Source organism: Lactuca sativa, chromosome 5 (genome assembly GCF_002870075.4).
Source record: "Lactuca sativa cultivar Salinas chromosome 5, Lsat_Salinas_v11, whole genome shotgun sequence".
In the NCBI taxonomy this organism is placed as follows: Eukaryota; Viridiplantae; Streptophyta; class Magnoliopsida; order Asterales; family Asteraceae; genus Lactuca; species Lactuca sativa.
In genome coordinates, this window is record NC_056627.2 from 291,960,723 (window position 1) to 292,032,811 (window position 72,089).

Consider the following 72,089-nt stretch of genomic DNA (forward strand, 5'->3'; position numbering starts at 1 on the left):
TGGCGTTGTCCCTGGCAACAAGTCTATTCTAAACTCCACTTGTCTATCAGGCGGTAATCCAGGAAGATATTCGGGAAATACTTCCGGATAATCACACACAACAGGAATATTCTGCATCACCTTCTTTTCCTTCTTAGCATCGATCACGAATGCTAAGTATGATGTACACCCTTTGGTCAAACATTTTCTGGCTTTCATTAGGGAAATGATTCCAGAATTTACTCTGCGTTTGTCCCCATACACCATAAACGAATCTTTCCTAGGCGGGTTCACTTTAACTATCTTCTTCTTGCATAAAATTTCGGCATCATTGGCGCTAAGCCAATCCATTCCAAGCACGATGTCGAAACCATTAAGTTCGATAGGCAATAATTCCTCGTGGAATTTATTCCCATTCAGATCAATTAAGATGTTTTTCATACGATGGCTAATAGGTACAAACTTTCCACTAGCAACTTCAACTAATAAGGCATTATCTAGTCTATCAACAGGCAAAGCTAGTTTTCTACCAAATTCATGCGATATAAAGGAGTAGTTGGCTCCAGAATCAAATAAAATTTGGGCAGGCAATTCGTTAACGAGAAAGGTACCTGAGGCGACATCAACTTCATCTTTAGCAGCTTCCAGTGTCATCTGGAATGCTCTCGTCTTTGGCTTTAGCGGAATGTTGGGTCTAGCTGCCTCCTTCTTCTTCGGGCAGTCCCTCGACATGTGTCCCTCCTCACCACAACCATAGCAAACCTTCTTAGAGAGGGTACATTCATTGGCATAGTGCCCTGGCTTTCCACACTTGTAGCACGTGGCCACTACCTCACATTTTCCATGATGCTTCTTCTTACATTTGTCGCACCATTTCGCTTCGCCTCCACTTCCCCTCGAACCAGACTTCAAGAACTTGTTTTTCTTGTTGGACCCTGAAGTTCCATCGAACTTCCTCTTTTCACCAACTTCTATCCTTTCCAGACCCTTTTCCTTCTACTGGGCCTCCACATTCTTAGCTGCACGAACAGCCGTTTTCAGAGTAGTTGCCATCTTGACTGTCGGACCAAAGTCGGCAGGCAGTCCATTAGCAAACCTCTCAATCTTGGATAGTTCCGTTGGCACTAGGTATGGAAATAACTTCATTTTCTCAGTGAATGCAGTAGCATAGTCATCTATGCTCATCCTCCCCTTCTTCAAGTTTTGGAACTCATTGTTCAGATCAATCAGATCTATCTCTGAACAATACTGCACCCTTAGTTGTTCCAAGAACTCCTCCCATGACATTTTCAGGGCTTCCCCTCGTGGCATAGTATCTGCCAACAACTTCCACCAACTCAAGACTCCAGTCTTCAGTTGTCTGACTGCAAAGACAGTCTTTTGTTTGTTGCTACAGTCGCAACTTTCAAACACCATCTCCATTTCGGAGATCCAATCCATTATCTCAACAGGCTTTGGGCTCCCAGAAAGACTTGGCGGCTTGGCGCCCAAGAAGTTCTTGTACATTCGCCCATCCTTGTTGTTTCTCCTTTCCGGATCGTTCCTTCGTTCTCCTTGAGTCCCAACTTGACTCATAATGCGACTATTGTTCCCTTCCTCCGATTGCTCGGGGATCAATTCGGGTTCCTCAATAGGTATAATAGGTTCGTCCCTATTATCATGCAACATCTGTTGCATCTCATCCCTTTGTTTGGCTAACATAGCCCGAATCATGGTTTGCATCCCAGCCATTGTTATTGGTTCTGGTGCTACTGCTACAACAGGTATTTGCTCAATCACTGGCGGTTGATTCCTATTTTCATCCGCGTTTCCAACGCCACTCCTTGTTCTCACCATTTTTGATCTACACACCGAATAAGGTGAAATTTAGATCTTCATTCACGATAGATATTCAAATCATCCTTATTACTCTGAAACGTTTACATGCTAGTTCTAATACCGTAGACATACGCTTAGAATCCTACACACATAAGGTTTCCAGATCCGGTCGGCAACAGACCGTGGATCCGAACAAATAATATCATATATGGCAACATATAACATTTAGCACATAAAAGCATTTTAGTCAACTTTCCTAAAATAACTAGTGCTCGTGTCTAAAATCCAACAGACACTTAACTCAAATTTCCACTTAGCATTCTAAGTTTAAGTCTAGAAATCCTACAAATTCCTAGTTCGCTTAAACTAATGCTCTGATACCAATTGTGACATCCCCAAAATCACGGCCAGAAAAGACCGATTTCATTTATGTTTTTTAAAATAATTTCAGAGTAAATCCTTTTGATTTAAAAGTGTTGCGGAATTTGTTCCCAAAACAAAACATGATAAAATAATATTTATCAAAGCATTTCATCAAGAGATGCATTTTCATTATATAACCAAAACTCGGGATGTCATGTTCCGATATAGACCATAAAGCATAAACGATAACATTACAAGTCATTCAACAAATATATACATATACAGACTTGTAAACAAAACAACTTGATGATTCAACCATCTTATGCCCTCGCGCCACTTCCTATAATACAAATAAAACTGAGTGGGCCAGGCTTGGGAGCCTAGTGAGCATATAGGGTTTTCAACCCACAATAAATAAATTATATTTAATTTCACCAACCAATCACTATCCCGATTACCCATTCCCGTTATCCTCACTTTACGTCCCTAAAATAACATCTATCTCAAGGGACCTAATCTAGGATTTTCATCGGGACGGACATTACTGCTAAGGGGTTTCCTCAACAATAGATATCCTAAAGGCAACCATGGGGGGGGATAGAGTACACCGGTGAACACATCATTCACAACACCTACAGGTTATGAACCTGCTAGCGTTCCACAAGACTGTCTAGAATGAGTCCGTGGTCGTTATCCATACTCCGCTGAATAACTAGATCAACAACAACAACAACATCGAGGCCTCTCATCTGTTTATTACACACCAACTATCTACCCATGTTCTACCCAACATATTAGTAGATAAAAATATATATTTTCATACATAGTTTAAAACCTATATATCATTTTCATTCAATACATATTCCACATAACAGACGAGGCACACCCACATAACACGTATTTCATAGAAAGTAAATCAGATCTATGAAATAGAAGAGAATGAATATACATTCACACTTATAACAACAAAATTATAGACATAAACAACAATATACTTAATACACTCAACCATACTTGTATTATTATTGTGTTTATGAAAGGTAGTATACACTCACTTGATCAGAAGATGATCAGACAGCACTACGGCTTGTAGAAGTAGTAATCCTCAGCAGATCTGGAAGATCTCTACAAAAATCGAACTTCTCGAGGGCAGAGCTTCGGCTCGGGAACCACACTTCTCGGGATCTTCGGGATCTCGAGACTTGCTTCGGGGCTCGAGAATATTACCGGGGCTTCGGGGTACTTCAGGCACGCAAATTGAGGTAAAACGGGAGAGAGAAGAAAGAAAAGAGCAAAAGAACTCGGCTGCCCTCGCATCCAATTTATAGGAGGCTGGAGCTTCGGAGTACGCGGGGCGTACTCGTCCGAAATCGTCATGGCGTTCGTCATCCGAAGAACTCGAGTGCGAAGGTCGTCATGCTTCGTTGTACGCGTAGGTGAGACTACGCTCTACAACTTTCGTTTAGACTCCGTCGGCTAATTTTAACTTTATTTTTATTATTTATTTTTAATAGGCCGGGACAGAAAAACTTCGTTATAAATTCATAACTTCTTCGTTTGACGTCCGTTCTCGCCTAAATTTTCATCGCTTCGATACCAACAACGAGACCTTCGATCCTCGTTTAGATTGCTTCGGCTAAAAACTGTTCGATCTCAAATCGAGTATTTCAGGCTGCATACCGCTAAGTCGAAACTTCAGAAAATCGTAACTTCCTCATACGAAGTCAGATTTGGGCGTTCTTTATATATTCGGAAACCTCGTTTCAACTACTACAACATTATCCAAAGATATCAAGTTTATTTTACACTTTAATTTTGACGCTTATTTTTATTCTTAATTAATCCAATCACATAATTAAGCAATTAAGCACAAAACACATAATACTCAAATAATACACTTCTATTATTTCAAAACGGGTTACAAAAGTTAAACTAGACTATTATATCAACATTAATGACAGGCCCAGAAACACATGCGTTACAGTCTAACTCTCGACTTTTGGAGCGCTATCAAAGACTTATTGTCTTTTCATTCTTGTTATGGCAGAAAATGCCACCTCGTAGAAATCCTAGACGTGGCGGCGCCACAGGAGCTGCACCACCTCCACCACCACCTCCACTACCCCCTCAGTTCGACCCGGTAATGTTCCAGGCTGCCGTAACAGCCGCAATAGCAGCCGCAATGTCCCAAATCAGCACTAATAATGCGGGTGGTGCGAGTAATGGTCCCACAAATTCTAACAACGGGGACAGTCAGGGACGCTCGAGAGAGTGTACCTACAAAGACTTTACTAATGCCAAACCCAAAACTTTCAATGGGAGCGGAGGTGTCATAGCATTGCTTCAATGGTTTGAGAAGACCGAATCCGTCTTTGAAATATGTGCATGCCCTGAAGCAAACAAGGTCAAGTTTGCAGCATGCACATTCTATGAAAGGGCACTCACCTGGTTGAATGGCCACGTCAAGACATTGACACTTCCAGTGGCTAACTCGATAACATGGGAAGACCTGAAAACCATGTTGATGAAGGAGTACTGCCCAAGGGGCGAGATACAAAAGTTGGAAGAGGAACTTTGGGGTCTCAAAATGACAGGCTCTGACATCTTGTCTTACACCTTAAGGTTTAGTGATCTAGCCATACTGTGTCCAGGGATAGTTCCGTCGGAAAGCAAGAAGGTGGAAAGATACATTTGGGGACTATCGTCCCAACTTCAAGGAAACGTATTGGCCTCAAACCCAACTACCTTTGACAGTGCCAAAGAACTGGCACAACAACTCATCGACCATAAAGCCAGTCATGGTAACAAAAGGAAGTTCTGGAACAAGAAGAAGGGTCAACCTACTCAAGACCCTGCAAAGAAACAACAAGTGGTTGCTGTGAACGCCGCCACAACTACTGCCAACCCAACTCCGATAAGGCAATACGCCGGGAACCTACCAAAGTGCAACAAATGCAACTTTCACCACAATGGCACTTGCCGTGAAATGCATTGCACCATCCTACAGGTCAAGCACCTCTCGACGTACCAAGCGATCTCTCGCTTCATGCACAGCCACCAATAGCTCAAACTCAAATCCCGGTACATCTTGGTGCCCCCCGGATGAATAGAGAAATGAGACTTATGAGCCTCCTCCATAACCGTCTGCCTAACCCCACCATACATCGGAACCCAAACCCGACCGCATCGGGTGAATAGTCCCCGACTATCCTGCATGAACCGGGTATTTTCACCCTTGATCCTCTCCAGCTTCCAATTCTCTGGTCGCATGCCCTCTACCTGGGCATCTCTGATCAAACTCACAAGCAGGGAATCCACCGCTATCCTAATACATACCGCAGGGGTGGAAGACCCAGCTGACTTGCAGCTTAAAGCATCCGCAACCACATTCGCTCTACCAGGGTGGTAAAGGATCTCGCAATCGTAGTCCTTGACTACATCTAGCCACCTGCGTTGTCTCATGTCCAGGTTCGGCTGATCCATGATATGTCTCACGCTCTTGTGATCCGTGTAAATGGTACAGCGGACCCCAAAGAGGTAATGTCTCCATATCTTGAGGGCAAACACCACCGCCCCCAGCTCCAAGTCATGCGTAGGGTATCTCGTCTCATGCGGCTTCAGCTGCCGCGATGCGTAGGCTATCACTCATCCTCTCTGCATGAGGACCGCCCCTAAACTTGTGATGGATGCATCACAGAACACCACAAAATCCTCAACTCCCTCCGGGACTATCAAGACCGGTGCCCCACACAAACGCTGACGTAGGGTCTCAAACGCCCTCTGCTGCTCGGGGCCCCACCGGTAATCCACCCCTTTCCTCGTCAGACGAGTGAGGGGTACTGCAATCCTGGAGAAATCCCGTATGAACCTCCGGTAGTACCCTACCAATCGCAGAAAACTCCTAATATCTGAGGGGGATTTCAGAATCTCCTACTGCATAACCGCCTCGATTTTGGCCAGATCGACCAAAATCCCCTCCTGGTTAATGAGATGTCCGAGGAACTGGACCTCTCGTAACCAAAACTCACACTTCGAGAACTTGGCGTACAACCGTTCTCATCTCAGAACTCCCAACAGCTCTCGCAGATGCTCCTCATGTTGCTCTCAGGTCTTGGAATACACCAAGATATCATCTATAAACACTATGACCGAGCGGTCAAGCATCGGTCTGCAGACCCGATTCATCAGGTCCATGAACACTGCTGGCGCGTTGGTGAGCCCAAACGGCATCACCACGAACTCGTAATGTCCATAACGAGTTCGGAACGCGGTCTTCTCCACGTCCTCCTCTTATACCCTGACCTGATGATACCCAGACCTCAAGTCTATCTTGGAAAACCAAGATGCGCCCTACAACTGATCGAAGAGATCGTCTATCCTCGGGAGTGGGTAACGGTTCTTCACCGTTAACTTATTCAACTCTCGGTAATCAATACACATCCAGTGCGAACCGTCCTTCTTCTGGACAAAAAGAATCGGCGCTCCCCATGGAGAACTGCTAGGTCAAATGAACTGCTTGCCCAGCATTTCCTGTAGCTGCGACGACAACTCCTGCATCTCTGGTGGTGCCAATCAGTACGGCGCCTTAGCGATAGGGGCCGCACCTGGCACCAGGTCGATCCTGAACTCGACCTGCCTCTCCGGAGGTATCCCTGGCAACTCTTCCGGAAACACATCTGCAAACTCCCTGACCACTGATACATCGGAAACCGAAATCTGATCCCTGACTCGTGTATCCACCACATACGATAGATATCCTGCACACCCGTGCTGAATATACTGTCGAGCCCTGGCAGCTGAATAAAACCTTGATCCTACTTTGGTGCCCTCGCCATATACAATCAATTCTCCCCCACTTAAGGTTCAAACTACCACTCACTGGCCCTCGCAATCGATCATAGTACCAAACCGACAGAGCCAATCCATGCCCACAATCACGCACACCTCCCCCATGGGGATCAGAATCAAATCTATCGGAAAGGACACCCCAAAAATCTCCAAGTCACACCCTCGATAAACTGAAGAAGCAGAAACCCCGTGTTCGTTGGCGATAGACACTCGCAACAAACACTCTAACTCGCCCACTGGCGCGCTGAACTCCCTACTAAATGACTGAGATACGAAGGACCGACTCGCCCCCGAGTCAAATAAGACCAAAGCAGGCAAAGAGTTCACCAAAAACGTACCTAATTACAGGTACAATAGATAAGCACACAACAGATATAGAAAATGAGATAAAGGATAGAAACATACCAGCAACCATATCTGGTGCTGCTCTGGCCTCCTCCGCCGTAAGCTGGAAAGCACGACCCTGACCCTTCGGAGGTTCTGCCGTGACTGGTCTCCCATCCATGATCCTCAAAGTAGCCGGTGTTGGAACCTGCACCGGTTTGGCAACGAGTAACGGGAAGTTGGCCTTCAAATGGCCAACCTGATCATAATGATAACATAACTTTATACTCGGTATTGGAGCGGACTGGCGACAATCATTCGCATAGTGCCCCTCCTTGCCACACCTGTGGCACCCACTACTGGCTCGACAAATCCCGGAATGAACCCTGCCGCCCTTCCCACTAGAGCGGCTCTGCTGACTCCCAGACCTAAAATCAGCGGTCTTAGACCGCTTTGGCTCCGACTGCGACTGTGCTGGGCCGGCCGCTGCTCCCTCAGCTACAGCTCAATCTCTAACTCCCACCGTCTGGCGGCCTCCTGTGACTCCAGAAGAGTATCACATCGCTGGGCAGATACAAACTATCGGATATCAGTCTTGAGCATACTCAGATAACGGGTCATATGAGACTGCTCGGAAGCAAACTCTGAACAGAACATTGCCCGCTCAGTGAACATATGGGTGATCTCCGTCACCGGCTCCCCATCCTGTCTCAAACTCAGAAACTCTTGTGCCAACCACTCCCGCTCAACCAGCGAAATGTAACGGGCACGGAACATGTCCCTGAACTGCTCCCAAGTAACAACAACTCTCTGATCATCAGCGTACGACCCAGTTGCAAGTCTCCACTAGTCCTTGGCCCCAGACCTAAGTAGGTTCAGAGCACACCTGACCTTCTGGTCAACAGGACACGAGCAGGTGAAGAAACATCCCTCCACATCTGAAATCCATCTCATAGCCGTGATGGGATCATGCGTCCCATCAAAAGTAGGGGGCTTCATGTTATCGAAGTCCCCATACTGAAAACCTCTACCAACTCCTCCCCATGCCGTTGATACAGCTGATGCAGCTGTTGAGGCGACTGTCTCTACAAGGGCTACGTAGCGCTCATCAAAATACTCCACCATGGCGGTCTTAATCGACCAGAACATCTCCGGTAATTGAGCCTGGAATGCAGCAGCAACCTCATCATGCAGGATCTCTCGAATCCTGGCATCCAACTCCTTTATACCCATCTGCACCACTGACTCAGGTGTTGTCGGCCCCTCCTGGTCTCTATCTCGTGATCCTGATCCCGAACCAGATCCAGCCAGGAAGCGCCTCGTCATCACCATTCTGAAACATACCACAAGATATCAAAAAATCCATATAAATAATTGGGAGCCAACTCCCTACTAACCCTATGGATTTTGACTTACTTGACACGCGTATGGATCCTGTGCTTTCAGTAGTACGGGCTCATACTACCTTCCACACCTACCCATATTTGTCTTAAGCATCATCACAATGCCCTAACTGAATACACAACATGGCGAGAGCTCAACCCTCACCCTAGAGGAATGAAACACATCTCATAACCAGCCTCCCGACCTCACTCAACCCACCTATCCATGAAACTTCCACCAACCCTATAGCACTAGCGTATGCTAGCCATACATAACGCTGGACCCCATAGACTTTCAAATATCCAATCCTACCCTAAGCTCCCAATCAAACAAGAACATAACATAAGGCGAAAATGAAACATTCTCAGGCTATAAGATGTTAATTATGTATAACTATGATGCATACACTAAGCAACTACAGTAATGATGTCAATTTCATATAAAGGAAACCCTAGGCTAGCAGGCATCATGAAATCAGACAATTCTATCGTGCAATTTCTGAAGATCCCTAGCCTAGTACTAACATGTTGTTCTAACATATCACATAATCAATAACTTGTATGGTATTTTGGGGTCTACTTACTGGCTCCGGCTGATCGTACAACCTGCATCCTCTATTTATTTAGAAAACCCCCATTTTTTAAGAAAAAAATCATTTTGAAAATCCTTTCCTTGATTTGATACTGGAGTTACACGAGTGTTCCTCCAATTCAATCAAACTAAGGCTCTGATACCAACTTGTAACACCCAAAAATTTCAAACCAATTTAAACTTTTAAAACACACCAAGTTCATCAAAACATTACAACTTTGTTGTCAAAATATTATTTATCAGAGTTTGTTTTCAAAATATTATTTATTAGAGTATTCCTAGAAACATAATATGAGGAGCTGTACGATCATGCCTTTGCTTTGCCGTGATCCCCTGATGTACCTAAAACAATAAACTGAAACTATAAGCTCGCAAGCTTAATGAGTTACCCCCAAAATACCAACATACATGCAGTCCACATAACCATGTCAGCAATAACATATCATAACAACTGAACAGAATAACACATAACGGATCCACAACCATACAGACTATATTACCCACGAGCCCATAGTACGAGTCTCCCTCAGCCCGTAACTAGAATGCTCCCGAGCCCACAGTACGAGTCTCCCTTAGCCCGTAACTGGAATGCTCCTAGGGTTTGTTGGCTACCGCACAAAGCAATACAACCTCAACCCATCCCATATGACAAACACATAAATCATAAGAATCGAGCATGCAGTAACCATATAACATCACAGGTAGTCCTATAGACCTACCTAACAGGAATAACCCCTAGCATGCAACACTAAGTCATACTCAACATCTAACACAGCTCAAGATAACATATCAAATGGGCCAGCCTGGGTGCCTTAGACCCCTTAGTATAGTGAGGATAACTCACCTTGCAACTGTCATTTGAAACTAGAAAGCTCAACTCCCGGATCACCAACACGAACTTCACCACCTAGAATACCCTCAGAAGTCAAATGGTCAACCCTTAGTCCAAGTCAAAGTCCACAGTCAAAGTCAACAGTCCATGTTGACTCAACTCGCCGAGTGTAGTTCACCGACTCGTCGAGTCCTTCCTGAACTCGAGAAGTCGTGAAATCCTTGATTGGCTCGTCGAGTTCCCTTTTAACTCACCGAGTTCATACATGTCCAAGAATTTGGAGAAACCCTAGCCGACTCGCCGAGTCTTGGAACGACTCGTCGATTTCAAGGCAATCTTCAATGGATTCGTCGAGTTGTTCATCCAACTCGTTGAGTTCATGGCCATCTTCAACGGGCTCGCCGATTCGTTCATCCAACTCGCCGAGTTCTTGCAGACCTTTATCCATGCAGACGCTTTTTAAGCCATGGCAAGGTTCCAGATTACAGATCCAAGCTTCTAGAGCATGTTTATCATGTAAAGTCGCAAACTTTACATGCATGCATTGCTTTAAGACCCTTAAATGGCAAAACTAAGCTTGCAATGAAGTTCCACACTTGAGGGAAGGCTCCTACTAGGCAAGGTTGATGACTTTATGGATCTAGAGGTCAAAGGGAGTCCAGATCTGAAGTTACAACTTCAAATCTTAGCTTAAACATGGGGAGCCTTTCATAAAACCCATCCAAAAGAGGTAAAAATAGAGACGAGCTTAAGGAATAGCTTAATACCTTCCAAAGAGTGACAACTGATGAATCTCTTAGCTCCCCACGAGTTCCTAGCCTTTATTTCCTTGCTTCCCCAAGTGTTTCCTTCTCTAAAGTTCCTCCTCCAAGCTTGCACACACCAAAAGGACACACACACACACGATTTCGGGTTTGAGAGGGACAAGGGGCAGTAATGGGGAGGTTGGGGAAGGAAAATGATCCTTTAAATAGGATAAAAAACCCCGAGATTTAGGGTTTCATCTGCCAGCTCCTACTCATCGAGTCCTTTCTTGGACTCGGCGAGTAGGTCATTAAAATATGTGGACCAACCCGCTGCTACTCGACGAGTAGGGGAATCAACTCGTCGAGTAATCCTTGAAATCAAGAAACTCATACATTAAATCAATACCTGATAATCGGGGTGTTACACTGTCGCTCTACTGAAGGTAATGAAACTCTAGGATACCATGGAGGCTTTTTCATGTGATATTGTTTTTAATAGAAGAAAGCTTTTTTGTATGTGGTATGTAGCATGGTATAACCAGAAAAGGTTTTTTGTTTGTGTGGCCCAATAGCAAATTAACACTAAAGTTCTATTTTTTTTTATAATAAAGTATGTTGAGGGTCAAACATATTTAATGTCATTTATGTTTCTCTGTAGGTTCTAAATGTTTGAAACTAATTTTATCCGTTAATTTTATTTTTCATTGTTTTTAAATGTGGAAATTTGAACACATGCAAACTAACTTTTGTCCATTAAACTGGTTTATATTTTGAGGTTCTAAATACTTGAAAATAGGAATTAATGGTTCTAAATTTGATTGTCCGTATTGACAAAGCTTCTCATCTGTCAAGGTTTTCTTTTCTATTTTATTAGGTATGATAATGGTCTTCAACAAGTAGAAATCAGTAGTTTTATTAAATGTATTTTTATGTTTCAGGTTGTAAGAGAGGGATTGTATGATCACTAATGTTCGCTCAAAATTCCACTAAGATTAGAGATATTGCAGGTCTCTTCTTTAATATGCCATATTTCTTTTCATGCGAGCCATGTGTCCTTTTTTAACTAAATGTTATATGGATAAATGGTCCATGCACTACTCTTTCTTTTATGCAAAATCTATGGGAAAATTAATACAACATTTTGGATTCCAAAAAATTTAACTAAATATTATATGGATAAATGATATTTTATCATAGAACCAATCTTAGGGAATTGTAATAATAACTTATGTGAGACTTAATTGACTTTGATTCCAAAATTAATTTCATTGAATCTTCCATTATTCATATGTAATTTTTAAAACGTTCACTAAGTTTTGAACTTTCTAATATTCATAAGTTTATTTTATATATATATATATATATATATATATATATATATATATCAGGGCCGGTCCAAACCGATTAGAGGCCCAAAGAAAACAAAAAAAATGGGGCCATTTTCAGGGTGTTTTTTTAGTTTTAAAACTTTAACCAAACAAAATAATGTGGTTTAATCGGTTTCCCATTGTTTGGTTCAGCATAAAGAGAAATTAAATAAAACTTAAAATCTAATTTGTTTTTCATAATGATATACTTATAATTATATATAACATTACCAATAAAAAAATTATGATCATTTTGATATTTTATTAATTGAGGCCCAAAACAGAAGCAATAAACCAAAAATACTCTAGAGGTATAAGAACAATCAATGAATCAAATGAATAAAAAGTATAATGCAAGTCCGCTGCCACAATCTACAACAATAAATTATATTTATTTTTCCATGCTTACCCTTTGCAACAAATCAATAGAAAATTAACATCAATCTACAACAATAAATTATATTTATTTTTCCATGCTTACCCTTTGCAACAAATCAATAGAAAATTAACATCAGGAAGTATGAACCAAGTAGCAACAATTTAAAAAATACTTATTTTTCATGTTTTCCCTTGGCAATACACAACTGTTGGGGGGATATAACACAAATAGCAAGGTACATTAAATTATTGTTCAACAGCAAACCAAGAAGCATCTTAAAGCCTTTGGAGATTGAATGCGTTAGACATAACTTGAGCAATGTACTTCTATGAAGACATGAGCATTCCCAATAGCAAAATACCAAGCCAAATTAGTATGAAAGCCTTAAACCAAAACTACGGTAGCATATGGGACAAAAACTTGCTAAACCTGCTGTTGTTAGTTGTTAAAAACCTCCGAGCAGTTCAGTTAAAAAAAGCCAATACATCATTATAAAAAAAATCTGAAATCAGACTTCGAAATTCGTATTGCACAGTGTAAGAAAAAAAATCAAAATTTAGAATGGTAGAATCAACTTTAGAAAGAATTAGAAATTTCAAGTAGCTTTAAACTTACACATATTCAGATTCAGAAATTAATTAAGTCTTCCACCTTCTCGATCTTCATCGTCTGCTTCCTTCATTTGCTTCGACTTCAGGAAGGTGTCGTTTCATCCTCCCGCTTCCGACCGCTACAGGTTTGGTTTGTTGTATGTATAAAACTGTGCACGTCTTTTCATTCTTCGATCGATTGTCTTCTGATTCTATGTCTTATCCGCTTGAACAATGCTATTGGTTAATTTTCTCTGATTTCTTAACAAATATTAGATTTTTTATTGGTTTCATTGTATGTTTATTATTATGATAACGTATCCATTGACGTCTTGGTGGTTTGATCCCGAGGATTACTGAATTTGGGTCCAGTTTTTTTATGGGTAAGATTTATTTGACGGTTCCTAGGGATTTTGTTGACGTTTTCTTCTCTAATGTCTTGATTTCGTTGGTGATTATTTTTAATCGTGTCAATGGAAACGATGTTATTGATTGTTTTTACTTTATCATAGTTTTGTTGATGATTCGGGTTGGATTGTTTTTTGTTAGGTGAATGAGAAAGATGCCCTAGCTTCACACAATAGATGATTCTAAACCCATAACACTCAGTGTGCGATTGAGGTAAGTCATTGTTCAATAGAGGTGAAATTGTTGTGTCTCAGAATTTACCCTTTTTCAAAAAAAAAAAAAGCAACCAAACACAGGGTATGCTCTCTTCCTATTATGGTCGTGGTATAAAATTTTTTTATCGGTTTTCATTTATAATTGGCTTTGTTTTTAGAAAATAGAAGAAGTAGCCGCAATAATTCAATGATTTGCATAAATTTTGTTAAAAAAAAACTGTTTTCTTTTGGCTTCTATAAATGAATTTAACCTTTTGATGTTGCTTTCTCGAAAGGTGGGTGCTTTTAGGGCTTTTTTTTTTTTTTTTTTTTCCACTTGCATACATTTTCTCTGATCGGATTACATGTGTATTGATTTCAAATTCATGTTCTTTGCATTTTGTGAACCTGCTACCCATGAAGGGAGCAACATTGTTAGTAAATCGACTTAAGAAGTATGCCAACATATCTACACCAGGGCCACCAATACTTGACAGATATCTTTAACTGTCAAAACTTAAAGAGGCATGCTTTTTCTTATTTCTGCTTCCTGTTTTTATCATCTGTGACATTTAGGAGCTGTGTTTTTTGTTGTAAGTTGTTATGTTGCAAGGTACTTAATGCCCATAATTTAATTTTGGAAACATATACAATATGAATTGTCAAACATGTACTTTTTACTTTTAAAATATGAATAATTCAAAAAACAATAATATTTTTAATTTTCAGGAGAAGTTTGTCTCGGTTGTGATATATGCTGGATTCTTGGATTTGAAATATAAGAAGGGTATTTTGGTCTTTTAGTATAAAAGAAAGAAAGACATTGAATTCCTTCTACTAACCCTTCCACCAATCCTCAGAACGGAGAAATTTATCAACCATGTAATTGGGTCCATATTGAAAGAAATATTGAATTCCAATCCCCTTCTATTTGATCGTTGGGTAATATCTTTAAACAAAAAAATGGAATACAAGTGTTTACACCAACTATCTTAATGTTGAAATCCATCAAAAATGAAATTGAAGAAATCTGATATGATCTATCTGTTTTTCCCAATTCTTTGGCGTTTCCAATCCCGCAAAGCGGGGTTCTTCCCTAGTTTGTACTAAATTTGAGATTTTAGAATACTTATACCCCTAATGGTAACATCAATTTTTACGTGTAATGTCCAAAAAAAAAAGGACAAGACATTGTATTAAACTTTAGTTGCTATTAAGTCAAAGGTTTTTATATGTATGGGTTTTGATTAAGAATTTGATTTAGGTTTAACCGTAACAAATCCGTAAATCCGTCAGACTGGACCGGACCAGAGAAAACCGGGACCAGACCCGGACTGAGCCGGAAATGCCTATAACAGGACAGTTATCGGTTCCATTTTTTTGTGAAATTCGGGTTTCAGTTAAAACCCGGATTGAACCGGTGGTCCAATAGAAGATCTGGATCGGTTCAAAAGACTTTGACTTTTAATTGAGATTTATGGGTCGGTTCAAAAGACTTTGACTTTTAATTGAAATTTATAGCTCAGATGCAGCATATAGGGGTCATATATTTGATAAGACATAGTTTTTGCCCCTCCCATACACAACAGCACAAAATCAATTTATTTTGTTTCTTCCTTGGTGATCGACGACAACACACAAGATAAGTAAAATTGTTTTTGAGAGCTAAAAACACCTTTCACCCTTGGTATTTAAAAATTATTATTTCATGTTCTGATCACTAAATAAAATATAAATTATTGGTATTTCTTGGATTTAGTATAATATTTTGGTAATATGAAGTTCAATCGATCTTTGTTTTTATAGTTAAGTGCTTAACTACAAAAACAAATTTAAGTAGTTAATGTCAAAACATAATTTAAGTAATTGTTTTTACAAAAAATGCAAAGTGAAATATGATGGTGTCCATGTGTTACTTGTGCAATTTTTTGAACTTCATAATTCTTCACTTCAAATTCCAAATTAACGTATATAAATGATTATTTTCGGTTGATATCTATTTTAAAAATTAATAACTTATATTGTTAGTTTATAATAAAATTATAAACTGTGTTTGGTACGTTGTTAATATATGTGTTATTATATATGAAGCCCAAAACAAATGTTCCAAACAAATATTTAGCCCAACAAATGGTACAATTCGGGCCAAAAACCAAAACTCGGTAGGTGATCTGGAACCCGACCGGACCCAAATCGGAACCGACATATCCTAAACGGTCTGGTTTTCAATTAAGGTAATTCATGAATTTCGGGTTTCGAGTTCTCGGTCTTCGGGCCAGTTCGGTTCGGTTTTGGTCCATTACTCATCCCTAATTAAAAGTGAAAACATACTTAAATTCCATGTATCAAATCATAATTAACTAAAAAAAAATACTTGATTCAATAACTATTTATTATGACCTATAATAGCAATGTAAATAGGTTACTATAGTAGTTTAGATATTGTTATTTTTTATAACAATAAAAGAGTTACAATTGTTCTATTATCGGTAAATAGATGTAAGTATATTTTTTTTATGGTTAAGTGTGTTGTCTATATTGGTAAAATAAAGGATGTTGTTTTATTTTATTAAAGTCTACATGGGTAAGTTAGGTTAGAACTAAAACAAAAGAAAACCATTTGATGCTCGTTCTAAGTTGACATTTTCTGAAAAAACTATTTGGTAATATATATATATATATATATATATATATATATATATATATATATATATATATATATATATATATATATATATATATATATATATATATATATATATATATATATACAGAAAATGTCAACTTAGAACGAGCATTCAAATGGTTTTCTTTCTGCTTTAGTTCTAACCTCTCTCTCTCTTTCTCTCTCTCTCTCTCTCTCTCTCTCTCTATATATATATATATATATATATATATATATATATATATATATATATATATATATATATATATATATATAATCTCAAACAAATAAACAAGTTGATTATTTAATTCAATAAATATTATATATTCTATTCATTTGAACTCGGGAGCACAAAATAAAAAAGTTTACTTCCCCTTCATTTTTCTTTATTTTCTTTTATTCCATTTACTAAAAACCAAGAAACAAGACCTAAAACGTAAATGTTTTAACTTATGTTTACTTAAACGAATAAAATGTACTTATTAAATAATTTGGATAGAGTTAAGTCTCTGGTGTTCTATCTTCTAATGTGCCTAAAGATAGCGTGGCACATGGAGCAGATCTTTAAAAATCAATTATATTATTTTCTTGTTTGTTAAAAAAAGTGCAACATGATTTGATATTAATATTAAATAGATGTTGACTAATAACAAGTATTTAATATATATCTAAAGTTAACAAATTTTGTAAATTAAAATTTATTCTGTTAATGTATTGTAAAAATAGATACGTGAATGCAAAAAACTGAAACATTTTTTTTTAAGATGAAGCATTTTTGTTTATAAATATAGTGTTTCTATTGCTATATAATGAAGTTGGTTTAATGGTTTATAACAATTAAAATCATATAAAAGTATACAACCATTATAAAAGTTTTATAGTTCATTTATTCATGATATTATTTTTTTATCCATATTATAAACTAATACATCCCAACTGATAGCATGTTCATCATGCATGACAAAGAAACACGCGAAATATAAGAAAATCTTATGTTCCCCAACCATAAAACTCATTTTTTTAAAGAAAATAAATATTCATCACTAATGTATGCCCATTCAAAACCCGTCTAGTTACACGAGAACTTAAAATTTGGCATGACGTGATAATCCAACATATCAATAAAAAAATGGCACAAACGTAAAGTTCAATAAATAAAAACACCATAATATGCCATTAATATAAAATAAAATATTGAAGCTTATTTTCTTAAAGGGTTTTATCGATCTTTCTTGTATACAAAACAAGGGTTTATATATGTTATGAACTTATGATTTAACAAGTAATTATTTCGTATATACTCCTTGTATTTAATTTTCTCATTTTAATTTCTAAAAAGGTAACCACTTGTTTTCTCAATTTCCATACAAATGTGAGACCTAAGTGGCAAACGAGTTGTCGTAAACGACGTAATAGGTTTTGTTGATTACTTATTAAAACTGGGGATATATACACTAAAATTTTAATATTTTTGATTTAACAAAAAAGTCTTAAATTTTATTTTTTTTGAAATTAAAGTCCAAATTACCGGTAGTTTTTGACACGTTTACCTTTTTTCTGGTTAGCCGTTAATTATGACCTTACTGTCAAAATAAAATTTATGACTTTTTTGTCAAATCGTGAATTACGATTTTACTGTCAAAAAAATATAACTTCGGACTTTTTTGTCAAATCATTGAAAATATTAGGACTTTAGTGTACATATCTTTTTTTGTTAGAAATTTAATGGTATGATAGTTTTAAGCATAAGAATTACTAAACATGTTGTGCTCAACTAGATCATATTGAAATCTTTAACGTTTGCTTCTTGATAAATAGTTTTTTTAATCTTAATAAATCGACATTGAAAAAATAGAGATAATCAAGAAAGAAATAAAGAGTCAGGGTTGTGTTAGCTTTTTACAGTCTTAAAAATAGAGAATTAAATAAGCGAAAAAAAAAACAAAACTGACATTTTTACCCCTTCTCCACATTCACACCATTTTGACTAGGCGTGTGTTGTTTGTGTTTGTACAATTTGTCCCCTCTTTTTAGTTCAAGATTTGGCGGCGAACCAAGAATAAAGTTTTACAAATCTTCTAACCCTCTCATGCTCTCTCTTTTGCATTTGTTTCCTCTGATCGTGATTGTATCAGGGTAAATATGATGGTAGTAAGAAAAACAGTGGTGTTGCGATGAAAATCACAATTAAAAGTTTTTGGTTACGAAAATACATTAAAATCCCAATATTTTCAATGATTTGACAAGAAAGTTATAAATTATATTTTTTTTACAGTAAAGTCCTAATTTACAATTTAACAATTAATCATGATTTTTTTACAGTAAAGTCCTAATTAATGGCTAACCGGAAAAAAAGAAGAGTAAACATGTAAAAAATTGTCGGTAGTTAGGACTTTACTGTCAAAAAAATAAAATCACAGACTTTCTTGTCAAATCGTTGAAAATATTGGGACTTTAGTGTATATATCCCTTAAAACTTTATAAATCTCTATAAACTTTTTAAGTGGTTGTTTTGTAGGATATGAATTTTTTTTGGAATCTAAAATTTTAAAATGTCTAAATTGTTATAAAGTTTGAGAGGGTTGTGGGAGGAAAAAAAGAAGTGATCATGTGAAATAGCGGTGAGCAAAAACCGAACCGACTAAAAATAAATCGACAAAATCACAACAAATCGCAACCAACAAACCTAAACCGATGCAAAAACCAATGGTGCATATCTCATTTATGCAAAAACCGAAGGTCTGCGGATCTGCGGTTTTTACCAATAAACAGGTCCGCCGAAACCGAACTACGTCAAAGGTGTATAAAATAATAAATCACTAATTTATATCTATATTTCTATAATATATACATATTTTTTAAAATACTAAAAAATACTAATACATGTTTTATTTGGACTTTGGACTTTGACAGTTGGTTTTAGCCATTTAGGCTATGTTTGACGTACTAGCTGAAAAACTAGTTGTTAAATAAAAAGTTAGCTGATAGTTGAAAAGTTATCTGATAAAAAAATGACGTTTGATAAAAACTAGTTGAAAAACAACCTGGCATACATAAAAGTACATAAAAGGACATTTAAGAGTATTTATTTCTATAATTAGTTAAGGGGTATATTTGGAAAATTTTAAAAAAAATAAAAATAAAAAAACTCCTAAAAAACTAGTCTAAGTAGTTTTTCAAAAAGATAGCTTATAAGTTACTTTTTGGTTTATCATACACGACGACATAAAAATGCTCGAAAAATAAGCTAGCTATGGCGCGTCAAACACAACTAGGAGTGTAAGTGAGCCGAGCTACTCGTGAGCTACTCGGGATCGACTCGTTAAAAGCTCGACTCGAGATCGAATTAAACGAGCCTGAGCCGAGCTCGAGCCTAAATATGAGGCTCATTTATTAAACGAGCTCGAGCCGAACTTCAACTCATAGGCTCGCGAGCCTAAACGAGCTTAAACGAGCCTATATATATACATATATATATATATATATATATATATATATATATATATATATATATATATATATATATATATATATATATATATATATATATATATATATAGAGAGAGAGAGAGAGAGAGAGAGGCTCGTTTAAGCTCGATTAGGCTCGCGAGCCCACTAAATTGTTCACTTTAAGGCTCGAATCGAGCTCGAGCTTCCTCAAAATTAAACGAGCCGAGCTCGAGCTTGGTCAGGCTCGGGCTCGGCTCGACTCATTTACATCCCTAAACACAACCTTAATCAGGATTCCAAATTATTTTTTATTTTATTTTTATTTTTGTAGTTAAAACCACAAGATAATATGTCACTACTTAACTATGCGTCATATGGTTATAACAAGTCAACCAAACTTTCAATTTTTATTTGTCACTTAAAACTTTTGATTTAATATATTTTATTTTAGGTTGAAACTAAACTTTTGCAATTAAACGACTTAAGTGAAAAAAAATCTCACCACACAAGCTTAGATGAACCTTGTTTTCATGGTTTTCGTTAATAAAAACATCAAATCGGGCCAAATTTTAGACTCGGTTTAAAATCGTCACCGCATCGATATAAATCGAAACTGCATTTAGAAACCGGAAAAAACGAACCATTGGAATACCGCATCCAACAGTTTTAAGAACGCAAAAACTGCACTTTGCGGTTTGCAATTCGGTTTGACCTTAAAACCGCACCAAACCGCATCATGGTCGCCCCTAGTGTGAAATAAAAAAGAATTGGAGGAAAACATGTTAGATGAAAAATTAGGATATTTCTAGAACACATTCCTCTTTTTTTTTTTTTTAATTAAGATGCAATTCATTCTCTTAAAATTTAGATGTTGATGGACAATTAAGAGACTATCATATCGCTATGAATTTGAAAAATTAAGAGTGTGCCTCTTGAGTTTAAGAGACTACAAAATAACCCCTAAATCTATAAATTTTTTTGTCAAACTCATTGTTAACCCTCGCGTAATATTGTAACCTCTTCAAACCCTTAAACCGAAATTGAAATCCATCAAAACCTTCAAACCAAAGCTCGAAGGAGGTCCTACAATTAATTTTCCTAATTCTCTAACTTTCATACTTTAGAAAACAGATACAGTAAAATGATTACTGCAAGTTGATGTATTTGCTGCATTTTCTTGAATATATGATTTTCATGTAGGTTATTAACTCCATTTCCTTGAATGTGTGCTTTTCATTGTGTTATTAAACATTAGGCTTTTAAGAATGTGATCTTCAAATATATGAGTATTCATTTTAGTGGATGTACATTACTTAGTGGTATTCGTTATAAATTCCTTAATCAATCATGATCATGTTGCTATAACGGTAAGTGATGTTGACTTTACAGGGCATGGAATATAGAACTTTATTCTAAAAAATCCATGCAATAGTGGGTCTTAGGGTTCTTAAGAGTGATATAGACTACCGATATTTTCTTGAACATGGATATCGTCTACATAAAGCCACATGTACATGGACATTCATGGTGAATATTTGACAAAGTTGTTAGGAGAGGATATAATAGACAAGGATGATGACTATGTTTTCTCTGATATATTCCTTGAACATTAATATGAAGATCAAATATTTAGTTTAAACAAGGCACAAGATAACCCTTGTTTTAACACTTTGTGTTACTTATCAGAATGAAGTATATATACAACACAATACAATAATTAATGGTAATGTTGATGACGTAGTAAAAGTGACTATTGTACACATTATATTATACTAATTAATATACACAAGATCCCTACATTCATTGAAGGTAAATGTGTTGGATCGTGATACTTATTCGAATTTTACAAAATAAAACAAACAAAAAGATAAATTTAAACAAATCATAATCAATATATTAGATTTATGTTCATAAATTCAAGCAAAAAATCTAAAATATAAGGGGTTTGTGTGTTTACCTTTTCAATAAGAAAGAAGAAAACATAATGATCAAAATCAGAACCTCTTTATCACAATCATACCACTGCAAGAATAGAGAGCTATGCAGACGACTCCTATCCAGACGACACATGTCGTCGGCAAAAGTCGACCTATACAGACGACATGTCGTCAGGGTTTTCAAACGTTGACTATCTGCCTTTGACCAGAAGAGCTATAAAGACGACAAGTCGTCTGTATAAACTCGGCAGAAAACGTGGAATTGTTGGTGGTATATCGAAAATTTTTACAGATGAAATGTCCTCTGAAAAAGGATTTAAAAAAATAATTTCGATTTACTTTAATTCCTTGTAGCAGGAAGTCAAAACGCCACCGTTTTTGTCATCCTATGCTGACGACATGTCGTCGGTATAGGATGATTTAAAATTAATTTCGATTTATTTATTATCCTTGTTGCATTTATTATCCTTGTTGTAGAAACTGGAAAACGATGTTGTTTCTTGTGCTATAGAGACGACATGTCGTCTGGAAAGGTGTGACCGATCCGCGTGAAATATTTTTTTTAATTTTCTTTATTTATTAATCACGTGAAACAAAACGACGACGTATTTGGGTACCTATACAAATGACATGTCGTCTGTATAGTGTTTCCCTGTAACAAAAACCCCTTTCAGCTTTCTGTTTGCAGTCGAGACCAACTCCATTTTTCTCTCAAGCTTGTCGGCGATCGCAGGGCGTTCCAGCACTCGAGTTCACCGGCCACCATAAAGGTAAGTGTTTTGGTCCTTCATTGCTTCTTAATTTGTAATAGCTTGGTGCTTGATTTGTAATAATTTGGAGCCCTAAATCACAACCCCGTTTCTCTATTGGCCATCAAGGTTCAACTGCTCCATAGAAAAGGATTTCCGGTGATTGACCAATCTCTAATACCGATTTTGAGGTTAGTTTGTTGAGTTCTTTTCCTGTTTACGCTATACCACAGTGACGATTTTTTTTCAATAAACCATGATATGTATATGCATTTGTTTATGCACCATAATGTTGCATAAATCTTAAATGTCTAAATGTTAAATATGTGAAAACAGGGTATAAGGCCACATTTTGCTTTTTTGCTTTCTAAGTGCATATAATGTTATATATTGGCCATATTTTGCTTTCTATGTGCATACAATGTTATATATTTTACTTATCTACAAGTAAAAGTGATGATAGAAGGCTATAAGATCTTTACAAATTGAGTTTATGTGCAACCTTATAGAACTAGCAAACAAACTTCATGTATACATTATGTTAAGTTAGAAACATTACCTTAAAAAATATTATCTTGAGTTATTTGATGTAATTAGATACTATTGTTTGTATTGTAAAGTGTTTAATATGGTTTCAAAGTGTTTAATTTTGTTAGTGACTTGGTCATTATGGCTTTAGATTAATTAGGTTATTAATAGCAACATACTTTTAGTAATTTTAAAATAATTATGAAGTAAAGGTGAATTAATTAAAATCAAATTAAATTAGTTTTAAAATCAAATTAATATTAATATTAAAGTTAATTAAATTAAATATAAAATCAAATTAATATGATTTTCTTATTAAAACATGTTGAATCGTTGATTTTTAGTTTAAGTTTCTTCTTCATAACCATTGTGAATACTCTATCCAATCAATTTGATTTTTACTTCTCGAGTATACATTTTTTTATATACTTGTGAATACTCTATCCGTTCTCGAGTATATATTTATTTATCTAGCACAAATACAATCTAACTTTCGATAACTATATATATAATATAATTTTTAAAAGTGAAACAGTGATGACGATCGATAAGAGTTGGATTAGAGAGAACCGAATGTCTTTAAAATACTTGGAAGGTCTTAAAAACTTTATGAAGATTGCTGAGAAACATGTTAACTCTAAAGGCAAAGTGCGTTGCCCGTGTAAAACGTGTGTGAATTCATATCGACATGTTTTGCCTACGGTTTATGCCCACTTACATGACATTGGGTATCTAGAAACATATACTACGTGGATTTATCACGGTGAGAAACATGTCGGTTCTTCGGATTTAAGCTACAATTCGACTCCAAGAACAAACACACCCACAAGTAATGAGATGTTTGATGTAATTGGTGATGTTATGGCGGAACAAACTACAAATGAAGAAAATATAGATGAGGAGGGACGAGGTATAGACCCGGAATTTGATGATTTGTTTGAGGAGCTCAATACCAAGTTATACCCTGAATGTAACGATATGTCTGCCTTAAACTTTTTGGAAAAGTTGTTGCATATTAAAGTGATCAATAGATGGACAAATAGTTCGTTTGATCAACTTGTAGAGTTACTAAGAGCTGCTTTCCCTAAGAGCAAGATTCCAGCTTCACACTATGAAGCTAAAAAGAAGTTGAGAAAGATAGGGTTAGGATATCAATCGATCCACGCTTGCAAAAATGATTGTGATTTGTTTTGGAAGGAGAACGATTCCATGCAGAATTGCCCGATTTGTAAGGAGAGTAGATGGGTGGACACAACTACAAAGGGGAAGAAAGTACCACAAAAAGTGTTGTGATACTTTCGTTTGACTCCAAGACATCGACGAATGTATAGCTCCAGATTCACAGCTAAAGATATGAGTTGGCATAATACTGGACGCTCAATAGATGGTATGATGTATTATCCAGTTGATGGGAAGTCATGACAAGATTTTGATCAAAGATATCCAGAGTTTGCTAAAGAACCTAGAAATGTTCGTCTAGGTTTGGCTGCTGATGGCTTTAATCCATTCAGCAACTTTAATAGTACTTATAGTACTTGGCCGGTTATATTAACTACCTACAATACACCACCATGGATATGTATGAAAGAGTCTTCTTTCATGCTAACTTTGTTGATTCCTGGCCGTAAATCACCCTCAAAGGACATTGATGTTTTCTTGAGGCCTTTGGTGGATGTGTTGAAAATGTTGTGGGCTGAAGGAGTCCAAATGAGAGATGCGTCAACCAACACCGTATTCAACATGCGTGCGATGTTGTTATGGACTATCAATGATTTTCTAGCGCGTGGAAGTTTGTCTGGATGGAGTGGTCAAGGTTATTTAGCATGCCCTACTTGTAACGCAGACACATCTTCCATTCATGTCACCAACAAGATGTCTTATGTTGGTCATAGACGATTCTTGCATATGAACCGTAAGTGGAGGAAAAGTTTATTGTTTAATGGCCAACCTGAGAGAAGGCCACATCCAAGACGATTTAGCAATACAACTATATTAAAGCAATTGGCTTGTCTCCCTAATCGTATTCCAGGGAAACATCCTGAGCACGGGGGTGCAACAAGAAAGTGCAACGATGAAACAAGAAAAAAAGAGTTGAATTAGACGAAGCGTAGTATCTTTTTTGAGCTTGAGTATTGGTCTTCCCTCGAGCTAAAACACAATATAGATTTTATGCATGTGGAGAAAAATGTGAATGGGAGTTTTGTACATACTGCATTGATGAATGAAAAAACCAAAGACAAAAAAGAGGAAAGAGAAGACTTGAAAAATATGGGCATTCGGCCACATCAGTGGCCAAAAGAGAAAGTCAACAAGAGGAAGAAAGTCAATAATAATAAGGAAGACAACAAGAAGAAAATTGTCTTCTTCGTCCTCATTGTCTTTTACGATTTCTTAGAGAAAAAGAAACCAAAACTCTTGCTTGTGGAGGCTATGATTTTTTGAAATACAAGTTAGGGGGAAGCAATTTCATGGCTCTTAAGGGCGGGAAGAAAGAGGCACCAAAATGCTTCCCTTATATAGGCAAACCATAATGTCAAACTTGCTCACCAAGCAAGCTTCTTAAACAAGGCAACCATCTAGATCCAATAATGAATAAAAAAGATTGTATCCAATTGGATATCCAATTATCATCAAACTAGATATATCGAATTATCATCCAAATAATGTCCAATTATGAGCACATATATCAAATTATTATCTATGTATTACGCAACTATTATAGGATCGAATTATCATGAAATCAGATATCCATCTATGCATTGGTATTGTATTTCGATTGGAACTTTGAAAGTTAAACTTTTAATAGTACTAATTGTTATTGTATTTTGGTTTTAATGAAATTATACAAAAGGTTTTCTTGTAACTTGTAATTTGCTATAAATTTAAATAAAATTTAGATTAGATTTTATTGGATGGATCCAGCTGGATATGTTGAAAAACCGAAGTAAAATATCCAATAGATAAAATGATCCAATCTAATGTTTAGTTAGACTATGTAACGCCCCGTCTCTGGTATGTTGACCCCGTGGCATTTATTTAAAAGTTTTATTGTGGGACTCGGCGAGTCTATGGTCTGATTCATCGAGTAGGGTCGAGTTTTCGAGCACGTGTTAGTAGGCGACTCGGTGAGTCCATATTCGGGACTCGGCGAGTCTGCCTGTCTGGAAGAAACCCTAAATCCCCGGGTTGATCACTATTTAAGCAATGCTTTGTGCCCCAAACTCGCCTCCTTCACCCTCAGAGAGCTGTGAGAAAACCCTAATCCATCCCTTATTTGTTTTAAGTGCTTTTGTGTGGATTTTGAAGGCTTGAAGAAGAAGAAGAAGAAAGGAGCAAGGAGAAGAGGTGTGGAGCAAAGATCCAAGGGCAAAATCAAAGTTCATTGAGGTATTTCTCGGATTCCTTCTGTTTTATGCTTTAGATCTTCATTAGAACTCTTCTAGGGCTAGTTTGATGCATTTTCTAAGCCCTATAGTTGTATGGATGCCTTTATGGGATGAGATATCCCTAGATCTGTTCATTTAGGAGTTGTAGAGCCCGGATCTGTTGCCTTTTTGGAGATGCCTTGCATAAGAACCCTAGATCTACTCTTCTAAGTGTCTTTTTTAGCCTATATCTCCTTTTTCATGTGTATGTACACGTAAAGTTGGAAACTTTACGTGGTGGATCAGCTTATTGGACTCAGATCTATCATTTGTATGCGCTGGATTCAAGCAGAATCGAGTTTAGAGTAGTTGCATGGATGTGACTCGGCGAGTCGAAAGAACGACTCGGCGAGTCAGGTCGCGAGTCCCGTTTTTCCCCTTTTTGAGTGTTGTCAAGTGGAAGCCGTGAGTAGTAGAGTGGACTCGGTGAGTTGAAGGGCAGACTCAGTAATGGAGGGACTCGACGAGTTGTTCATACAACTCGGCGAGTCCAAGGCAATCTTCTTAAGCTCAAGAACAACTCGTCGAGTTGTTCATATGACTCGGCGAGTCGGATGCAAATTGTCTGAGTTCTTGAATCGAGAGGGTACTCGTCGAGTCGATGCCATACTCGACGAGTAGCCACGAGTGGGGTTGTGATATGAGACTAGAGACTCGGCGAGTTGGCGGCCCAACTCGGCGAGTCAGGTCAACTGTGGGCTGACTTTGACCAAGGGCAAAAGAGTCATTTTACCCCAGTGTAGTGTTTAGCATTTGATTGAGTGTGTTTATGGATTTGTAGCCAGGGAGATACCGGAGCAGCAGCAGTTAGTTTCCAGAGCCATTCGCACTGCTGCCAGTTCACGAGGTGAGTTTCCTTCCAGTAGTAACGGGTCTAAGGCCATAATGCCGGCCCGTTTAGCTAGCAGTCAGCTTCGGACCTCGATCCGATGTAGTAGTTAGTATGTTTGATGCCTTCGTGGTTCAGACAGGATATATGTGTTTATGCCAGTTGATATGTTTATGCTATGTTCAGTCAGCTTCGGACTCCGGTCCGATGTGGGGGACAGAGGTCCAGTCAGCTTCGGACTCCGGTCCGATGTAGGGGACGTAGGTCCCAGTCAGCTTCGGACTTCGGTCCGATGTCTCAGTTAGCTTCGGACTTCGGTCTGATGTCCTTGTCAGCTTCGGACTCGGTTCGATGTAGGGGACGAAGGTCCCAGTCAGCTTCGGACTTCGGTCCGATGTAGGGGGGGCAAGGCCCCGGTTAGCCGGACTTCGGTCCGATGCAGTGGGCAAGGCCCAGTATGTGCTTTATATGTTTGTGTGGTATGTGGTAGTTTGGGGGAGCTCACTAAGCTTCGTGCTTACAGTTTCAGTTTTGGTTTCAGGTACTTCCGCAAGCAAAGGGAAGAGCTCGGGATGATGGCATCGCACACACCACAGCTTAAGTTTTGTCCTGGGAGTTGATTTAGTTTTCTTGATATGTTTGGATAACAGTTGTGATACAGTTTTTCTCACAGTATTTTATTATGGTTTTCGAAACACGCAACATATGGTTTTATTATGTGATACTCAGTCTCGTGGTTTTGTTATAATAAAAATCGAAAATTTTGGGTGGTATTTTTGGGTTGTTTCAGACTGGCTCGGTTCAATTGACTAATGCTAATTGAATTGGATTAGTTGACAATATACAATATCTAATATATAAACGGGTAGAATCTATTCCATAAAAACATTGCATATTTGTTGAAATATCTCAATCATTTAAAATTTTCAAACTTAACATAATAATATTTAGGTTTCAGAATGCTTTTGTTTATGTGTTTATTTTGAAGGGTTGATATGGTAAGTGTGTAAGTGGTTGTTCTGTTAGGTAAGTTGTTTCAAGGGTATATTTTGTTGTTTGTGAAATATTGTGGACCGTGGAGTAATAAATATCAAACTGGTTATTTTGGGCACACATATCTTTTGCTAAATGGGTCGAATTAGTGAACCAAATACTTAAGGAGTGCAGATGTGAAGTGTAGCTCATTCGAGTCATTTTAGTGTTTCACTCACACTTTGTATCTTTTATCGTTTAAATTAGGGTTTTCCCTTTCTAGGGTTTCTTCATATTGTTTATATGTTCATAGTTTATGAGTGATTTGTATTGAGAGAAGGTTAGGTGTTCTATAGTGAGGTTAGAGCTTTAATGGTCATGTATAACGAACTAGTTTCTCATTATTAAGGAAAAGTTGAAGTTGTAAATTTTATGTTGAGTTTTTATAAGTTTCTTTACATGGTATCAAAGCTAGAGGGCCCCGATTCACTTTTCTAACACTCGACGGCGTTCCAATTGTTCGTTTGACTCGAAAGGTATATTTCATTTCCTTTTTTGTGTTTAAATCCTTATAGATATCCATAGAATACGTCGATCTATATTTTTTTTATGAAAATATCTAGATTATTGATGTGGTCTGTGAAAATCTAGGGTTTTGATCTAGGGTTTTTGAGTTATTATTCCCTAAATCAAAACGTTATCTGCTTCTATCTCTTAATTTTCTAGTGTTAGATTAAGATGTCTAAAATCATAACTAAATTAGTATATACTTGTAACTGGAATCAAAGTCGTTTTTGGTTTGCCCTCATAACTAGAACTTGGTTAGACTAGAATTTGTAGAGAGAGAATGATTTACTGATTTATTATGAGATTAATGAATTTCAATAAATAATATGTTAATATATTATGTGATTAATATTGATTTGAAATGAAAATAATTAATTAAGAATTAATCTTAAATTAATTAGAATTAATTTTAGGATTAATGAGAATTAATTGAGAGTGCAATGACTAAGTTATATTTGTTCAATAGTAGAACAAAGGAGATGTTCCAAAACCTTCCTATAGGGGACGGTTTTGGAGACCCTTTGATAGGGTTTATGGAAGCCTCCTGATGAGAATGAAACTATATAACCACCCGGATTTGAAATAATAGTATTATATGTTTAAACTAGGGTTTCCTAAGCTGGTACAAATAGGGCCTTAGGGTCTCCTTTTTTCAACCACTTGATCCTTTAGAAGCATAGCCAAAATTCTCACCCTCCTCTCTTCTTAATAGCCCTCTTGTTCTAGGGTTTGGGTACAAACCATTAGAGGCATCATAGTTTTGGTGCTAGCCTCCCAAGCTCTTAAAAAGAAATAATTGAAGTGATTTATTTGCTATAATAAATCAAAAGGTATATAACCCTACTCTTGAATTTCAATGTTAATAGGTATCCTTTAGGTTACATTATATTCAAAGTATGTTGCCATATTTTGTGAAGACGTAGATTCTTATAGGTTGCATGTACCCTTCTTAATTTTAAGTGATTTTTAGCATTGTACATGTTTGTTATAACCTATAAAACCCAACATCTAGTTACTGCAAAGTTCTTTGTGTAATCTTTGCAAATTTGTTGATTCACTATCTATGGAGTGGATATTTGATTTCGGTCATTGATCGACCAATCCCTATATATATATTCTAAAATAGCCCTCTAGAGAACATGTTTCATCACCAATTAACTCTAATAGGGAATAAAATAAAGGGAGTCGACAATCTTGCACTTATCTTCTCAAAAGTTTCTATTGTATCTTTGTGAGTGTTTTTTTCCCTTCTATATCTTTTTTAGTTGTAGATGTGGGGGATCCAGGTTGTCTTGAGTATACCAATTACTTCTTTATCATTTCTTGTTGTTTTTCTTTGACTCTATGACTACTTGTCTTTGGCCCTAACATATTGTGGTCATTGTCTAGACGTATAGGTGTCATAGTTGTCTGTGTTTTCTTGTGTGTACCTTACCTGGTTTCTCTATATGCTCCTATCCGATTTTTGTTGATATGTTTGTAAAATGGTTGGACCACCTCCAACCGGTGAGTCTAATATTGGAACTAAAATGGATCCTCCAACCTATGATGATCATTTATATATACATCCATCAAATAATACTATAACTATGATTGTAAATTTTAAACTAACTGGGACTAAAAACTTTCATGTTTGGCATAGTTCTATGACTACAAGTCTTAAGCGTAGAAATAAACTAGGTTTTATGGATGGTCCAGTTAAAAAGGATTATGATAATAATCTTAAATCATTAAAATGGGAACGTGTCAATCTTGTTGTTTGCTCATGGATTCTGGGATCCTTATCTAAATCGATTTATTCTAGTCATGCCTATTTTGAGTTTGCTCAAGAAATTTGGAATGAGCTTTTCGAAACTCTTAATAAGGTTGATGGATCTGTTGTCTTCAACATTCATCAACATATTAATTCACTTAATCAAAAAGGATATTCTCCATCTCAATAATTTAATAAATTAGACACTCTCTGGAAGGAATTTGATGATCTTACAAACCTCACTAAATGTACTTGTGAGACTGCTACTAAATGCAATGATCATGCAAAACTTATGAAGTTAATGTAGTTTTTAAGTGGTCTTGATGACTATTTTAAGCAAGTAAAAAAGTCACATTCTTCTGATGGATCATCTTCCTAATGTAAAAGAGTCTTTCTCTAGTGTTTCAAGGGAGGAATATCATCAGAAGAATGGGTCTCTTACGTACTCTTCTAATGTGTCTAAAACTTAATATTCCTTTTAATAACATATTTAATGATAGGAAAATCAAAGTTATAATTAAAATAGGGGTAGGAACCAAAATTTACTGTGTAAGAATTATGTCGTAAGGGTCATCTTATTGAAAAATGCTATAAATTGATTTGTAATCCTAAAGATTTTAAACCTTGAAATGAATATAATAATAATAGCAGTCAAAGCAATCCGAATAAATTATTTTCCATAAATTCCTCATTCGTTCCTTCTAGTGATACTTCTAGTGTTTCTTCAGAATCCACCAGAAATGGTGATGCTCATTACCTTACAAGAGAGCAATACGATAAGTTCTTGGGTCTTATCATGAGAAGTCTTTTGTAACTGATGATTCCCCGGCCAGTTCAAATTTGGCATGTACATCTTTTTTTAATTCTTAGAATTCTACCATTCATCATCAAAAGTGGATTGTTGACTCAGGTGCAAAACAATATATGACTTCATCTGAGCCACTTCTTCATGACATTGCGGATGTGTCTAAACTGAATCTCCTTATAAACCACCCCAATAATTCTTTTCCTAAAATCAACAAAATTGGAAATTTGCAGTTTTCAAAAATTTGAACACTTGATGTGTTTGTTGTTGCTGACTGCAAATGTGAACTTGCTTTCTATGCATAAATTGTGTAAAGAAACAAACCGTGAAGTTGTTTTTAATGAACATAACTGTAAAATCCAAAGTTTACAATCAAGGGGATGGTGGAAAATGGTCGAGATTTTGGGGTATTGTATTATCTTGATTAATTTCCCTTAAATATTAGTTCTTGTAAAGCTAATTTTGTTAAGTGGTGTGTCTCTAAACTCACATGGCATAGAATACTAGGTCACCCTGCTGATTAGGCTTTAAACTCCTTAAAAGATAAACTACACTTTGATAATACTTCCCTGCCTCCTTGTGATGTCTGTCATTAGGCTAAACAAACTCATGAATCCTTTTCTCTTAGTGATCATACATATTCTAAGTTATGAGAATTGGTTCATTTAGATGTTTGAGGACCCTATAGAGTGTCAACTAGAGAAGGCTATAGGTAGTTATTAACTGTTTTGGATTATTTCACAAGGGCTACTTGGGTTTATCTTTTAAAATGAAAGAAAGAGGTTTATAGTTGTTTTACTTCCTTCTTTAATATTTTGTTAAATCAGTTTGAATCTAGTATTAAAATTGTGCGATCTGACAATGGAACTGAGTTTTTGAATTATCAAATGAAATATTTTTTTTAAACTAATGGTATTTTTCATCAAACTTCTTGTGTTTATACACCATAATAAAATGATGTGGTAGAAAGGAAACACATACATATTATCAATGTTGCTAGGTCCTTGTTAATTCAATATGGCCTTCTTGTTAAATATTGGGGAAAAGTTGTTCTTACTTCTATTTTTTTTTTGATAAATAGGTTGCCAACATCTATTTTAAATGGCTTATCTCCATATGAATTTGTTTTTAAAAAAGGTTCCTGTATTTGAACATTTAAGGGTGTTTGGTAGTTTATGCTTTGCAACAAAACTTAATAATAATGATAAATTTTCTGAAATGGTTGGAAAATGTGTTTTGTTGGGTTATTCTTCTAAAAAAGGTTATAAGTTAATGAGTCTTGATATAAATTATATTTTGTTTCCATGGATGTGAAGTTCTATGAGTTTGTTTTTCCGTTTAAACTTAAGTCAACAACTATTGCTAAAAATTTTAATTCTTTTAATCTAATGGACCTTTTTCTTATGATGACTTAAATAATTTTGGAATATATGAATGATTTTATTAATCCTGATGAACTTAGTGTTGACCACCAGATGGATGATTCTAGTGTAGCTTAACCATTAGATGAGATTGTCTTTGATACTACATAAGTCATCAACCAGACTACCGAGGCATATGTGGCTTCATCTAGTAGGACTATGCTAAGTTCTTTTATAACTGAGGAAAGTAGTTAAACTAAAACTTTTCCTTGTATAGCTCAGTTAATAGGGTACTCTAGGTATAGAAGGGAGTATCTAGTGCCTATTAAATTTAGTGATTGTATCGTTGAGGGAAAACATAAATATGGCATTGAAGTCATTTAATTATGCTTGGTTGAATATTGTGAATAAATGTTTTGTTTCTAACCTTTATAAGACTATTGAACCAAAAGGTTATTAAGACGCATCTCAGGATCCAAATTGGATAAATGCGTGAATGATGAAATAAAAGGTCTATCTTGGAATCATACTTGGGACATAACGTATTTACCTAAAAATAAGAAACCCATTGGTAGTAACTGGGTATATAAAATAAAATATAAACCTAATGGGGAAGTTGAACGTTATAAAGCAAAATTAGTTGATAAAGGTTATAATAAGAGATAGGGAATAGACTATCAGCAAACTTTTTCATCAGTTGCTAAGATTGTTATTGTTCGTGTTGTAATTTCTCTTTCTATTAATAATTTTTGGCCAATTTATCAATTGGATATAAATAATGTTTTTTTTGTATGTAGATCTTTATGAGGATGTATACATGACTCTTCCTTGGGGATATCATTCTAAAAATGATATTAATGTGTATAAATTAGTGAAATATTTATATGGGCTAGAGCATGACCCTAGGAAACGGTATGAAAAATTATGTAATTCTTTATTTAGTTTTGGGTTTCAACAAAGTGTAAATGACTATTCGTTGTTTGTTAGAAATAAACATAATATTGTGATTATATTTCTTGTCTATGTGGATGATATAATTTTTACAGGAAATAATATTACTGAGATTGGTAAAGTTAAAGATTATCTAAAAACACAATTTTTGATCAAAGATTTTGGAAAGTTGAGTTATTTTCTTGGAATGAAGGTTATATATATATATATATATATATATATATATATATATATATATATATATATATATATATATATATATATATATATATATATATATATATATATATATATTAATGTTGGGGTATGTCTTAATAAAAGGAAGTATTGTCTTGAGTTGTTACATGAGTTAGGTATGCTTAGGTGTAAACCTCTCAAGACGTATTTGGAAGATAATTTTGTAGCAAATCGAGATTTTGATAAAAAAAAATGTTTTTCTTAACAATATTACGGAGTTTCAGAAGTTGGTTGGAAACTGATTTGTTTAACTATAACAAGACCTGCAATTTCATATTATGTACAAATCTTAAGTCGGTTTATGCATAAAACTAGGAAGTCGTATCTTCAAATTCCTTTTAGATTACTCTGGTATCTCAAAATTAATCCATGTAAAGGAACTTCATTAATCAAATCAGATAATGTTAACTTATCTGTCACACTCCATTTTCCATTTACTTATTTATTAAAGGAATATTGACATAAATTCAATTAAATTAATATGATTAATAATGATAAATAATAATAAATTAATAATAAAAGAAATGTAATTGTAACTAATTAAAAATTAATTAATTAAGAGAAATCTAAAGTTTTTTTTACGTGATGGTAGCAAAAGTGAACATCTCTAAACCTTTTTTGATTATAAATTATGGAGGAGGGTCCAAACTGCCATCATGGCAAAGTTAGGAGTGAAATACGTAAATTTGGATTCAATACCATGTTTTGATAGGAGTTTGTGACTAGACTCGCTGTTATGGGTTTACTGAACATGTTTTTGTTTATACATATATATATATATATATATATATATATATATATATATATATATATATATATATATATATATATATATATATATATATATATATATATATATATATATATATATACACACACATACACACACAAATAATTAATTAATCAAACCCTAGAAGCCTAACTAGAAATGTATGTGTGTGTGCGTTGAGAGTAGTCGAGAAACAGAACAGAAAGAACGGGAGTGAGTGCAAGATCGAGGGTGAGGAGTCAGTGGTTGCTTGGTGTCGATCTAAGGAAGAGGAGAAGTTTGAGAGGTCAAACAAGAGAAGGATCGACTTTAAAGGTATACCTCTCGATTTCCTTTTTATTTTTTCCTTCAATACGAGTCACCATGGCCAAATGCCATGGCTTCCTTTCGACCAGATGTTGCAACAACTCTTAGGTGGCAATGGGTGGTGTAGTTTCATCTTTGCAAGCCTTGAAGTTGGAAATTAGCCAAACCCTAAATGAATCATTTTAATAATCTTGCCAATGTATTTTGTTTTTACCTTTAAAGCATTTTACTTTGAGATAAGATTTGTGATTATCTTTGGCTTTTAACTAAATGAGTTATTGTTACTATTAACAAATTAATTTCCAGGATTTACAGTCTATATTTTATGACTTATTGGGTTAATATGCCAAATTAACCCAATAAGTCCAAGCTGGGAATTTCTGTAAAATGTCTATTCTGCTCCTGCATTGTAAAAATTCTAGAAAAATCATTGGGAATCAGATTTAGGATCTATAAACTCTTAAAGCTTAGAACTTGTGTCTACTTTGTCCCAGATTTTTTCCAAGACCTGATATGAAACCTTACTAGGGTGAAAGTGACCTTTTTTCCAGACTAATCCAGAATAAGCTGCAATGATATGTGGTTTTGTAAAATTCACCTTAAATTGTATAAAATACATATGGTAACACTTGTTTTTCATTACACGTATTACTATGTAAGAATGGACAGGGATTAGTAAAGAAAGTTTGGATATTGCATTGTAATGCAAGAAAATAGCAAAGTAGAGTGTTATATTTTGTAAAATATGATAAGTTCGAAATAACTAAAAAAATGGTGATAGGCTCAGAATATGATCAATAAGATGCTGAAAAATTCTGAGGATGACAAATCTTTCAAAGGGAGTAATTGTAACGATCCAAAATAAATCAGAATACCATGTTATATGAATAGTTTGACAAAAAGGGTAATTTGGTCATTTTTGAGAAAATAACAATATAATGAAGATTTAATCTTGAGAAATTGTAAAAATATGTTTGAGAAAATTATAGGATGATTTATAATGTTGGTTAAGGGTTTAAGTCACTTAATTGTGTATTAGAACGAAAAGGGAGAAATGGGAAAAAATAGTGTTTTGAGATTTTTCCATGACTTAATGGATTAAGTAATGTATGATTTAAGACAAAATTAATTATATATTATTTTAGGGCTTGTTAATACCTTCGCGTGGATATCAAGATTAATAAAAACGGATTTGAAATGAAAAAGTTATAAATGTTTGAAGTTGGGGTGGAAAATGGCTAAAGCTAGAATGTGAATTGTTGTCATACAGCCACCACGACATAGCCACATAGCCACCACGACATGGTTACACATAGAGAACACATATTTAATTTGGTAAACCTTTATTTTTGAACAAAGTTATCCCAACTCAAACTAGGGCTCTTATGGGACGATTTTAAAGATATAAAATGCTCTAAAGAAGGCTAGAATCAAGGGAAACCAGTTGTAATCTCTAGAAACACATAAATGTATTGATTTACTCTTTGATTTAGACTTTGAGATTTATTGGAAAATGTTCAATTTGGGATAAAAACTCGAAATAGCTTATGAATATCTCGATTATGATGTTATTGTAAGCGTTTGGAAGCTAATTACAAGATTTATAGTATGCTTTCATGGTTAAATTCATGAAATGTGATAGTAAAGGTTATAAACCCTAAATAATGCATATGATCAACTTGTGAAATTGAGTTAAGAACTTTATGAATTAAGTCATATGGAAGCTTAATTCGTGGAGCTTAACTAGTTTCTTGATAAAGATTTGTCAAGTGGTTATTTGGGAGAAAAATGTGATTTTGGAAAATTGGAATGTTATTAAGCTCCTAATGGATTAAGATGAGTTATGAGGAACTTTATATGTTATGTAAATAGGTAATTGGAAAGAAATTGATCAAGATGATCAATTGGAGATTTAGAGCCAAAAGTGGTAGTTAGTTTTCACTAACTAAATAAATGGGTAACCACACTTCTTTCTAGATATATATATATATATATATATATATATATATATATATATATATATATATATATATATATATATATATATATCTAGATGTTTGTTTATTATTATATTGCATTAATTTTGTAATAAAGAAAATATTATCATTTTTGGATTATTGAATTAGAAACTATAATGTTTAAGAAATGGCTGAGAGTTGTAGGAAACTAATATAACCGAATATTATATCAGGTTATTGTTATGTGAAATAATGAGTTGATTAAGCTGCATTATGAATGAGTTATGTAGATTATAAAATTAATCTAGTTATATTGAATGTGAATAGTGGAATGTTTGTATAGCCATTTATGGCTGAGAAATGGAGAATTTATATAGTGGAGTATTATGGTTAATGAGATACCACAAAGTGAGAAGAATTTGTTATGGTAATCTTGGTGATTGAGATACCAAGGAGTAAGAATGATTTGTTATGGTAATCTTGGTGAATGAGATACCACATAGTGAGAAAGATTTATAGTGACAATCTTGGTAATTATGATACCACATAATGAAAAGGAATTTTCGTGGTAATCTTGGTGATTGAGATACCACAAAATGAAAAGGATTTGTTGTGGTAATCTTGGTGATTGAGATACCACAGAATGAAAAGGATTTGTTATGGTAATCGTGGTGATTGAGATACCACAAAATGAGAAGGATTTTTCATGGTAATCTTGGTGATGAAGATACCACATAATGAAAAGGAATTCTTGTGGTAATCTTGGTGATTGAGATACCACAAAATAAGGAATTGTCATGGTAATCTTGATTATTGAGATACCACAAAGTGAGAATGATTGGTAGAGGTGATCTTGGTGATTGAGATACCATGGAATGAGAATAAATTGAGAAAGCGGTGATATATTTAGTTGTATAACTAATTTATATTATGCTGTGCAGGTTGCTCGCTAAGCTCTTTGTAGCTTATAGGTTTGTTGTTTGTATGTATTGATGGGTTTTGATCCTTATTACAACAAACAAAATGGCAGTGGAAACAACAAACAATTTGATCTAATACTCGAAACATATGGATCTTAACTCAATTAATCTATGCAATTTATTAGAACTCAATAGATAGAAAACATACCTTATATTTTTTTTGTAGGTTTCTTCTTTTGACGAGCCAATTGATTGGACTAGAGAACCCAAATGAGAATTCTTCTCTTGTAATAGCACCAAAGACGCAAAACTCTAGCAGATCTGAACAAACCAACATGAAACAAACTCAAATCGATGATTCTTATCATCACCACATCGTGGCATATTAAGTACCCCATCGTGGTATCGAGCTTTTGAGTTTTTCTAGGTTTTAAAGTTTTTGAATTTTGGAGTAAAGAGGCTAAGTTTTTTATTCATCTAAAATTGGGATTTGACCCATTTATTTATAGGAGGTGATTTGAAACCCTATAGATAATCACCAAATATAATAATAATTATATATGGTATTCAAATCATTCTAAAATATTTCATATTCCTTTATTTGGTATTAATTAATTAACAAAACAAGTCCGTCAAATAAATATCTTTTCAGATATGCTTTATTTTGTTCTTATGTGTAACCCAAAAAAGACAATGCTGTTAATATTAATATTATCGGGCTTGTTATGGCTATGGGCGCTATTTTTCCATCAGCTCCCACCTGCACTTAGGAATTAATAATTAAACTAGGTGTAAAACCCGTATATTACACGGGTTGATTAAATAAAAGATTAAACACTAAAAACATTAAGTATTTTTTTAAATAAAATTTAAAATAAGGAATGAAGAAACTATTAATTACATTCAATACTTAACATATATAAATATATATATATATATATATATATATATATATATATATATATATATATGTATTATGTGGCTTTTTAATTTAAAATTTAAAAAAAACTACAAATTGACATGCGGATATTATTTATTTTAAAAATATAATAAAATGACAAGTGTAAAAAATCATAAGAGACTGACACGTGTCAAAAAAAAAAACCTTAATTTATTAAGGAGGATGATTGTGCAGTACTTACTAGGAACAATAGTGAGTGGTAGTCCAATGCAACGACTGTACTTATCGCATCAATGCTATAAATAGTCCTAAGACTAGTGACTTCAAATACCTTTGATCTTCATGATATCTAATTTGAGACACGGATAATAGTAAATCTCAGAATTCAAGATTTTGTGTCCCGACATAGATTTGGGACGACTTCTTCTAACTGCTAAATTGAACACATCAATTCCAGTTAGGACTCGGTCGAGTACTTTATATGTCAGCACCAAATCATCGAGGGGCCCAAAGATACTATTTCTCCATTTCTAGCAAAAGGATCAAATAAACTTTGACTACATAGGCCAGGACTATTCCTTATGCAATATTTAGTCAAACCATAAATAGCTTTCAGTTACGGAAAACGTTGGGGAAAACCTCACGCATCTCCATTTGAAGAATAAGAAATATAGTCGTCATAATTTACTCATGACATGATCCACAAAGTAATCTTTAAGAACAGTTACTCCAATACTTAAAATCTCCATTTTTAAGTACTCATCAGTATTGGTCGGAAGACTTAGCTCTATTCATCTCTATGAAAAATCTAACAATACTATGACAATGTTAATTCACTATTATCTCCCAAGAGTACATCTGAGTGTGGAACTTTGAATAATAAATTATTCTGGAAGTGATTCTAAACATGAAAAAATGGAACACATTGATATCCTAAATAAAAATGATTGATCTCTATTAGATATTAAGTTATACATTTAATAATCATCAAATCAAATAAAGACTTGTACTGCATCAGTTCCTAAACTAAAACAAACTAAATTACACATGCAAGTCTAATGTCATTAGATCTTTATATGATTCACTTGATTATGATGTTCTTCGCATTCGTGAAATTACTTATTGAGTATTTATCATGTGATCTTATGTAACTTGGGATCCAAACACGAGGTAAAATCACCTTATATTCACAAGAAACTTCAAGAGAACCATCAATGATCGAATACAACACTGAGGTCACTCATGAATTTCTTTTAGTCGTATAGTTTGTCTTTGCAATCTAACTAACTGCAATATACTCTAAGCTTATTATCAAATCCAATTTTTAAGTCCCAAAACTTGGATCTTCTCAAAGTATCAATGCTATTGTTTGAATTAATGCGGAAACTTAATCAAACAATTGTACGAAACAAACAAGCAATTAGATGAACCAATGAACACGTTTAAATGAATGCACACAGTTCTATACTTCTATTAGTCAATTGTCAGGTACATTCAAATATTCTTAAACCGAGAATATGCTCTAACTCACCAAAAATGCATTAACCTGAAATAGCTATACATAGACCATATTTATAATACACCAATTAACCTACAGCCCAAAGATAACAAGCCCACTGAAAACACTAAGCCCACTAGTGATTTTGGTCTACAACCGAGAACATATATGACATACAAAACAAAGCATAAACCACAAAATATAGCCCAACAATATCCCCCTTGGTTTATTGCTTTTAGTACTCTTCAAGGCTTTTCCACGAGATGCACGTCCGCCTAATCAAATGCCTCAGCCCACAACTTCTGTTCAATAATGGTAGCAACCATTTCGGTGAAGGATTTTGTTGCAGCTTCAAACAATTCATTCTCAACAATTATTTGAAAGTTTGACAAAGTTTGGATATCACGTTCACAAAACTTCAACAAGTCTTTGGGATCAATAATGCGATACTGGTTCTTCTTTAGCTTGATCACTGCTGATGCAGTAACCTTATCATAAACCCAGAATCGCATTGAATCCAAAGTATCTTTTGGTAACCTTTTGGGAAGCAGGATTTTTTTAGCTTGCTTTGTGGGTGGTTACATAACATTCACCATGGTTTTGTTAGTACAAGGATCAATGACACCCTTTGCCGTTTTCGTAAACGATGAAGCAGTCTTCATGCCTTCAAAGTTATTTTTATCTTTATCCTCAAGAAACTTTTTAAAAGACTGGGCCATGTGTTCATTGGTTGGATTGTGGAAAGGAGCGTGGATCAGTTCCGAAAGATAAACTTTTGTCCAGGACAAAAAAGTCGACTTTCTTCTCATAATATTCATCTCGTCCGCTCTTTCGCTTTACGATCCACATTTTCTTATCGAATTCATATCCCCACATCAAAATACCAGAGCGGTCCCAATATTTATCTGTAAATTTCTTCCCAGTCTCCCTAAGAAATATCTTAGGGTGATCACCTGGAGCATTTTGGTCCGAATGTTTCATCACCAGCATCTTCCCTCTTAGCTGCTTAACCCTTATTAGTTTCTCTCTTCTTTCTTGACCAGAAGTTGGTCCAGAAAATAAAAATGTGTCAAGATTTGCATCCGCAGTAGGTCTTACAACTCTTCCACTTGCAGGTTGAGAAGTTGAATTGACTGGAACAGAACTAGAAGCAGAAATCTTGTCCCCTTCAACGCTTAAAGGTTGAAAATCATCACCAAACGTTTGATGCAAGCGTTGTTTCAGGTCAAAGAATAAAGCAGTTAGACCACCAAGATTTGCTTGAAGTTCTGAAATGTTTGCATCTTTAATGGAGTTCTCCTTTTCAAGATCACTGGTTCTAATGTCCTACTTTTCCAATAATCAAATCCTTTTCAGTTGAGCTCTATTCCAAATCAAAAACTTTGTTCTGAAGCAGAGCAACATCTACAAACTCAAACTCAGGCAACTTGCTCTTGCCTTTTGAAATATCTAGTTCAGGGTCCACAAAGGAATTTCCAGAAGCTTAAGCCCCTTCTGAAAGGAAGACTTCTTGTTCGACAATAGGGCTTTCAAAATCCTGATCCATAGGAGTGGATTCAGGTAACGGGCTTGAAATCTCTTGCAACACTGGAGAGGACTCAATGAATGCGCTTTCAATATTTTGGGCCACGGAACTAGGTTCAATCAGAGTAGATACATTTTGAATAGGTATGTGATAAGTACTCCAGGTCTTGGATCTCTTCTTTTTCTTTTCATTAGGAGTAGAACATGAGATGAATCTTCTTGATTACTCTCAGATGGAGGTTCAGTTGTAACATGAAATATTTGGGGAGGCTTCCTCGCAGTTCGCTGAAGTTCAGTAATAAGAGCATCCATCTGTTCAGGGGTAGGTGAATAAAATTACACAGTTGAATCATGATCTCTTTTAGTCACACTAGAAGGTGTGACAGTTACATCCTCTTCAGGGATTGAGATACTTTGTAGAAAATTTTCAAGCTCATTCACAATCATATTGTTATCTTGAACCTCTTCTTCTTCATCATCGGATATTTCAACCTATTCAAATGCAAATGGAAATTTTTATTTAGGTGCCACGTGTTCCTCGACAACCTCAACATTAATGGAACTAGTAGCAGGATTGTTTTAAACTTCAGCAAACTTTCCAAACTTAACAGCTCCTTCAAACCTTGATAGGGAACTTTGGCAGCTTTTCTTGATTGCTTCATGAGCCCAAAGGTGTTGGGACCCAAAGCTTTCATGTCCAAAGTATTAGACGACCTCTCAATTTGGGGATATTTTTCATTTAGAACCATTTGAAGAAATCTAGGATACATCACAAATAGGTACTTCTTCTTCCCTTGAAGGCTGCTTTTCATTTCTTCAGAACACAAACTTTGAAAAATCATAATCCCAGTTCATTGCTAAAGCAACAATAGTTGAGGTTGCAGTCTGACTAATATCATCAGATCCTGCATTCCTTCCAGAAATGCAACTCACAAAGTAGTGTGTCAGAAATCTCCAGTACGGTTGCAGTAGCTTTTTGATGGTGGGAGGATAGGTTCCTTCATAGCACATCTTCTCAAGGACTTCCCTCGCTTGATCAACATAATACTCAATTAGAAATGCAGATGTATCACCAAATTCAAGTACTTCTTAACTTGCTCATAAACAATTATTTGAGTTCCCTCACCATTGATTCAACGGTACTAGCTCCATCTGCTCCTTGCTTGTTAATTGAAGCATTTTTCCAAAACTCAGTAATTAAGTCTTTTTGGATGACTGGATTAGCACGGACGGCATGAGAAATCCTGTAGTTTTTCAAACTCACCATCATGGATTTTAATTCTTGATGAGCAGCAGGTGGATCCCTAAGATATCCAACAACATTGTGGGAGTCTACAAATTTAATCTCCTCTGTCATTTATCTGCACCAAACTAGCCAAGTGAGAATTGATTTAAAAATTAATTAAATTAAGTTTATAATTTAATTTCGGTTGAAGTCAAAGATTTAATCGATTTCGATCAAAGTCAAAACTTCATGCGTTTTCAGTTAAAGTCATGGTTTTTATCGATTTCGGTCAAAACACATTTGACTAGACGTTTTCGGCCGAGAACCTCGATTTTGGTCGGATCTGAATCAATTTTGGTCGAATCCAGTTTGCAATGAAAACCCTCAGAACCTGTTCTAATTCATAATTTTGAAAACCTTCGAACAATCCACTCGAAAACCTGCAAATCCATGGAAACATGTACACCAAAAACACTTTAAACAATATTGTCATGATCGACAACTACATATCTACCTGATTCACTGAAGTATTGGCAATACAAACACCAAAAGTAAACAGACTTTTCAAGATTTTTTTTAAAAAAAAAGACTAAAATGCATAAATGGTCCCTATGGTTAGCTCAAAATTGACACTTTGGTCCAAAAAAGTTTGGACTAGCACCAGAGGTCCAAACTTTTCATTTTGTTGCAAGTTTGGTCCAATTGGCTTTGAACTATTTTATAATGACAATTTTTCCCCTTATTATTTTATTTAATATTTTTCTTTTATTACAACCATTTAAAAACAATTAAAAAATAAAATACCCCTAACCTCTCTCTCTCTCTCTCTAATGTTCTTCATTTCTTCTTCAAAACACTCATTTCCCTCAAATCTACCATGTCCGATGACCCACAAATCCGCCATCATCAAGACTAATGAGATTTATGTGTTTTCCGACGACATCTACACTCAGAAAATTGCCACTTCTCGACGATGCTGATGATACAACAAGCATGGAGACGAACAGATCTGGTAAGATATCTAGGATTTGTAGAGGCGACAGTGTCGACGAAGGCTCGGGTTCGGACGACACAAGGGTTTGAGCAGCATTGTAGGGTTCGTTTTCTGCCGTTTAGGGTTTGAAAAGCTTTGTATGGTAGCTCTAACATAAAGATCTATTTTCATCCTCATTTTTTGGATCTGAACAGATCTGGTGAGATATCTGACACTGTTTAGGGTTTCATCCATCCGCCCCTCTCCTTCTCCGGCGAGGTGCTGTCATTTTTAAAAACCCTAGCGCCGCAACCCTTCAGGTTTTTCAAAACCCTAGCTTTTCAGATCTGCTGCCACATTCGTTTTTGCTTTAATCCACAAACATGAAGATCTAGAAACTCGTAATTTTTTGCTTCTAACAACAGATGGCTTAAAGATAATGTTGCTCCAGCGAGTGTTGTGTATTGAATCAGGTTTATGTGTTTGGTCTTGTATATCATATTTCTAGTTTTGTATATCATATCTTCTTGAACATATTTATGTGTTTGATATCATCTGTGTTTAATCATTTCTTGGTTTTTAATGTGTTCTTGTATGCTAGAGTTCTAATTTTCATCTAGAGAGAGTGAGAAAGAGAGAAAGAGAGAGAGAGTTTTATATGTGTGTGGTGTTTAAGGTTACAAAGGAAGTATCCGTTTCGACGGTGGTGGTGGCCGGTGTTGGTGGCGGCGGTGATGCAGACCGGTGGTGGTGGTCTTTTGCATTGTAAGAGAAAGAGAGAGGGTAGGGTAGGGGTAATATTTACTTTTTTATTTTATTTAATCATAAAAATATTTAAATAATTGGTCCTAGATTTAGGATCTGTAAACTCTTAAATCTTCGAACTTGCGTCTACTTTGTCCCAGATTTTTTCCAAGACCTGATATGAAACCTTACTAGGGTGAAAGTGACCTTTTTTCCAGACTAATCCAGAATAAGCTGCAATGATATGTGGTTTTGTAAAATTCACCTTAAATTGTATAAAATACATATGGTAACACTTGTTTTTCATTACAAGTTTTACTCTGTAAGAATGGACAGGGATTAGTAAAGAAAGTTTGGATATTGCATTGGAATGCAAGAAAATAGCAAAGTAGAGTGTTATATTTTGTAAAATATGATAAGTTCGAAATAACTAAACAAAATTGTGATAGGCTCATAATATGATAAATAAGATGCTGAAAAATTCCGAGGATGACAACTCTTTCAAAGGGAGTAATTGTAACGATCCAAAATAAATCAGAATACTATGTTGTATGAATAGTTTGACTAAAAGGGTAATTTGGTCATTTTTGAGAAAATAACAAGATTATGAAGATTTAATCTTGAGAAATTGTAAAAATATGTTTGAGAAAATTATAGGATGATTTATAATGTTGGTTAAGGGGTTTAAGTCACTTAATTGTGTATTAGGACGAAAAGGGTGAAATGGGAAAAATTAGTGTTTTGAGATTTTTCCATGACTTAATGGATTAAGTAATGTATGATTTAAGACAAAATTAATTATATATAGCTACTATATTCCTAGATAGACCATTTTGTCTGATGACGACCAAGGATATTGTTGTCCATTTAAATTTAGCCAACAACATCTACCAATAAGCCTTTTAGTTATGGGTGAAGTTAATATTAGTACACTAGAACATGTTCCACGCTTCATGACATACTCTAGTAATCAAGGAAGTTTCCTCAAAATCCTTTACTTCAGGTGAGTGGATAATCATTGTGGAATGCATATGTTGTGTCCCAGGTTGGATCTACTGATCACGCAGAAGGGACAACATATGACTAACATAGAGAGTAGAATATTTGAGATTTGTAGAAGACAACATACTGACTTAGAAGCAGTGAACATCATCTGAGTGCATATGTTGTGTCCCAGGTCGGATCTTCCGATCACACCAAGCGGGCAACATATGGCTGACTATAGAAAGAAAGAATAACGATTTTAAACAGAACCAAATTATCAAAACCCCTTAGGGGTCGTTTGATAGTCGCTAACTGGGTTAGAGCTGACTGAGCTAGAAGCTGACTGAGTTAGAAGTTCTGACTGGGTTATTTTCTGACTGAAACTTGTTGTTTGATTTTGAATCCAACTGACTATGTAAAATGACTATATTACCCCAAACAATATTTTTTTATAATAATCCATTTATTAGTAAAAGATCAAATATATTAAAATAAATTACAAATATCATTTTATTAGATGACGTGTTATTAAGAAATATAACTATTAAACAATTTGACAGCAACCAATTAAACCTAACGTAAATTCCATATTAATAGTCTAAAATCTAAAAGGTATATAATAATTAAAGTGCTAAAAAAGCAACAGCTTAAAGACTTGACGCACACAGCAAAACCATCTCTTTGTTTTAGCAGATCAAACACCCAAATATCTACCTTTATCCATATCGTTTCCATATCCCCAAATCATTGATTCTACTCGAAATCGCCATCGATGTTGTGCTTCAAATTACTTAAAGATCTGCATCTCTATTTTTCTTTTTGTTTTGGTTCATCGCCAATTCACATCATCAAATACTGATTCATAAAGAAAAACAAAACTTGGGTCTTTAGTTTCTAGTTTCAGTACATTGGAAAATCGATTTCAGAGAATTGATGTATCGATTTCAAGCATATGAAAAAATCGATTTCAAATAATCAATTTTACAGAAAGACAAGAATTGCTAACATGACGATTAGGTAAAAACGGGAAAAATCATACCACTTTGGAGGAGGAGCGATGTGGGAAACCGGAAGGAACAAGGTGGGGGGTTGAAAGAGCAACGCCGGTAGAGGGTAATGCGCGTCTTTTTCATCAATCTGCCCCAGTTAGCCATGTTTTTCATTTTGACTGAATCAGCAAAAAAATAAGGACCGAATTAGCATTTTGGACCGAGTCCAAGACTGCAATAGAAAAACAAACGCACGGACTGAAGATTTCTGACCGAGTCCAAGCATTGAACCCGGTTAGAAGGTGCATCAAACAGCCCCTTAGTCACCTGTATCAATACCAAAATTAAGGAAATAATTCCATATGCCAAATAAGTGTTGATCCACGGATCAAGATGATAGTTAGCTTCAATCTATGTGAGAGGCTTCTTTGTTTATTTTACTGTTAAACCTATCCAAGCATCGTATTGTCAGTCCATGCGAACTATGAACTATCTAATGGGAAGCCTAACAACCGGTTACGGTAGCGTAGCTAGGGCTATGAAAAGCAAGGCAACCCCTAGACTGTGAGAAAGCCCTAACACCTAACCTTTTCCTTGAAGACCCTGTATTTTCCGACCAAGCAATCAAGCAACTTGTCTTGATTCTCCTAGTATCAAGTAGTAAGGGATCAAAACAAGGGAGGAAGAAGTAAAAAATATGAAAACATATTCTGGCGTCGAGGGAATTGCACGTATAGAGATTCAAAAAAGAATCGACCTGATCCAATTCATAATCTATAGAGGATTTCCAAAAATCTTAATTGAAAGTCGACCCCGAGGAATCGAAGAATTACAAATGAATTTACAAAAAGAATTTCATTCTATAAATAGAAAACTTAACATTGCTATCACACAAATTGAAAAGCCTTATGGAAACCCTAATATTCTTGCAGAATTTATAGCGGGCCAATTAAAAAATAGAGTTTCTTTTCGCAAATAAATGAAAAGGGCTATAGAATTAACTGAACAAGCAGATACAAAAGGAATTCAAGTGCAAATTGCAGGACGTATCGACGGAAAAGAAATTGTGCATGTTGAATGGATCAGAGAGGGGAGGGTTCCACTACAAACCATTCGAGCTAAAATTGATTCTTGTTGCTATACAGTTCGAATGATCTATGGGGTATTAGGCATCAAAATTTGGATATTTATAGACGGGGAATAATAAACCTTTATTCCTTTTGCATTCTATCCAACGATGGAACAAAAAATGAGAAATTTGTTTCTTTTTTTTATTTTGTGTTCAATAAAAAAAGAATGAATACGGTGAGATACGATTTAGAATCTCTTGTAGTTAGGCAAGTGGAGGACAGTGATCTTCCAAAGATCATTGGCCGGAACGATCTATGATAGCTATTAACTAGTGCCATGGAGTCAGCCAGTCTAAACTCTATAACTCAACAGTCTAGTGAAACTAATGTACGAAGGAAGCAAGAAGTCAGCTAAAAAGTATGAGAATCTCTACTGTTCAATCAACAACAACAGGGAGGGATGCCCCCGAGGGCATCCCGGTCGATTCAATCAACAAAGCAAGTGTTGTAAGCCCACCGACGAGTGAGGGCTAAACGGTATCTATAGATTGAAACTAGAAAACCTTAATTCCTGAACTAGCCTCATGAACAAGCCAGTCTCAACTTTCCTGTTCAACTTTCTAGTGCGTCTATCTAAGGATAGATCTCGGTATCTGTGGAGAGGAAAAGAATGAACCCTACTAATGCGTTAAAATCTAAAAAACATTTATCTGTATTCCCCTTTCTTTATAGGTCTTGTGTTCCCCTTATTGAACGAAATGCAAAAACCACATACCTACAAACTTGTCAATAAACAATTCTATGTTCAATTTGACTACAAAAAATTCTATGTTCCACTTGACTCCTACCCATACATGACCAAAAAAAATGACTTAACTAATGTTGCTTGGGACAGCATTTGTAAATCCATGAAGGAGGGTGGGTTGGTAATTAGACAGGAAATTGCATGCCAAACTTGAGGGGGCTTATGTTGTTGGTCAATTTCTCTAGGGCAAGTTTATGACATCTAAATAGGGTCATCAATTGGATGTGGTGTCTAATCCTATTTCTTTAGGATTTAAGCTCTCATGTTTGGAGGAATGTTTTCCCTCATGTTAGTACCATTCTGGGCAACTCTCATTGGGTGGTAGGTGTTGGTCTAAGTTTAAATGAGTCCACATTGTCTAGTTCATTAGTTTTAGTCCTTTGTGCCTACCAATACATTGAACACAAAGTTTATACATTTCAGCTTCAGTGCTTCACACATATTTAGTTTTCCCTTTATCACTAACTTATATCACTTCCCAAAAGGTTGTCACAACAAAAAAATTCCTTTACTAAAAATAGAACAGAATGAAAGAAAATAAGAAATATAAAGTAAAATTGAAAAGAAATTTCAGTTTTCGAAACTATCATCTTAAGAAATCCCACAAGAACGAACTTGTTTTTTTTAAGAAAAATTAGGTTTTTGGACAAATTAGGATCAACATTATTATTACAGAGAAGAGAAGAGTCAGAAAATTCAAACCGTAATTCAGTAATTGAAGAAATCCCCATTTGTGATCTTTCCTTTTTCTATCCCGCAAAGGACACATGATCTCAATGAAAATTCTGAAAGTCATGCATAAGAGAGATGTCCCCTATCATGTGCCTAGAATATCCACTATCAACATACCGAAGTCTTATGATATTCCTCCATAGCTGCTCCGGCACAGAGTACGGAATCAATTGGTCTTGGGAACCCAGTCCATTTTGAAACCAGGTTGACCTTTACCATCAACACATGATACTCTTTCCCAAATCATATCCTGTTTATCAAACACATAAAATTAAGAGATGTTAGAATTTTTAGGTGATTTGGGAATTGAAACCTTTGGTACCCTTCTATAGTCGGGTTTAACCATTTTCCTGTTTAGTCGGATGGATGTTTCAGCACTTGATTTAGAGCTTGAGACCGACTGCTGAGATGACTTTGACCTCACCGATCTTAGTCCGACTGAACTAGTTCTCAAATTAGTCTTCTTGTCCGACATGCCCTTTTTGGCCTTGAGAGTTTGATTATTGGCCTTTTTAGCATTCCAATCACCACTTCTTGAACGTGACCTTGAAATATTTCTTGTGGAAGATCTCCCCCTAGGCACGTTCTACTAATCTTGTTTATAGTGAGGGACATGTAGACGATGTGGGCAATTTCTAGCAATGTGACTAGGAGTCCCATAGTTGAAACAAGTTTGTCTTTTCAGGTAAATAAAAATGTGACTTGGTCCTTGTCCAAGTGACTTTTGTTTCAAAGACCTTCCACAATCACAAGCGCATTTATTAGCCTTTTTAACAAATTTTTGTGGCTTGGATTTTTCTACAGTGAGATTATTATCATCACAAGCTTTTGAAGCTGTGTCAGCAGAACTAGAATTATTTTTGTTCTGCTCGAACCCATATTACATAGTTACTTCAACTACACATGAAGTAGTAGTATTAGAATCATTCACATTAGTACTCTCAGTTGTGTCAGATTGTTCAGTCTTAATTGGGACAATTACATGGGGTTGGCCATGTTGAGCTGTAGTCTCTGTCTCTTTGATTTCAAGGGGTGGAGTATAGTTATCATTCAAATGAGGTGAAACATTATGATACCCTAGACCCACACTTTGGTTGTCTTCCCACTTTAATTGTTTCTCTATCATAGATTCAACCTTCTCACTTGACACATTGAATTTATTAAATGTAAAGTCAGCATCCTCAAATTTAGACTTCAGTGCATCAAGTTTAAAAGTTAAGTTTGCAATTTTCTCCTTGGCAAACCAATAGTAAACACATTTGGTGTTGTACTCTTCTGTAATCTTGCTTAAATCTTTTGATTGAGCTTCTAGTTTTTCCTCAAGCGCTTTATTTATTTTCTTAATGTCATATATTTCGTTTTTAAGGTCAAAAACCTCTTTGACCAATAATATTATGTTCACGGTATTTTTTTATTTTGTATTCACAAGATTGAGAACATGATGTTTCATTTATTTTCTTGGTGATTGATGAACTCATTATTCATCAAAGAAAATTTGACCGAAAAACAAAACTTCAAAATTTTCTGACCGAGAACCATGAAGGTCAAATTGTTTGACCGAAATCCCTAAAAGTCAAAAGATTGACCGAGAACAGTTAGCCAAGAACTAACTGTTTTGACCAAGTCTTTTCACCGAGAATGTTACTCAGCTGCCAAAAACGCTGAAATTAAGCCGAAAACGAAATTTTTGATCAAGTTTCCTTATCCAGTGAATTCCGAAATTTGGTAGGTAACCAAAAAAGCTTTCCAATGAAATATCTTCCAAAATCAGTGAAGAATCACCAATAAAATGATGAACACGAAGTGTAGGTCAATCCCCTTTTTTTAATACAACTCAAAAACACCTCAAACTAACAAGTGTTTCGAAAAGCAATTGATACCAAATAGCCTTAAGTCGATTTTTAAGGCTCTAATACCACTTGTAAGTCCTAAAACTCGGATCTTCTCAAAGTATCAATGTTATTGTTTGAATTAATGCGGAAACTTAATCAAACAATTGTACGAAACAAACAAGCAATTAGATGAACCAATGAACATGTTTAAATGAATGCACCCAATTCTATTAGTCAATTGTCAGGTACATTCAAATATTCTTAAACCAAGAATATGCTCTAACTCACCAAAAACGCATTAACCCAAAATAGCTATACATAGACCATATTTATACTACACCAATTAACCTAAAGCCCAAAGATAACAAGCCCACCGAAAACACTAAGCCCACTAGTGATTTCGGTCTATAACCAAAAACATATATGACATACAAAACAAAGCATAAACCACAAAATATAGCCCAACACATTTAGGTGTATTACTTGGTACTCTACCAAGCTAATACTTTATTATTCATTAAGAGCACGAACTTCAACTACTAAATGAAACTGTCTCTATTTGTAAGGGACTCACCATCAATGGAACTCTTTCATTAATTTCTTCCATACTAAGAAGATTATCTTTTTCTTTCTTTTAGTATTCCAAAAAATATTCTTGATTCTTGATTCTTTGATTATATCTAAAATGATCTTATGTGACTTATCATGCACAAGGAATATAAGTCATTAATTTCACAAGAACGAACTCAATAAGTATTCTGCATCTTGAGTTTCCTTAAGATTTTAAGTACTTTGACTTAAATCAATGAATCACTTAGATCTATCTCCATAGACTCTAAGTATGTTTTTCTTGTTCTTCTCATGTGTTTTATAATGAGACAATTCCTAAGCCAAGTAAAACTTTTACACTTAGCAAAGTTAGGACATCATTTCATATTTCAATACAAGGGACAACATTGCTCCCACTAGCTACGACATATATATGGACTATCTGTTGTTTCTCATAATTTAACTTTTGAATTTCTCAACGAAGCAAATGATCCAACCATGAGATGCTTGTTAGAATACATCAATGGACTTCTTAAGCCTACATATTTCTCATAATCATCTTGATTTCAATATATATGTGTTCACATCCATGCTTGTCATCTTTTGATGATCCACACACACTATATGGTTTTAACACCAAGTATTGAATCAATTCAAATTTACAACATTTATGGACTGAATCTCATTCCTTATAGCTTCCTCTAATTTTGTCTTATTAGGCCTCCATAGCTTTCGATAGTTGATAGACTCTGATCGCAATCTATCAGCGACTTGTTTCCCATATGGCATAGGGTCATAAAGGTCAATGACATCTTCTATTAGATCTATGTGGAAGAGGTAGAGGGATGTCTTTTTCCTTAATATGTTTTAACCTCTAATTAAGTGCAAGTGTTTCGTTAGGATCTTTGTTAATTGATTCTTAAGTCTTATCAAGATCAATGTGGCTCTCACTAGTTCTTTTGGATATCAGCTCTCTCTTCTGAAAGATTGCCCTTAGAGAAAGAAATACTTTGTTCTCTAAAGGTTTCTAAACACACAGTTGAGACATCCAATGAAATAACCTATCTCACACAGCGTTCGATAAGAACTTTATTGGTTTGTACAAGACCAAGGACTCTTGTAACACTCATTAATGGTATAATCCACGAACTGTTTGTAAGTATACAACTAATCGATTATAAATCAAACAATGATTTTTTTTTCTATGTCCAACTATATTGCTTATGACAATAATTTATTTGAGATCAATTGTGAAATAGTTTCATAATTCCATTAGATGATCATTATCCTTTTGATCAAGATTCTTACTATCCTATTAGATCTGAGTTTCTTATCCTTTTGCACAGTTGACTATGAACTTCATTTTGTGACCAATCTAATAGCATCACAAAATCATTTGTTCATCATTTATCTTGATACTATGAGATATGTATCAGTCAAAAGATTTGTGGTCTAATGACTTCAAAAATTCTATCCAACTGACTATTTGGTGATGCACTACTCATTTCTATACTTAATACAATGATCTAAATATTTTGGATTAACAAGCGCAATGATTAATCTTAACGGCCAAATATTGTAAACTAGTTCCAACAGATACTTTGCCACTTGATGGTGTGACTTTCATCATTATTGACAAATAAGATTTACATTTATCACAAGTCTTAGGGTCAAATGATTTCCAAAATCCGATCCAACTAGATATTTGGTAATGCAAATCTTATTCAAGAAAATGACTCCATAATTGTATTTAATCCAATCAATGAATCTACATTGAACTATTGTTACTATACTAGTTTCAAAGTTTTCATGACTTACTTTTAAATAGTAAACATGATAAATTTCCTATATTTAAATAAGTTATAACTATCTTCTAAAACATTGTATAAAAAATTTCAATTATAAGACCATAGATTTAAAATTGAAGAGAATGAGTCATCTTATGATCCTAAGGTCAGTAAATGAACTTGAATCTATGTCCTTGATAATAATGAATTCTCTGTGTTATAGTCTACTGATTCCGTTTGGTCATTATACATTCTTCCAAATGCCAATACTCATCCTTTATTGAAACACTCAAGGATTTGAAGTAACATACCAGTGGTGTCATGGATTCATTATTCTAATTAGAGGCTAAACACTTGGAAGAACGAGTTGACTCTTGATACTTTAAATTATTGTGGGTCCTCGTTATCAATAATCAATCGACTCTTCTTTAGGTTTTAGTCTACATCATATTACTTTGAACATTTGTTCCTTTCTTAGTCCTTTTCTTAGTAATCAATTTAGCATATTAGAATACGTCTCAGAATTGGCTTACTTGTTGTTCTTTGCATTTGATGTTGTCGTTGGATACGCCAACTAAGAACATCCTTTTTCCTATGGATAATTGGTTTTCTTCTTCTTGAAACTTATTTCATGACAACTAACCATAATATCATTTGAAACTTTGAGCTCTATTCTTATCCATGTTAGTCCCAAAAGTTTCTCAACATGCTATGAAACTTTACGATGGATCTTTTCAAGTTGTCCATGTTAAGTCAAAATCACCTGACCATAACCGATTCCAACAGGTGAATTTCCATGTTTCTTTAATTTTATCAATGTACTTAGTTCTTTGAAGCTTGGAGTCTCTATTTTATGCAATGTAGTTCCAAAATATATCTTTCTATATAGCTCATATCAGAATCATCTGATTATATGCACTAGTTAGCTAGTTGGTTATGTTACCATAGTCAACTCCGAACACGATGGATTTCCTTATTGCTTCAATTTGTACACTTAATATTTTCTAATATGGATCTTTCAAATTTTCTCATATCAAGTCAGAATCATCTGATTATATGCATTGGTTAGCAAGTTGATTATGTTTCCATACTCAACTCCTAACTTGATGGGATTCAATCAATGCTACTTATGTAATAAGTATTTTGATACTTGTTCCTTTACATAGGTAAAGGTACAATCTTTCCTTTACGTTTAAGAGAGTTATTTTCAATCCACTAACAAGATTGACCATTACTTATAGCTTAACCTTTAAAGGATTTTATAGCAGTTAACTTATAGTGGATACTTTTAAGACATCATTCAATTAATGATTACACATAGTTTGTTTTTTTGATCCTTAACGAATAATTACCTAATTACCAAATTATTTCAAACAAGTCTAGGATCTATATTTCATTCCATGATGTGAACTGGACTAGCCAAAAATCACACCAAGAAGCTATTTATGTAGACAAAAAATTGTTAATCTCAATCTTTATGAGATTCCTAGATCTTTCGAGATTTGCTGACATTATGTTAATAGCATGTTAATCTCTTCTTATGCTCATTTATCATTCATGACTGGATTAAACGAGGACCATGAATCCAAATGGTGAATTGACCATGCGACGCTACATGATATTCGAATCAAGTAAAGGTTGAGAATCGCGCTTACTATATACCTTACTTCGATAATATTATTATTTGATGTGCCGGTAAACCACCCACGCATAACGCCAAGAAGAATATACGACAAGGCGTAGTTTCCATAGGAAACGTAACATTCACATTATTATAAAATGAGATTTTGTTTTATTACTTATCAAGTTAATACCTTTAACTTTGCACAATTATCCTATCAAACCCTTTCAGTAACTCTACTTCAAACACAAGAAGGCGGTGAGGGTGGCGAGTAATGAATGCCACTTAAAAGTCAACCTCATTAGGAATCGAAGAGATCTACCTTAAACCTCCCTTATAGCAATAAAGTGGATGAGCCTAGTTGTGGTAAGACTAACAATGCATATTAAGAAACATGCGAGAACGCAATGTTTATTTTAGTTTAATAAATATCCATACTATTTTACTATATATACAAATTTGTGGATTGTATGTCTTTTAATTCTATTGACTAAAAAAGACAACAATTAAATTATATGAGTTTTAATCTTTTGTCTTTTAATTAATCTCTTAATTAAATCAAATGTAACTTTATCCTTTAGTATAAAGTCTAGTTTGTATGTGATAAAAATTGAAAAAGATGAGCAACCTAAAAATAAAAATAAATTTAGAATAATCTGGAACTTCAGGTTCCACGATGTGGGGAAGAAACAGTCACGTTGTGGCATACAGAAAACACATGATTTTATTAAATTATTATTTTAGTTCTCAACAGCTAGCCATGACGTGGCCAAGAAGAGACTACGAAGTGGTGACGAAGACAGTTGCAATCCATGTGGATACCACGACGTGGTGGAGTGCCAACCATGTCGTGGAAAAGAGGCAAAACGACTAAAATGTCATTTTTCAAGCATAAACAGATTCAATTTTAATCAAAGAAAATTTCTAGACTTTTAAATCAATTTAAAACTAAAACCCTACACATACAAAACCTAACATACTCAAAGGACAAAGTCTAAGTGCAATAGACTTGAGTTTGCCACACGTTGATACCACTGATGGGTTTCGAGCTTCATTAGAACAAATAAAATGGTAGTGGAAACAACAAACAATTTGATCTAGAACTCGAGACATATGGATCTTAACTCAATTAATCTATGCAACTTATTAGAACTCAATAGATAAAAAAAACATCACTTAGATTATTTTTGTAGGTTTCTTCTTTTAACGAGCCAGTTGATTGTACTAGAGAACCCAAATGAGAGTTCTTCTCTTGTAATCGCACCCAAGACACAAACTCTATCGGATCCAACAAACCATAATGAACCAACATGAAACAAACTCGAATCGATGATTCTGATCATCACCATGTCGTAGCATATGAGGTACCACGTCGTGGTATCGAGCCTTCGGGTTTTTTTATGGGTTCTGGCGTTTGGAGTAAAGAGGCTAAGTTTTATATTCATTCAAATCCGGGATTTGACCCCTATATATTTATAGGGAGATGATTTGAATCCTCATAGATAATTACAAAATATAATAATAATTATTTATGGTATTCAATTCATTTTGAAATATTCCATATTCTCTTGTTATTATTTAATTAAACTATTAATTAATTTACAAAAAAGTTCCACAAACAAATATCTTTTTAGTTAAGTTTTTATTTTACGTGTAATCCAAAAAAGACATTGTTATTAATAGTAATATTACATGTTCAAGTAGATATGTATAAGAAAGTGGAGCTAGTAGCACCTGACGTTAGATTCTTACATTAGATTCTAATAAGTTCCTCTTGATAACTACTTGTACCGATTTATGATACAATTGTACACCAAATTTGTAATGATTCATGTTTTAAAAATAAAAAAAATAGGCGTCCTAATGTGTTAAAAATATGGGTGTTACAAGTTGGTATCAGAGTCGTGGTTTAAGTGAATTAAGCGTCTGGTGATAGATTCTTAGTCTTAAATCAGAGAGTAGAAAGAGATTGTGAATTGGCTAGACTTAGTAGATATAAGATAGTCAAATTATTGGAAACAATTAGGGAAATTATATTATATGTCTGCATGTTTTCTTGTAAATTGTATGATTATATGTTTTGGTTGGGTGATGGTGAGATCGGTGTTGTGACACTGTGAGCCAAAAAATCATGTTTGGGTGATCACGAGATTGACGTTGCGACATTATGAGCTAAATAGGCCCAGAAACAACATTAATGTTATGTTTGTGTGTTGGGATAAAGACAAGATCGACGTTGTGGCAGCGTGAGTCTATTTTGTTTGGGTGACAGCAAGAACAACATAATGTTGTGAGTTAAACATACTTGATGGATGACATAGAAAGCCTACAGGATCTATATGAACATTAATGTAGCATTTAAGGATAGTTATCGGAGAATTATAATTCACTGGCTGACTTGGTGTCTGCAATGCCATAACTGTATATTGGTAGTAGAAAAGATTTTAGAAAGTTGATATTACAATATAATGTCGAATTTTATTTATAATATTGGTTGGTGACTTGAGTTATGAGGAGGGATTGATGAGTTAGATAGACTTGCAAAGAATGTTGGAAGTTTGTGTAAAGGTAATGTATAAATATATATAGCCTAGAAACCAATGTTATGAACCAAGAAAGTATAGTTTGTAACTGTAATCGCGGTGCGATGATCTATGTACCGTGACACGGAGGCGAGAATAGTTTGACATAAAGTGAATAGTGAAGACAACATATTTTTGGAATTTAACGGTGCAGTAAGAATAACTGTGACGCGAAGAAAATACATCGTCAAAGTATATTACCAATATGTTAAATGCAAAGAATCTAGGAATGGAATCATCAATTCCATATTTAAATGAAAGACATATAAGTGCATAATTTTAGTTAAATATGTCTAACAACCCATGTTTGAGCCTACTAAACTCTAGCATAGATTAATTAAATAAGTGGATTCTTTGTCTTAACTTGTATTTAATACAATAATAATACATAGCAAAAAATCAAACTAATCCAACTTTGAATGAGATATGATTGTTCAAAGTTAAGTAAAATTTTTGCAGAAAGCTAGAAAACATGAAATTTTCTAAGCCTGGAAATTTAAAGTATTCAGATGCTATCTTTAGGACTTCATAACTTGAGTTATACATACCAAAATTAGTTCATTCTTGTGCCAAACCTATAGTTGGGACTGAGAGGAAGGTGCTACAAGTTGATTCAACTCATTTGGAGATCGTATGAAAGAGTTACGACGTTTTAAAGTTGACTCTCGATTAATATTTGGTGCTGTAAAAAATTAGAGCTGTTGACTATTGTTGATTTTTTTGATAAATTTGAGAGTTTTGAATAAATTGAATAGAACTAACTTAGTATAAGTTAATAAAATATAAGATATAATACTTAACCAAAATATGAGAATTTTTGGTTGAGAAAAATGGAACTTTACTTAATTTAAAAGAGGTAAAATTCTCAAAATGGTATAAAAGAACAAAAATGAAAGATGCCTTGATATCCTAGTATATTACAATATTTTGAATACAAATGACTGTTTCAAAATATCAACACTCTAAGGATGTCATAATTGATACACAACATATGTTACAAAGTAAAGAGCTAACGGTCCTGAATACCATTACAAGTCTTCTCTTCTATCACTCAGCATCATATTCAATTCTTCAGCAATCTTAATGCCACTACATGTGATGCATATAAATTTAGTGGGTCAGATTAGAGAACCTGGCGAGATACATAGGGTTTTCAATCCCATAATGTTATTATGATAATAATCCATAATTAATGAACTTACATAAATCAACCATCATCCAAATAAACACATCATAAACATCTAGAAGACATTTTTCCCTAAATTACCCATCCTGTCGATCCTCACATCCTAATATAATTATCTTATGAGATATATCCTGATGGATCACTATAAGCAACGAGTTGACTATACTCCTTCAAGGATTCATTGGCACTAGACGAGGATCAATAAAGACAATAAAAGATGGGAAATGGGGCACATTGAATGAACACACAATTCATTAACATCTGTGGAATGATTTCCCATAATATTCCACAAGGCTATGTAAAGTAGCGGTTGGTCATCATCTTACTCCAATAGATAACTCAGACATACCTAATGATGGTATAATATAGACTCACCCTTTCCGGTTGTCTAAAAAGAAAAAGATGGGGGAATACTAATGTAGTGCTCCTATACGCACCCGTACCCTACCAAGCATCAACATCATCGAACAAATTTCTACTCTCTGTTCTCATCTCTCATACACATTTAATATAATGTTACCCAATATCCAAACTAAATTGAACTAAGCATCTTATTTGGGTCTTAGTCTATAACTAGAAACGCTTACAATACATCTAATCAACCTCCATTAAAAATTTTACTAGCTTAATCTAAATTGAACTAATTTGATATCTCTCATAAGATCCTAAATACCATTACATGTCTTCTCTTCACTTCAATCACTCAACATCCTATTCAATTCTTCAGCAGTCTTAACACCACTATCTGTGATGGATATAAATTTAGTGGGTTAGGTTAGAAAACTTGGCAAGATACATAGGGTTTTCAATCCCATAATGTTATTATGATAATAATCCATAATTAATAAACTTACACAAATCAATCGTCATCCAAATAAACGCATCATAAACATCCATAAGACATTATTCCCTGAATTACCCATCCTGTCGATCCACACACGCTAATACAATGATCTTATGAGATATATCATGATGGGTCACTATAAGCAACAAGTTGACTATTCATTGTCAATACAGTCTTCACGATATCATCCTAATATAGAGTATGGCTATTACCAAACTTAATTGGATTTAAACATCTTTTGTACGTCTTAGTTTAGAAACCAAACTAGACTACAATCTCAACATCCAATACCAGCTCTATTTAACATTGTCATAATTTAGTGTATATATTTAACACATAGTATTAGGTATTTATTATTAATCTTCTCAATAATAATAATACTTTTATGATTATCATGTAATAGTATCACATATATATATATATATATATATATATATATATATACACACACACACACATATTAACACGTATAGAACCATATCTAGTTCGCACATCGTATGTCATTAAATATACATCTAACAGATATTCCAGTCAATAAGAATATAAACTTTCAATTGATACTTCAGTACTAGAAAAATAGCCTTTTACGACGCGCAAACAATGACACGTAGTGATTTGTGATACGTAAATGTGAGTGTCCAAAAAAAATTTCATCTGTTCCAAAATTTAAAGGATTTCAGACGCGCATTTTTGCGTGCCCTAAAATTAGTGTCTAAAAAAACACGGAGGGCACCTGCGTGTCGTCTAAGACCGCCGCTTTATAAGTTTTAATAGAACGCGCGCGTTCCATCCGGCGAACATGAAATCCCAAAAACTTGAAATCCCTGCCTTCCTTTTTTCTCCCTCCACTTTAGTTTCCCTAGTAGCTAGGGCTTTTTTTTTCAAGAACTTGCCCCGATCGCCCTCTTTTACTGCTCTTTCTCTCTTCAACTTCCCTTTCTCTCCTTCTCACTTCGACAAACCCTTTCTCTTCTTCTCAGTTCTCGACGTCGACAGCTTCTCCCACCTCCGATGTTTCTCTTGGTGTTAGTGCCTCCCACCTCTGACCTCCATCTAGCCCCACCCCACCGTCCAACGCTTTCCAGCGACACCCAGCCGATGGAGCCCCTCCTCTCCGGCAATCTCACCTCGCCTGCCCTTGCCAGCAACATTAGGTCCGGTGACCTTAGGGTCACTGCTTCTATTGCTCAAATTTACAAGCCCTATGTCTTATTAAGGTATTTTTTCTTGATTCTAACTTCTCAATGTTTTCGTTCTTCTATAAGAACCCTAGCTTGCTAAATCTCTTTTTCTTTCCGGCTTAATTTCTCTCGATTTCATTTACGATCGAAGGAACAAACTTCCGATATTTGGTAAAACTAACAATAGATGATGTGTGATTAGGTGAAATAATCGACTAGGGTTAACTAGGAACAAAGACACATGGAAACGGGAAAGGGGATGAAAAAGAAACATACAATATGTTTGATTAGGTGAAATCATCGGTTTTGGCAATTTTCTTGCCATCATTGGTACTACCGGAAAGCTTAGTTGGCAGGAGGAGTCACTTCACTTTGGCTAATGCAGATACAACAGTCTCTACAGCATCAATGGAAGATGATGTTTTGGCTAATTTGATCAAGGGCTTCACATCCTCTTCTGCAATATAAGACATTTTGTTCTTGGACAAAGCACCCAAGGCCCGAGCTGATTGAGTGGCAAGAATTTGAGTGTTGCTTGTTAAAAGCTTCATGCAAGGATGCACAACCTCATCAGTTGCAAGACTATCACATATATCTTGATGAATGCTAAAGAGGTCAGCCAAGACAGAAGCTGCATGTTCCTGTGTTTCCTCATTTGAAGAATTAAGAATCTGAACAAGTGATCTCAACCCTTTATAAGCATCTGATCCTTTTTGAACAAGGTCATAATGTGATGCCATGGTAAGCACATGACCTAGTACTTCAATTATGTGGGCTTTTGATTTTGGGGTGTCCCCCCAAAGCAGAGCTAGTAGCTGATTAATAGTGGCAGCATCTGCCTTGCGTATAAGCTTTCTTAGTGCCTTCCCTGAGGCTTCTTGTCCCTTTGTTCCACCAGTTTTCAAGAACCATAGGAAAGCAGGAATAGCTTCATCACTTTCAACACATGCACATATATCTTCACTGTGACATCATAAGTTCCACAGAACATAAGTTGCATCCTCCCTCGCTTTATCAGATCCAGTTTCTAGTAAATGTACAAGTGGCGGAATACCACCAGCAGCAGTAATTGCCCACTTGCTGTCATCTATTTGGTCTGTCATGAGTGCAAGCAGCCAGACAACATACTCTTGATGTTCTTCACTTGATAAACCTAGAAAAGATATAAGTGACTGGATTCCCTCTCTCTTTCTAATGGCTTCCCAGATGTCCACTACATCACAGCATAAACTTATCAGAGAGGTTATCAGATACTGTTGCACATCTGATGATGCCATTGTTATAAGCCTGATTAACACCTTCTTGGCTTCTGATTGATTAAGACTTGTTGAGAGGCAATCATTGCTCCGATTGCCTCAAGTATACGTTCCTGGACTAAATTATTTACCCGGGCTTTCAAAAGTGCAACTAAAATGTTTTCTATTTTCGTTGCATCAACTGGTTCGTCTTCAAGATTTGGTTGAAAGATCATTAGTGTATAAGCAAGTGCTCCGATTATAATATCAACAATAGATTTAGACTGAGCAAGCTCTCCTAGATGTAGGATAAGAGCAGACATTCCACCACATATGTTTGCCAATGCACATGTTGCATGTACCTGAAGTATTTGGTCTGTCAGTTCCAATGTGCGGTTCTTGTTGTTGTTGATTCCATGAATGATGGGACTGATGTAGCCGAAGCTTTAGAAGTAGTTTATTTATTGGCTAAAACAAAGCAAAATGTTAACACAACTTACTCCCCATGGTCTGCCGGTCTGCCCTTGCTGAAGTTATCTCAAGGTTACAACCTCTTGTGTGTTTTCTAGCTGAGGGGCCCGCTTCTATGCAAGATAAGGCAATTGAAGTTCTATCCAGGCTTTGTGGAGAGAAACCTATTGTTGTAGGTGACTTGTTGGTGTCAAATTCGAGAGCAATATGTTCATTGGGTAACAGGATACTGAAATCTACCAGTCTAATTCAAGCTCAGGGGGTTTCATATCTGCTTGAATTCTTTGAAAAGTTTGATGTTGTGGTTATCAGTTGTTGCTTACTTACTGCCAAATACAATGGTCCATGCATCTTCTAATTGGCTGTTGGTTTAAATTTTCTTTTATTTTTATAATCATTTTCATTCTAAATCTTACTAGCTTTTAATCTTTCCATCATGACAACAATTTTGTATTCTTATCTTGCTGATAGGTCCAAAGAAACTTGAATGGGATTGGACCATTGTGCTTCCTGATTTGCTGCTATCAATGGTTGTTGTGTGAATCCTCATTGAAGTCTTCATTTTGGTTTAAGAGAACAAGGTGGAGAGTCTAAAAAGAGACAAGTTAGCAACAGAGAATCTCCTCCAAGAAACAAGTTACAACAGAGAATCTTCTTCCCTTTTGTTCACACTTTACATAATCACTTTCAATAATATTATTTTCATTTTTGAATATTTTCAGGGGCTCAAGAACTTCACTAAAGGTGCCCGTGAACTCATTCAGCGTCTACAAAAAATTGATGAGAATTGTCTTTGTAGGTTAATGGCGACAATCTAGAAGAAATTCCAGGTGGAGAGATAGCAATTACAAATTTGAATACATGCAATGGTCCAGAATTTGTGTTGCAACTTCGTTTTCCTTTGAATCATGACAATGCTACTAGTACAAGAAGTCCAAGTTTGCTTTTTTTGTTGAGATTACTAAATTTGGTAACTCAATTTTACCCATTTGAGGAGATAAGTTTGTTATTATTTTTTTGCTTTTTTCCTTTCTGAGTGTGGATATGGAAACTTCATGCACAATTTTATTATAATTATTTTCCAGGTCATATGAATGATTAAATGTCGACACTCGACATGCACCTGAATTCTATATTTTGTGGTGCTTGTAGAGTGTCATGTATTGATTGATTAATGGTTTGGTTTAACACAAGTCACATGATACTTCATGCATAGTTTGGATCATATTAAATTGTTAATGGTTCACTTTAGAATTCAAGCGATGTCTAATGTTTAATGATCAATTTCACAGGTGATGACCTTACATGTGACAATGCAAATCTTGAAGGTGAATCAGGGTCACGCGCTAAGCAATTGAGAAAGCTACTTCTATTCTCTAGGAATGTTTAATGATCAATTTCACCTGGTTGCCAAGGCTGCTAGGTGAAATTGATGTTAACTCTTTTTATCTTGGATTACTTGACTGGTAGTATAGCAACCAAATGTCTAATTTTCATTAGTTTGGCTAAAAAACTATTTTTATTGCCTATTAAGTCACTAAATTAACTTTTTATGTTAAATATGTCACCATGCTTACAGTTTTTTCTGACTTCCATTTTTTTATAACATAATAAAACCTCACTCGCTGATGTCATCTTTTCTGACTTCCATTTTTTTATATAATTTTTATTTGGGTCAGGAGGCTGTTGATGACAAAGCACCACAATCTGAAAGAGGCATCAAGTCACGTGCAATTCTTGGTAGACAGGTCAAAGGAATTGTCACAGAGCAGGTTGTTATAATGCTTCACATGTTCAAAATAGCAATTTACTTTCTTTATTTTGTTTATTGTAACATTATATATTATAAGAAATAGAATTGTATGACATTAAATTTTATGCAATGGATTGTATTTTTTATATAGTATTTTATTTCTATTATGAGACAGTAAATGGAAATTTAATTTAAAAATTAATAAATATATAAATATATTTTTTTTTAACATTTAAATTTACGATACGCAAAAATGTGTGTCATCTTCATTTATGACATGGCCTTTCTTGACAGGGGTTTTAATGATACGCATTGTGTTTCATTAACACGCGCATTGTAAGGTTACGACACGCGAATGCGTGTCGTTTTCCTTTATGACAAGGCCTTCCTTGATACGCATTGCGTGTCGTAAATGCGTTTCGTAAACGCGCATCGTAATTGCGCGTCGTAAATGCACGTCGTCTCTCTTTATGACAGGGCCTTCCTTGACGCGCATTTGCGCGTCGTCTGAGCCTTTTACGATGCGCAATGAGCGTCGTAAAAGGCTGTTTTCTAGTAGTGCTTAATACTTTACAAAAATTCTTGTATTAAAATCATTTAAATGAAAGTAACTATGCACTAACCTGATTGAGGTGAAAGATCCACGGGAAAGCTAGCTCCTCGGCCAATGTTTTAGCTTAACCCTTTCAAATTGTTGGATTAGATGTCTAAGCCCATAACTATAATTAGTATGTACTTGACCCGATAGTAGCATGGTCCTTTTAGGTTGCCTTCACCATAGCAATTTGATAGGATTAATTATGGAGAAAGTGGTTAATTGTGATTTATTAATATAGTATAAGAATAATATATTAATTGAGAAATCATATTATTTAATTAGTTTGATTAGAAATTAATTTGGAATTAATTTGGTAATCAAAAGAGATTAATTGAATTAAGGGGATTGGTATTGCAATTATCTAATAGTTGCAAGTTGGGCCTGTGTCTCCTTGTGGAAGGGGTGGACGAATTCTATGTGTAGCCCACATAGATTTCGTCCATATGGTAGCTTCTGGAAGGATCTACTGGACTGCTTAAGGCTTAAGCAATCACATTAGGGTTTTACCTGAAACCCTAGCAGCTCAGCTATATAAGGAACCCCTAGGACTCCTAAAATCAGCCACTTGTTCCCAAGAGAATACCCTAGCCGATTTTAGAGCCTCTTCCTCCTTTCTCATATTCTTCCAACTTGCTACTTAGTGTTTGTGACTCACTAGAGGTGCAACAATTGAGGCACTAAGCTCTTGAAGGTCAAGATCTACAAGCTATAACGAAAAGATATTCATCTAACTTTGTTTTATGTTACAAATCTCAAAAATTGTATGCTAGTTAGGGTTCATGCTTTGGATGATTAGAATTACATGTATAACTTGAGAAAAACCTAGATCCAAAGCATTAGGGTTGCATGTACACCATAGGAAGGTTGTAGTTCTCAAAACCCATCAGTGGTATCAGAGATTAGGCTGTTTTTTTGTATTTGATGCCATGGTTAATTGTTCAAAGATGTAAAGAATCGATTTCCGCCCTCTGAAAGATGACTCGACGAGCCCATATTGGGACTCGACAAGTTGAGGCAACTCAACATGTCCAAAGCCTGACTCGATGAGTTGACTCGTCTAAATGCATGATTTTCGGATTTTAAGCCTAAATTAGATTTGGATAATTACCATAAACTGTTTTTATTGCTAAAATCCGATTTTTCTAATATGGTAATGAATATCCTAATATAATTGGACGATAATGGTCAATATTTAAGATAATTACTAGATTATATGATAAACTAATTATTTGTAAATTTTGAATTGTATTTATCTTGCAAAATAAAATTGGATTAGGTCAAATTTAGATAATGATAAAAATTATATTATTATTTTAATTATTTTAAAATTGATCTAGAAAGTTTTGAAAAGTTTCATAACTTGCCCTTAAGTTTTGGAATTTAAAATTTGAATAATAGGTTTTAATTTTGAAATATTAAATTCTAAACCCTAGTGTTTTAAAAGTTTAAAATACAACTCTTATACTATTATAATATTAAAAGCTTAATACTTATATATTTGTATAATATGAGTCAGTCTTACTGTTAGTAAGCCCCATTCACGAAACTGGTCTATAAGGGGTGTTTAAGGAAGCGGCCTATAAAATGACCGCCATTAGGTATCCACTCTTACCCACCACATTCTTGACTAGTGGAGGGTCGTTAGCCGAATGAGTAGGATATGACAACAAATTCATCATTAATAAGTATAATGATTATTATAAAGTAACTAAATGTTTTCATAAATTCTCAGTCTAAGTTACTTTAGGTAAAATGTGAAAATAATGCTATTCCATGAAATTGCACTTTGCACCTTGCCAAGTTGTTAGTGGAGCGTGTGTGGTTAATCGGCACACTAACTTGGACTAACAAGGGTGGAAAAGGGTAGATCTATGTTTATCATAGATCAATGGAACATGTGTGGTTAAGCGGCACATTGATTAGGTGATAAATGACATCGAGAGTATCGAGCACATTTGCATGGTTATTCACACCTTGTTTGTGATCCTCGGTATCCCAGTCACAAACTTGAAGGGCATAATCGAGATTAAACATGCCATTGAAATTTTCAATGAATCTCAAAGAATCTATAAATTTCTATTCATTTAAAACCTAATTTTCATTTTCGTTTTTCATTGTGGAAATTGGTAAATCGTTATTTACCTACCTTCAAATATTTTGCAATTGGATTACGACATCCCTCTTCCAAATTGTGGAGTATTGTGTTGGGTCCTAGCCTTAATATTTCATTGGGTGTTATATTAAGGATTCTTATCTAATCTAAACTTTGTCTCTTTTCTTTTTCAGATGTCAGGCTCAAACTCCTCTAATGCCAACTCTAACTCTTCGAACCCACTTTCTCTCTTGGGTATTTGTGGGAGGGTCACATTTGATGGATCCAACTTTAATGATTGGATTCGTGACATCCACATGGCCCTAAGGTATGAAGACAAGGAATTGATTCTCGACAAATAACTCATCAAGATCAACGAAACTATTGCTACTCCCGAAGAAATCACCGAGTATAGGGCTCAATGCAAAGAAGCGACAAAGGTGTCGTGCATCATGGTAGCCACTATGACTCCCGAGCTTCAAAAGCTCTACGAGGACTATTGGCTTTATGACATGCACCAAGATTTGATGGAAAAGTACCATCAAAGTGCGCGTCAAGAGAGGTACGAGATAGTTGCCTCGTTAATAACAACCAAAATGAAGGATGGATAGTCCATCGCAACCCACTTGCAAAGAATGCAAAGATACGTGGAACATTTGCTCAAGTTGAATGTCAAGTTCGATGAAGAGTTGGCCATTTATATTATCCTCCACTCTTTACCTCCTTGTTATGAACAGTTAAAGATAACTTATCATATGAACAAGGATGAGGTGACCTTAAGCAAACTTCAAGGGTTGTTAAGACCAGCTAAAACCGGCTTCAAAGGCAAAGCTGTCGCATCAACTACTACTGTTGTTGCCCCTATCTTGGCAATTGGACAAGGTAAGGGAAAGAAGAGGAAAAGTCCTTCTAAGAGCTAAAAGGGAAAGTCTCATGATGGTTCTTCTTCAAGTGGAACCAAAGGTGGTTCTGCTGCTCCTTCGTCTAATCCGAAAGATGCAAAGTGCTTCTATTGTCACGATAAAGGGCATTGGAAACAAAGTTGCCCGAAGTATCTGCATGATATCAAGGATGGGAAGATAAAGCCCACCTTCGTAGGTATTTACGCTATTCAATCTAATAACTCATCACATGCAAGTTCTTGGGTCCATGACACAGGATGTGGTTTTCACATTTGTTCTTATTTGCAGGGTTTAATAAGAAGTAAGAATGTGGAGCACGGGAAGATGAACTTGATCATGGGGAATATGAGAGTGTCGCCTGTCACCAAGATTGGAATTTGTTCTTTGTTGCTTAGTAATGGGTTAGGGTTAGATTTAAACGATTGTTGCTACTCGTCATAAATGGCAAGAAACATTATTTCTTTTCATGGTTTGTATAAACAAGGTTTTAGATTTTAGTTTAATAATGAAATTGGTTCTATTGATGCTTTCTATATTGGTAAATTTTATATTGAAGCATTGCCTTGTAATGGCATATATGAAACTATGATGGTTGTAGACAACTTAGGAAATAATGTGTTACATATTGATTCGTCCAATGGTTTGGACAAGGCATGCTTGTGGCATTGTCGTCTTGGACATGTCAACAAGAAGCCCATAGCCCAACTCCAAAAGGATGGAGTGTTGGAGTCATTTGACTTAAAGTCGGATGATACGTGCAAATCTTGTTTGCTTGGAAAGATGACCAAGTCACCTTTCACTGGTACTTGTGAAATAGTTGATGGATTATTGGATCTCATAGACACTAATGTGTATGGGACCTTTAGATCCACCACAAGGGATGCAAATCGCTTCTACGTGACTTTTACCGATGATTATAGCAGATATGGGTATATCTACTTAATCAAGCATAAGTTAGAAACCTTTGCAAAGTTCAAAGAGTTTAAGCAAGAAGTGGAGAATCAATTGCACAGGAAGACAAAGATGCTCCGATCCGATCGAGGTAGTGAGTATCTTAGTATCAAGTTCCATGACTATCTTAAGGAATGTGGAATTGTTTCACAATTGACGCGACCTAGGACACCGCAACTGAATGGTGTGGCTGAGAGGCGCAATCAAACCTTGATGGACATGGTTCGTTCCATGATGATTCGAGCTTCGTTACATATCTCATTTTGGGGGGTATGCCTTAGAGACTGTCGCCCATATTCTTAATCTAGTCCCAAGTAAGAAGGTTGCCAAAACACCTCATGAGATGTGGACAGGGAAGGTTCCTTCGTTCGCACATATCAAGGTTTGGGGTTGCGAGGCTTTGGTAAGACGAGAGACTCACAACAAGCTTGAACCTCGTAGTGAGCGGTGTATTTTCATCGGCTATCCATAGAAGTCCTTTGGATATCTTTTCTTCCGACCGAGTGACAATGTTGTCTTCGTTGCGAGGAGAGGGGTTTTCCGAGAAAGATAACTCATATGCAAAGAGAACAGTGGGAGGCAAATTGACCTTGAAGAGCTTCAAGAATCAAGTGATGAAGGAACCTCAAACACTAGCGCTCAACCCTAGGAGGAAACTCCTGTTGAACCGATTGACGAGTCCTTACCTCTTAGACGTTCCAGTAGAGTTAGTGTTCCAACCGTATTATATGGCTTCCATATAACTGTTGAGGGTGATACATTTATTAGTGATAGTACACTAATAAATATGGATGAACCTAACAACTACAAGGAAGCCATGGTAGGCCCGAAGTCTGCAAAATGGAAAGAGGTGATGGATAACGAGATTCAGTCCATGTATGACAATCAATTTTGGAACTTGGTTGACAATGTACCAGGTCGTAATACGGTCGGGTGCAACTGGATCTTCAAGAAGAAGACCGATATGGATGGGAAAGTGCACACATTCAAGGCACAACTGGTTGCAAAAGGGTTTCACTCAAACTTCGGGAGTAGACTATGACGAGACCTTCTCACTAGTAGCCAAGATCAAATCTATAAGGGTTATGTTAGCCATAGTTGCGTTTCATGACTATGAAATATGGCATATGGACGTCAAAAACGCTTTCTTTATTGGAAAGTTGGTTAAGGATGTTTACATGAATCAGCCAGAGGGTTTATGGATGCAAAGTACTCGAATAGAGTGTGCAAGCTTGAGAAATCCATCTATGGATTGAAACAAACATCTCACAGATGAAATCTTTGCTTCGATGAAAAAGTTATAGAGTTTGGTTTTTCGAGAAGCGAGGATGAGTCCTGCGTATATGTCAAAGCTAGTGTGAGTATAGTTAGCTTCTTGGTATTGTATGTGGGTGACATACTACTCATAGGGAACGACGTCCCAACCTTGCAGGAGGTTAAGTCCTGGCTTGGGAAGTGTTTCACTATGATGGACCTGGGAGAGGCTGCTTATATTCTAGGGATGAGGATATTAAGAAATAGGAGTAAGAGACTAATAGGACTCAGTCAAAGTACTTACTTGGATAAAGTGTTGAAACGTTTTAACATGGAGAATTCCAAGAAAGGGGAGTTACCAATCCAGAGTAATACTAAATTGAGTAAGACTCAAAGCCCAAGTACCGATACTGAGATAACAAAAAGGAGTTGAGTGTCATATGCTTCCGCCGTTGGCTCGATCATGTACGCTATAACGTGTACTCACCCTAATGTGGCTTTTACGCTGAGCATGGTCAACCGATATCAAGGGAACCCTGGCAGAGCTCATTGGATAGCAGTAAAGAACATTCTTAAGTACCTACAAAGGACGAAGGACTGGTTCCTCGTACTTGGTGGAAGTGAAGACTTGAGAGTAACAGGGTATAGTGATGCTGGTTTCTAGACTGACAGAGATAATTTCCGCTCTCAATCGGGCTGGGTATTTACCTTGAATGTAGGAGCAGTGACTTGGAAAAGTTCCAAGCAGCAGACTGTAGTCGATTCAACGTGAAAATCAGAGTACATAGCAACGAGCGAAGCATCGAATGAGGCGATATGGTTGAAGAACTTCATCAGAGACCTTGGAGTTGTACCATACCTAAAGGAGCATATGTAAATTTTATGCGTTAAAGAAGGAGCGGTTCCTTGACCAAGGAACTGAGGGATCATGGGAAATCCAGACACATCGACAGAAAATACCACTTGATCATACATCGGGTAGAAGAGGGACTCCTCGTAGTAAAGAGGGTATCGTCAGAAGAGAACCCAACAGATCCCCTCACAAAGGGCCTGAGCAGGGTTAAGCACTTACAACATGCAAGGAGCATCGCTCTGAAGGACGATATTAGTTTTAGTGATTAGATATTTGTTTAGAAACTTGTAATAGATAAAATGTAATTGACATTTGGTGATTGGATAAAGGAGTTTTATTTATGAGTAAAGTTATTATCTTATGTCAATTGTTTGCTATTATTTCGCTTTTGCATGTTTTGACTTCCAGAATTATAGGATTGTTCAAATTATCCACATTCAATCATACTTTGAAAGTAGGCTATGAGGTTAGACTGTCATGAATTGGTTTGTAGATTGTCTAAGTGTTTGGACATAGCAAACGTTTGTTGCAACGTTCATGAATGCTCTTGAAATAAGATTTGAGTATTGGATTAAACCCACGCTCATATGAATCACTTCATGGAATTTATCACTAGTGATTGTGAGACGATAATATTGTATAGTTATTAAAATGAGATATATGAGTTGTTGTTTACAAGTTGGTTGTGCATTGATAGTGCGTAAACGCATCAGTAACTTGATGTTATAAAACATAATGTTGTGTACGATTTAATAAGTAAATAGTACAAGCATATAAGTCAAAGTTTATCTGTTCCTTTTATCCTAAGAGGATTAAAAGCGATATCTTGGGCCCCTCGATGATTTTGTGTTGACTTATGTGTTGGGCCCAGTCAGTACTGAATTAATGTGTTCAATTAAGTTCTATGTCAAACAAATCAAAAATCGGGAAACAAACTGTTGGACAATGA

The 72,089-nt window shown here is 35.4% G+C and overlaps 2 long non-coding RNA genes across 2 annotated transcripts; both read left to right on the forward strand.

Moving 5' to 3' along the window:
* The first annotated feature begins 13,123 nt into the window (after positions 1-13,123).
* On the forward strand, positions 13,124-14,879 carry LOC111910144 (uncharacterized). Its single transcript, XR_002856455.2, has 3 exons — positions 13,124-13,366; positions 13,770-13,841; positions 14,552-14,879. It is a non-coding gene; the product is annotated as an uncharacterized LOC111910144 (long non-coding RNA).
* A 29,077-nt stretch (positions 14,880-43,956) lies between these two features.
* On the forward strand, positions 43,957-45,086 carry LOC122198124 (uncharacterized). Its single transcript, XR_006191993.2, has 2 exons — positions 43,957-44,913; positions 45,031-45,086. It is a non-coding gene; the product is annotated as an uncharacterized LOC122198124 (long non-coding RNA).
* The last annotated feature ends 27,003 nt before the right edge of the window (positions 45,087-72,089 follow it).